Source organism: Physcomitrium patens, chromosome 5 (assembly GCF_059467195.1).
Source record: "Physcomitrium patens ecotype Gransden chromosome 5, ASM5946719v1, whole genome shotgun sequence".
Classification (NCBI taxonomy): Eukaryota; Viridiplantae; Streptophyta; class Bryopsida; order Funariales; family Funariaceae; genus Physcomitrium; species Physcomitrium patens.
The window spans coordinates 17,528,582-17,600,670 of record NC_143414.1 but is presented as its reverse complement, the minus strand read 5'-3'; the positions used below and the strand labels follow the sequence as shown (position 1 = coordinate 17,600,670).

The following is a 72,089-nucleotide window of genomic DNA, read 5'->3' as shown; positions in this document are numbered from 1 at the left end:
AGTTCTGTGCCTGTATTGCACCATTTGTTGAACAGCCTAGCACGCTTCATCGACTCGTCTAAAGGTCCCCAAAGCGTGCATTGCTCTCATAACTGACGAGGGTTGTTTAGCGTCTGCATGTCTTGATTTAATACAAACAATAGCAGGATCTAAGCTTGCAATCAAAACAAACAGCCATGAAATGCACCTATTAGATCGGTAGTGCACACATTGTCTAGAAACCATCACTGGCATGCACAGGCTTTGTGGATGTATCAGTGAGGTTGTGCAAATTTTCAGCGAATATATATGACTGTGGTGAAGGATTCCTATTTCTTTTGAGGATTTTCTTTTTTGTGTATCTATTTTTGTGTTGTAAGATTCAGGGTGGTTTTGTTAACAATTTTGCCTTCTAAGTAACATGCTCGACATAGTTTTAAACAATTGAAAAGTTTACTAATAGAGGTTGGACTTTTGTTGCTTGTCTGTGAATGAGATATTTTATTCCAATGACTTAATGGATTGTTCTTTTAAAAATACACGCCTATTATTTGATGTGCTTTGGTTCAAGTTGATTTTTTTTTTTTTTTTTTTTTTTTTTTTTTCTTGTCTTTTGTCTTATTCAACAAAGCATCAATAAATTAGATTTTATAATTTAAGATGCAATCAATTTGTATTACTTATGGATAGTAATTTTTTTTTATAATAAATATAATTTTTTTGTGGGATAGGAATGAATGGAATTCTTGTTTAAATTAAGATAAAATTGTTGTACAATTTTGATGAAGCATTTAATTTTAATAAAAAAATTCAACATATATTAATATTTTTTAAATATTTAATTGATGATATATATATATATATATATATATATATATATATATATATATATATAGTAATTAAGTATAGTCAATTTAAGAATTTGATGTTAAGAAAATAAATATTCAAGTTGTAGGTTGTTTCAATAGCAATTTCTTAAAAATAAGAAACTTGTAAAAACGTTTCAAAAGATAAGTGACATATTTAAAAGAATTCAAAGTCCAAATTTGCATCTAAGAAGCTTCTTTGATGTTCATTGACAAAAAATAATCTAATTAATATGGATTTAATTACTTCTACTTAGCTCTCATTATTTAAATAAAATAGGCATCTAATATATTATCTCTCTTTATAGAAATAAGTTCTATAAAAAAAATCAAGTTATCTTCTATCGAAAGAAAAAAATGCAACTTTAGATCAATGACAAATGCATCTTTTGATGCCAAAGCAATTTTATCTTCAAGCAATGAAATCAACATAAATTGTTGCTTCAACATTTCTTCATTAAGTTCAATCAAGTATGTCCTCAAATTTTCTTGCACATGATATTAAGAATAATTCTTTTAAATCTCATGATACTTCTAAATTTGAATTCAATAATAATCTTCTCTATTTCAAGGAACACTTATGTATTCTAGAAGTGAAGCATAAGTAGGTGCTCTTTAAACTTGTTACAATTTTTTAGCTATATTATTTTATAAATACAATAAGATTTTAAGAGATTTTTGGTGAATTCAAATGTGGAAGGCAGTTAAAGACTTTGTACAATCATGTGATATTTGTTTAAAGTCAAAAAATCCTTGTCATTGACCTTATAAACTTCTCCAACCACTATATATATTAGAAAAATCATGGTAATTAATTTCTATGGATTTGTGTCCCATAAATTATGCACCAAAATTTTATTTAGTTAATTTTTGGTGTTTTGATAAGATATAATGTTAATTATTTATTAATTGTGAAAAAATAGAGGTTGTTAGGAAAGATGGAATTACTCGTAGTAGGAATATGGTGAAAAAATAATGAGAAGTTATTTCACTCTTGAAGCCATAAAAAATGGTGAAGAAAGAAGATAGAGAGTTACTTTGCTCTTGGAGCCATAAATGATGGTGAAGGAAGAAGATGGAGAGCTATTCTATCTTTTAACTATTACTCCCATGACAACAAATTAATTCAGCTCCTAGTAAATCCCTTTTAAAAGTTAATAAGTCATTTTTCATAAGTTTTGGTTAATTAAATTATTTAGAATTAAAATCTATTCATTGATTGAAATCTATGGTAATTTATCATCACCGTGTAGTAAATAGATGCAAACCATTAGTTTTTTTTGCAAATAGCATTGGTTGAAGATCATATGGAATATATGTTGACTTCTTAATGACTAATGGTGCTAAAAATATTAATTGGTAGTTAGAATTAAATGAAATGACATACAAGTTATACCACTTGCATGGATTAGTTAATGAAAAGGCTCCCAAATTAGTTATTACTTACAAGTTACTAGTAAGATAATTGTCAATAAATGCTTAAGGGCTTGGATATACAAGGCCCTCTCAAAGCCTGGCTCTTCATCTCTCTTTCTTCCACCTTTGATTTGAGTCCTTAATAAAAGAGGTCCATTGAGGCAGCAAAGAGTTGTTGTATTTTTATTTTTTATAAATTTATATAGTTTTTAAAGTTATTCTATTATAATATCAAAACTACTTATTTTTTTGACAAATTGAATTATTGTAGATTTTAAATATTTTTTATTTTTAAATAAATCAATCTAATTGCATATTATTTATACCTATAAAAGTCTATGAAGATCCATCTTATATTCTATCTTTTTTTTAAGACATATAAAATAATAAATATATTAAGAATAAAAAAATGATATCTCCTTATATTAAAGTGAATAACAATCAAAATTTTGAAATAGAAGATATTTTAGATTCTACAACATCCATCAATATTAAGATGAAGAACTTAAAAAAATATTTGTTATAACACTATTATATATATATATATATATATATATATATATATATTCTAATAGTTATTCAAATAATATAAATAGATAGAATAAATAAAAGTAGATTGATTTAATAATATCTTATAAAAAAGCTTTTTGAAAGCTTCATAGATGTGGTTTCACTTTCATATATGTTTATAGGTGATTGGTAGATTGAACACTTGGCCAACAAGTTCACTACATATTATACATTGTTATGTTGTGGTTTGGCTACCATGTAAAAATAATATTTATATATATCTAATATTTAATTTATTATATAATATCATGAAAGCCATATTATTAAATTTTAGTTGGTTACAAAATATGATTAGATTACTATTTTAAAGTGGTTAGTTTAAAAGGACTATTATTGAAGTTGATTTTATATTGATAATAGTTTTATATATTTAGAGCCACTTGTATTAGATATTTTTGATTCTTGAAACCTTCTTTTGTTTCTTTTATTTGATGTTTAAGGTACATATTATGCAAAATTTATTAGAAAAAAGATTAAAAAAAGATTTTAACATAAAAAGAGTAGTTATGCCAACTATATGAATGAATGGAGATTGGTGATGAAAATCTCCATTCTTATTGGCCAAATTTCATGCCTAATGGAATTCAAGGAGACTTCCTAAGGTCTTATTAAGGATTAAGATTACTCTTTTGAATGCATTTGAATTTAAGAGGCTAGAGTCAGAAAGTTTAGGTTTTTGGCTATGATTTTGGTACAAATTTTGAGTGATTTGAATTTTTTATAAAAGAGATATAGATGCTCGAAATTAAGGTGTTGATTATGTATCTACTATCACTCTTATAGACATAATGCATGCATATAGAAAGTAATAACGAGATTGGAGAGAATATTTTTTTGGCTATATCTTTTGTGAATTACTTGATGAAATCTAAGTAAAATGAAAGAGATGTAGGAATTTTAAATCACCTCTTGTAATCTAAGGGTAGTAAGTGACTTGATTTATTAGTAGTTGTGTTTTGAATTATGTCTTGAGCAATTTGATAAGATTTTGGCTAAAAATTTCTAATAACGTATATTATTATATTATTAAATTATATATATATATATATATATATATTCTAATAGTTATTCAAATAATATAAATAGATAGAATAAATAAAAGTAGATTGATTTAATAATATCTTATAAAAAAGCTTTTTGAAAGCTTCATAGATGTGGTTTCACTTTCATATATGTTTATAGGTGATTGGTAGATTGAACACTTGGCCAACAAGTTCACTACATATTATACATTGTTATGTTGTGGTTTGGCTACCATGTAAAAATAATATTTATATATATCTAATATTTAATTTATTATATAATATCATGAAAGCCATATTATTAAATTTTAGTTGGTTACAAAATATGATTAGATTACTATTTTAAAGTGGTTAGTTTAAAAGGACTATTATTGAAGTTGATTTTATATTGATAATAGTTTTATATATTTAGAGCCACTTGTATTAGATATTTTTGATTCTTGAAACCTTCTTTTGTTTCTTTTATTTGATGTTTAAGGTACATATTATGCAAAATTTATTAGAAAAAAGATTAAAAAAAGATTTTAACATAAAAAGAGTAGTTATGCCAACTATATGAATGAATGGAGATTGGTGATGAAAATCTCCATTCTTATTGGCCAAATTTCATGCCTAATGGAATTCAAGGAGACTTCCTAAGGTCTTATTAAGGATTAAGATTACTCTTTTGAATGCATTTGAATTTAAGAGGCTAGAGTCAGAAAGTTTAGGTTTTTGGCTATGATTTTGGTACAAATTTTGAGTGATTTGAATTTTTTATAAAAGAGATATAGATGCTCGAAATTAAGGTGTTGATTATGTATCTACTATCACTCTTATAGACATAATGCATGCATATAGAAAGTAATAACGAGATTGGAGAGAATATTTTTTTGGCTATATCTTTTGTGAATTACTTGATGAAATCTAAGTAAAATGAAAGAGATGTAGGAATTTTAAATCACCTCTTGTAATCTAAGGGTAGTAAGTGACTTGATTTATTAGTAGTTGTGTTTTGAATTATGTCTTGAGCAATTTGATAAGATTTTGGCTAAAAATTTCTAATAACGTATATTATTATATTATTAAATTATATATATATATATATATATATATATAAATTTTGTGATATTTATATTTTGGATTTTTGACACATAGAAAAAATAGTACTCAGATGCTTATAATTTAGAATTAGAGAATGTGCTAAGGTTTCTAAGATGCCAAAAAATCTATAATAGATTTATGGTTTATATTTTTTTTAGTAAAATTTAAGAATAATATCTAAATTATTTAGAAATTTGAAAAAAATTAAATTTTTGGATCAAAAGATATGAATTTTTAAAGTTTGAAGAAAAAAATCTTTTGGAAGAGAAAAATATTTTGAAAGGATTTTGCTACAATTTGGGTATTTTATGCAAAGCAATTCTTCTAATTCTTCCATTGGACATATAAAACTTGGACTTATCATCTTAAGATTTACTTGCATGAGACTCTTAAGTTATCTAATTTTGATGTAATCTCAGACTTTGGTAGCAATAAGGAAATATGGAAGTCCACTTTTCAAAGTCATTATTATATAACCTAAAGAATACTTATACAAATATAGCAATAATATAAAAAAAAGAAGCCATTTTAGGCTTTTCTACCTTCTTTAAATACATATATGTTTAATTAGATTCATCTTAAAAATAAACAAATGTCAAAGACAAAAACTAAATGAAAGCAAATGAATAACTGAAACTATTTCAAAAATGTAAGACAAAATAGAAATAAGAAAGTATGTATATTAAAAAAAAATTAGAATGGCTATTGCCAAAAGATAAAAAAACTAAAATGTCTTCAAATAAGATTAGAAGCAAAGAAGGAATTGACAAGAGTGAAGAAGGCTTTACTCCTACCTCTATATATACTATCTACTCAAGAGCTATGTAACAACATTTATAAGGCTTTCAAAACATGTTGACTTTGTACGACATCTATTTTAACTTTTAAAATAAGTTTTTTATATATGTGCCATATATTTAACTTATTCCAAAAGCTATCAATACATATGGTACATAATTAACTTGATGACCAAATTTTTAACTTATCAATTAATTACAAACTCAAGTAAAGACAAACAATATCTACAAAGCTTCGAAGAAGCTTTCTTAAAAGATATTATGAAATTAATCTACTTTTACATATTTCTACTTATTCATATTATCTAGATAATAATTATAATAAATATATGTTTATGATATTACTTCCTTTTTTAAGGATGAGTTCTACAAAGAGTAATGATTACATATTGAGAAAGTCTAAGATGCAATAAATTATATTTGCTACATATTCTAATCTTTGTTCTCTTCAAAGATAGTTAATAGGTCCTTTTAGCCATTAGTAATGTTCCATTCAAGAACAAGAAGACCATCATATTATTTGATCATTATTGAAACCTTTCTAACTTCTTTCAAATAATATATTTGTAATACCATGAAGAATTGTTTCTAACTCCAATAAAATCACCAAACATCAAGACTTCTTTTTTGAAGTTGTGATATCAAAAACCATATATCTTTCCATATATTTAAAGAAAAATATGATATTTTTAAAAATCTTTATTTCTATTATGTCATCTTAGAAATTATGATAATTACAATGCCTTGTTTGATAAGTCAACAAATGATGGCTCTTTAGTTGAATCTACTAGTTTTTGATTTTTTATCTTTTTAGCATCAAAAATACACAAAAAATAAAAATAAAAGTAGAAGGTAAATTTTTATTTTTCTTAGATCTTATATTTTTATAGAAAAGATTTTTTATTTTTTTATCTTAATTTTGATGGATGTTGTTAATAAAAAAAATTCAACTATCTTTTTTGTATTTACAAGATTCTTTATTTTCTCCCATGTATATTCATTAATATCATATTTATACAAATAATTAAGATATTTTAATCTATTTTGGTGCTACCTTGAATCTAAGAATTTTTCTACCTCAATTTTTTTATTATTATTTACTTCTATAAGAGGAGGTAGCATTTGTCTTTTTTCCAAGATATTTACTATTTTATATATCTCAAAAAATAATACATAGAATTTAGGATGAATTTTCATAGACTCTGATAGATGTAACTGATAAGCAATAAGATTTACTTATTGTGAAGGATATAAATTGGAAGAAGATGCATAAACCTCAAAAATTTGTATCAAAAGGAAAGTGAAAAAATAAAAATAAAGTAGTATATATATTAAAAAGAAACTAGAATGGCTATTACTAAAAGACAAAGAAATTAGAGACTCTTGAATCTACATTAGAAGCAAGAAAAGAGTTGACAAGAGTGAAGAAGGCTTCACTCTTACTTCTATATATACTATCTATGTAAGATCTATGTGGCGACATCCTATAGGACCTCCAAAAATGTGTTGACTTTGCATGACAAGTATCTTGACTTGCAAGGCAAGTTTTCTATATAGTTACCACATAGTTAGTTTGTTCCACAAGCTATCAATACATATGGCACTAAGGTAGCTTCTTAACTAAGTTTTAAACCTATCAATCAATTACAAATATATATAAAGTCAAAACAGTGTGTAAGAAGTTTCTAAGAAGCTTTTTTATAAGATATTGTGAAATAAATCTACTTTCATCTAATTCTACCTACCTCGGTAATAATTATAGTAGGTATATATTCGTTGTCGTAATACATAAAGTCTTGTTCGAGAATGCACTAGACACCTAGCTTTGAAAGGTAGAATAGAAATTACAAAAATAAAATCTTAACTCTAATAGAATACTAAATAAACTCTAATTAAACCATAACAATATTAAGTAAGTTTTAATCAAATTCAAAATAACTTTAAAGAAATTTCAAATAAAACAATAAAAAATCTTAAAAGAGTTCAAAGAAAATCCACAATAAATTTTAAAAGAATCTTTAAGAAATCCTAAAGAAATCTTAAAATAATCATAAATTTATCTCAAATAAATCTTAATCAAATACTAATTTAATCTTAATTAAAACCTTCAATTAAATCTTAGGCCAATTCCTAATTAAATCCTAATAAAATTCAATCAAATCCTAAGCCAAATCCTAACTAAATCCTAAATTCTAAACCAAATCTTAAACAAATTCTAAACTTTAAATCAAATCCTAACAAAATCCTAGACAAATTCTAAATCTTAAACAAATCCTAGATCTTAAATCAAATCCTAAACAAATCTTAAATCTTAAACCAAATCCTAATCAAATCATAAATTCTAAACCAAATCCTAATCAAATCTTAAATCTTAAATCAAATCCTAACTAAATCCTAAATTCTAAATCAAATCCTAATGTACTTTAGAATCTCAATATCTTTCGCTTAAATCATTGATCTTATTTAAAATTTTACACACCTCTCAATCTCTTAGTTATAAATAAATATAAAAAATTTGAAGGCAATTGTACTTACTAAATAGAAGAAAAATCCTAAAATTTGCTTAGATGTTGGCCAGCCTCCTTCTCCAACCTTGATGCTGATCTTTTAGTACTAACATCTCTCTATTGCATCATTTAATTTAACTCAAAATTTTCATATACATAAGAAAACAAGTCTACTACCTATATACATAACTTTTAATCCAATCCAATTAGTAAATTGCAAGAAATCTTAGAAACCCTCATTGGACCTAAAATTCTACTTTTTGAAACTTTGACCTACTTAAACTTAAATAGCTCTCAATTCAACCATTAGATCAAGTTAAAATTCATAACACATATTAAATACAATTATAACCATTAATCCATAAAATTTCACTTACAGATCTACTGCAAAACTCTTATAATTGTCTAAAATATCAACCTTCTTTTATTTCATAAAAATTCCAATCATCCAAAAAAATCTTAACTTTGTAAAGGTCTTATAAAGTCAATACAAATCCAAATCATACAAAAATAATGCTTATAAAAATCCTATCTAGTTTAATATCAAATTCTACTTTTTGATTTATAAAAAAACCTTAGAATCGACATAGGTGTGCAGTTTTGTACCTTGGGATCTGATTTCAACTCAAGTTGACAACAGATCCTCTCTAAGTATCAATTTTTATTTTATTGAGGTAAATTTTGCTAAAATATATTCTAAATTTTTTCCTATACATGCCTATATTATTTAATTTTCTAATTTGCTTTATTTTACCTTATTTATAGTCCTACAAAGAAAATAGAAGTCTGTTTTATAAAAGATAATATTAGTACTTTTTAGTTTTACTATCCTTTTAACTATTATCTATATTAGGTATCTTCAATTCTGTACTATCAAGTTCTTATAACAAGTATGTTCCATTGTTGTATATTTTTTTGACAATATAGTCTTTTACAGCCTTCTACATTTGTGGCCACCAATTTTTTTTGGATATTAACTTTAAAGTCTTGTTGTATCCAAAATGTCATACTGCTAGGAAGTTGTGACGTGCTTTGAGAACACATAAACATACCTCTTTTTCTAGAATATATAGGCATCTTTTGAAATAAAGTACGTTGTTCTTAAACTTGAACCTGGAAGTATCACAAGACTTAGAAATTTTCTTAATATCATAAATAAGAAGACCAGAAGACATATTTGATTGAATTTGTTTGAAAAAAATTAAATCAGTTGTCAATGTTGATTTTACTACTTTAAGATGAAATTATTTTGGCTTCAATAAAATTATTCTTTGTTGATCAAAAGTTGCATGTCATTCTTTAAGTGCAAGATAAGAATGTCTAGAAAGGGCATCAAGGAAACCTTATTGTTTTTTTAGTCGATAAGTAATATTGAATTTGAATCTTGACAAAGACTTCTTCCAATAAGCTTGGTGATAATTTAAAACATGTATTGATATGAAATACTCAAGGTTTATGTGATCCATATATATAGTGACTAGATTAGAAGCATCTTCTAGATAATGATGCTATTCTTAAAAAGAATCCATAATTACAAAAAGTTCTTTATTGTAGATCTCATACTTAATCTTGGCTGCTGAGAATTTTTTAGAATAGAAAGCTATTGGGTGAAGCTTGTCATCTTCTCCTATTTGTGACAAAATAACATACATAGTAAAATTTGATGCATAGGTTTCTATAAAAACTTCTTTAAAAAAATCAACGCAATATAGATTGGTGTAAAAATAAATGTCAACTTCAAGGCTTTAAAAGATGCTTTAGCTTCTTTGCTCCAATTAAGTTTATTTTTGCATGCAAGACATGTAAAAAGAGCCACAACTTGAGAATTTTTTTCAATAAAGATCCAATAGTAATTGACAAATCCCAAAAAGCATTGCACATCTCTTATTATTTTAAAAATCTACCAATCTATTATAGTTTGAACCTTCTTTGGATCCATCATAAGCCCTTTATTGGAAATGATATATCTTAAGAAGTCAACTTGAATAGTGTAGAATACATACTTTTTCAACTTGGCTTACAATCTTGCATTTCTAAGGTTTTGTAACACATAACAAACATGAACTTCATACTCTTCTGCATTCTTAAAATAGATTAAAATATTATCTAAATAAAAAACAATAAAATCATCTAAAAATTCATAAAAATTATTATTTATAAGATGTTGAAAAGCAGTTGGTGCATTCATGAGTCCAAAAGGTATGACATTATATTCAAATTATCCATACCTTGTTCAAAATGTAATCTTCTATTCATCTCTTTCTTTAATGCAGACCAAGTTATATGCTCCTTATAGATCTATTTTTGTATAGATCTTAGCTTAATTTAATTGATCAAGAAGTTTAAATATCAAGGATAAAGGATACCTATTCTTGATAGTAATCTTGTTGAATCTTTGATAATCTATGCACATTTTAAGTGATCTATCTTTTTTCTTCATAAATAAGATAGGAGCTCTAACAAGAGATTTTGAATGACATATGAAATTCTTAGCAAAATTCATCTTAATGTATTTCTTGAATTCAATTCGTTTTGTAATAAACTGTAGATTGGACCAAATGGTGGCTGACTTCTTTCTTTAAGGTTGATTGAGCAATCATATGGACAATGCTTTAAGAAAATATCTACATTCTTTTTTTTAAAAATATCTTGAAAATCTTGGTATTGACTTGGAATGCTACTTAAAGTCTTTCTATCATTAAAAATGGATGTTGCATAAATAACAAAAGACAATCCTTCTTTTGCACCATACAAGAAAGCTTTTGCACCTACAAGTATAAGTTTGATTACACTAGACTTATGACTTTTTATAAAACTCTTAATAATGCTCCCAAGGAAGTCAAGTTTACAAAAAATTTAATCTATCAAAGGATTATATTTTTCTAATCACAATAGATCTAAAATAATCAAATAAAAGAGAGATCTAATTATATTAAAAATTATGCAACTATTATGACCATTTATTGCTAAATCTATAGAAAAAGTTTTATGAGTAATATCTCTAAAAAATAATAGATGGCCATCTATGACTTCTACATATATAAATTTAGTTTTTTGTACTAACAATATTCTATGGTTTTTAATAAAAACTTCATGTATGAAATAATCTGAGGCTCTTGAATCTATCAAGATAGAGACTTTGTGATTATTAGGTCCTAAACAAAAATCTATTATAAAACAAAGAGATGGTCTTGAAGAGAAGATATGACCTTCATTTGTATAAGATTTCAGCCGCACGATCCCTATTGTAGCTTGAAAATTTTATTTTTTGACATTTTTTCATCTTTGATGGTCATATTCTTTATTTTGTAGTAGTATTGTTTCTTTGGAAAATATTGAGCAGTGTGCATAGCTTCTCTATAATATAAATATAGTCCTTTTTGATGACAACAAGTCTTTTCTTATATAGTAAGAGGTTTAAAATGTATCACATAAATTTGCATGTCTTCTATTTCTAGATGTTTAGCTTGAGATGTTGTCATTATTGTCATTAAATTATAATAGTGTAGAGGTTCTTTTATGCAATTTTCAGATTGAAACTCAAAAAGCTAATTATCTCACTTCACAACAAAATCATTTATTTGACTCAATGTCTAAGGATTAGATAAGTTGAGCATCAATTTTTTTACCTCATATTATAATCCATAGAAAAATTGGTTGATAAAGATATTATTATTCTACTTGACATCAATTGCTAGTTGTCAAAATCATAAAGCATATGATATCATTGATTGATTTTTTTATCACAAAATATAAATTTTATTGATTGCAATACAAATTGCATCATGTTCTCTTTACATGGATCAAAACTTTGCCAAAAAAGTCTCCAAATTATTCAATATTGGATCTTGTTATTAAAAAAAAGATGAAAACCATGATAATGCTAAACTTGAAAGAAGTATATTAATGAATCTAACTTTTGATCTCAACATTGAATAGCTTTGGAGTTGAAGTTCAATCATAAGTTATACTTGATTGATAAATCTTCAAAACTTAGATCTTGTGCCATTAAACTTCATGGGTAAGGCAACTTTGAATTTTCTAAGATTGGAAGGATATTCTACTATAAAAAAAAGAAATGTGATTTGGTGTAGATATTGAAGCAACTCCAATCAGGTTTGTATCTTCATTTTCTACTATTTTTGTTGCTCCAAGTGATAATAAATTGACTTGATGCATCGCAAGCATCAACTCTCTCAATTTCTCTTGCATTTGTGTCATTACACTCTTTATTTCAAAAAAGCTTTGTTATAATGATATTTAGAAAAAAAATCTAATATTACCTAAGACAAGCAGAAGAAAAGACTTGAGAATAAAGAAGATGCTAAAAAAAATATTAGTTTAGAAGAAGGTAATTTACAACTTCTAATATGCTTATGTCTTATCAAGAAAAAAGAATAATCTACTTTTAATCAAAAAAAGACAAAGTTCTAATATTGTAAGTATATTCTTGCCAATCTGTCATAGAGATGAACTAAAAAAAGATGTGTAAATTTGAAAAATTTATATAAAAAAATAAAAAATAGAAATAAAGTAATATATATATATATATATATATATATTAAAAAAAATTAAAATGGCTATTGCTAAAAGATAAGAAAACTAAAGACTCTTGAATCTAGACTAGAAGCAAGAAAAGAGTTGATAAGAGTAAAGAAGGCTTTACTCTAGATTCTATATATATTATCTACCTAAGATCTATGTGGTAACATTCTTTAGGACCTCCAAAAATGTGTTGACTTTGCATGACATGTTGTTGTATTATGTATTGTCTTGTTTGGAAATGCATCGGGCATCTAGTTGTAGAAGGTGAGGTTGTATTTTATAATATCCAAGAAATCCTAATAGATTTCATCTATATTAGAAGAATATAATCTAAATTTTAATTCAAAATTGCTAAAAAAAAATACTCTTCTTGGTAGCCTCAATCATACATAAATCCCAATTACCTTGTTACTTTCATATTTAATCAATTTAGATTTTTTTTATGAAACTTAATCCTAATCAGTGAGCTTTGACATGTTGTAACTTCTAATTTGATCATCCACTTGATGTGAAATTTTGTATGCGATTGTCAATGTAATTCTTCTATATGCTCAAGAAATTTTAGCCCAATCCAACTTATAAATTGTGAGAAAACCTCCAAAAATTGCACTAATGTCACTTGGCCACCAACTTCAAAGATGATGCAGAAGTTCCAATAGTGATTTCTCCTTCTTTAATCATTAACTTCAACTCAAAATTGGTATGTAGCTTGATCTTTAAGTCTTCCAATATCATGCCAAATTTCACCTTTATCCAACAAGTAGATCTCTAGATATCATAGAAACCCTACTCAACCTCAAACTGCCAATTCTAATATGTTCTTATATCAAAATCCATATATCTCCCAATTGCAATGTTGGATTATCAAAAAATTTTACATATACTTAAAACACCTAATTAACCAAGAATTATCAAAATTTGAACCATAGATAAGACACCAATTTTATGAAATAATCGAGAGTGCTAGTCCTAATTTCATTGCATAAATTCTAAGTTACCAATACAAACTGTGAGCTCCAAATTCGCCACTCATTAAATTGATGCCACACAATGGATTCATGGAGTAGAATAGAGAGACTGCGAATTGTGAAATTGTTGAGTTAATTTAAATGTAGATGCTTGTAGTTCAATTCAAATTAACGCCTTCCAAGCAATGGTTACCAACATTAAATTAAAATATTAAATAAAATTTATTATGCAAACATAGTAAAAAAAATAATTAACTAAATTGTTACTATTAATTGACAGTAAGAATAAAAACTTAAGTTTGAATTAAAAGTTAAAGTTAAAAGTTAAGTAAAAAAATTAAAATTAAAAGTTAAGTTAAAAATTAAAGTTAAATTTAAAAGTTAAAATTAAAAGTTTAAGTTTAAATTTAAAATTAAAAAGGTTAAGTTAAAAAGTAAAAATTAAAAATTAAGTTTAAAAGTTAAAGTTAAAAGTTAAAGCTAAAAGTTAAAGTGAGAATATTAAAGGTTAAAAGTTAAAAGTTAAAATTTATTAGCCATAAGGTGAAATGTGGAGATTACAATTCACTCTGAAGGTAATAATAAAAATAAAATAATAGAGATGAAAGCGAAGGTACCTTGACAACATGCAAGGATTGAAGGCAGCGACCCTCTTCTACTCCAAAATTGGCCAAAATTTGTAATTAGCTTCGATTTGAATGATTTTTATCTTGTTGCAAGGTTAACTTAAAGGTGCTCCTGATTCAATAAATTTCGTTGCAATCTAATCATCAAATTGTGAGGATTCCTCCCTTGAAGTTGAGTGATCTAAACTACCGTGGTGACCAACCCTCTTCACTTAGAAATTCAATAAAAATTCAGATTGTCTTCAAATCCAACAAATCTTATGCTTTTTATAGCTTAACTAATAAAGCTTGATGCTCTCAAAATTTCAAATGAAGCCAATCATCAGGCACTGAGAAATGCCTTTCCGAACTTGATTGATCCAAACTGCAAAGGCAGTAAACTCCCTCACACCCAAAAATTCACCAAAAATTCCTCCTTATTCCAAATCAAGCGAGTCTTATCTTGTTGGAAAGCTATCAATAAAAGATAAAACTATTCAGAATTTCTTATCAAAAAAAAAAAAACTGAATGACTGATTGAGGAAAATCCGAGGCCCTTGAAGGAGTATTTGGGGAGGCCGAGGGAACTATCTACCTCAATGAAGCATCTTTTAAAACCTAATGACCATCCTCCACAATTCAAAATCCATACACACACATTCACAAGGTTCACAATGAGATTTTAAGTCTAATCAAAATTAAGATTAAGATTTTGGCCAAATTTTGGCATGGCTTTGCCCTTCACCCTAAAGAGGAGAGAAAGAGGGCTTGGAAAATCAAGCCTCTCTTATACAATTGAGTGGAGACTTTTAGAAGGGTGGCTACATCTCCACCCTTGACTTTTAAGATCCCTAATCTAGATCTATGGCCTTCATTCATCTAAAAGCCAATCTCGTTACTAAGGCTGATGGCTCTTGTAAGTAGTAAAGAAAGCATTTTTTGGTAAATCTAACTTCACCATTGTGTTCAAAACACTTTTTTAAGCTATGATCAACTACTCACATGCCTCAATCCATGCTTAATTATAATTTTCATGGAAGTTTTTACTTTCAAGGATCTTGGCAATTTTTTTATAAAATTCTTCAAAATGAGAATTTTATTGCTTCATTTGTATTTTGAAGGAGAGGGTGCTGAGCTTGTTTTCTTCACTCCAAGAGGAAAATCCGATGCCACCATTGCATTAAAAAGACTCCCATTAATTAGAAGAACCACCATGCCACTTGAATTTATTAAATTTGGGAGAAAATTCAAAATTATCATTGCTAACTTTACTAAATCTTTTAAAGAATTATAATTCCAATTCCTAAATCATGTGAATGATTATAGGTGCATTCATAGGCTTTTAGTTAACTCTCATAGTAATGACTATCATCCTCTAAATTATTAAATTAACTAAGTTGCTATTCTAATTTTCTAACTTTTATTACTTTAGTCCTAATTAACCTAATTCCAGGAATTAGGCTATAATTTATACCATCAAAGATTTTAATCCTAAAAATTCTATAAAACTAAATTCCACTTATATAAATTCTAATATAACATGCTCAATTATCATAAAATAGGAAAATAATAAAAATTTAAATTTTAGAGTATAATTGAGAGCTCACACAAACATTGACTTTCAACAACAATTGCTAAGTTTTTTCAAATCTTATCAAATGAGCCTTACATCTTTAGAAGGAGCTCCAACCTAGCTCTCAAATTCTAATCTCCAATCATAGAATGAAATCCTATTTTATCCTAGGCAGTCTTTTTAGTATCCAGAGGTCTAATTTCAACCCTATCTCACAAACAGACTATCTTAGGTATCAATTTAATTTATCCTAAATGTTTTTTAGTCCAACCCTATCTTCAACTTAACCTTAGTATCAACCATACTAATCATTTATCTCTTCTAATATGATTTTATCAATTTATGGTCTTTCTAAAGTAGTAAAAGAGTCTTTACAACTTAGAAGATAAAAGTATGAAGCAACCTTCAACCTACTAACTATTAAGATAAGAAAATAAACTAAAAGACTTTTATAAAAGCCAAGTTTAGATACCTTGAATTATTGTTGAATTAAAATAATTAAATATTATTTAAAAATTTAATTTTGATTATAATTTTATAATGTAATTGTATTATATCACAACATCCATTCCTTCTGTACCTGCACATCCTCTGACATGCACCAAATGAACCATATGTCATAATTGGCATGACACCATCTCTTCATTTTCTTCATTAAATTCTTTATTTCTATTTTTACCATCTACTTCAAAATAATTGTCTTCTTCAAAAATATTGATATCTTCAATATGATCCTCTATATTGATTTTTCTATCTCGGCTTTTGAAAATCTTCACTCACTTCCTAGAAATAAATATCTTCAACCTTGTACCATCTAACTCCCTTAATGAATGTGTGGCATTATTATGAACCGTTACTACTACATATAGTCCAAACCAATATTTTGAAAACTTTTACAAAATACTATATTGATTATCTAGATTGTTGTTATAAACAAGTACTCAACCACCTTCTTCAATTGCTCTAAGTCTTAATTGATGTTGCTTATCAAATCGAGTCTTATTTTCTAACCTTGCCTTTTGTAATCTTTCTAATGTTAGTCCTATATTTTTTGATCTTTGTTCAAGTTGTCAAATTCTAATAGCTAATAATTCCACCTTTGTCAATCTATCTTTCTATGGTAGCATATTCCAAGTTGGATTATGTTCTTCAATTGGCATAATTGGTTTTGACCTATCATAAGTTTCATTGGCATATATCTTGTCATTGAATTATATATTGTTTGATTAGCCCATTATTGAAGATCAACAAGCTCTTACTTAGTTACTATGACATAAAGATTAATCATAGTAAGTTGCTAATAGTAAAAAGGTATAAAAAGATTAAAAGAAACTATAGTGGCAATCAGGGTTTTAAGAAGGTGGCTAGGTTAAGATGAATCTAGGTTTAGTTAGAAGGATAAAAATGTCTCTGGATAAAGTTCATGTACTTTGGATGTAAACTCTACTTATAAATAAAGGATTTTGGAAAAAAGAGACATCTTACTTTACACTTCTCTTTGTATGCAAACCTTGTTAATGCTCAATATTTGTAGCTTTTAGACTCCTTTTCTTAAATACCTATAATACATAAAGTAGAAGTCGAGGCCATTCTCTCACTCTTCTATTGCAAGCTTTAATTAAGGCTTTTATAATTGGTGGATGTCCACGTTCACTCTTTGCATTCCCTTCTAGATTATAAGCAATAGTCAATGATAATTTAATCCCACATTTGTTAAAAAATTCACAAGCTTCATGTGCATCTTATTCTCCATAAACTGCATTGATCTTTCCTACACATCCTTAGTTACAAATAATATCCTCAAGTAAAAACCTACAAATTTTCTTTGTAGACTTTGTTCTTAGTGCCATGACTTCTACTTGGTTTGATAAATCTTCATAAGCCAAAACTAAATATCTCATTTGCCATAATCCCATTGGCATAATAACCAAATCTACAACCTATTTAAAATGAATAGCCAAAGGATATATTAGATGTTATCCATCTCATTGTTATATATTTGAATACATCTAATAAGTTATACAAGATTCTACAAATAAAGCTACATTTCAATATATATTCTTTCATCAATTTTGTTCCTTCAATTTAGCAAAAGTAGCCCAAATTCTTCTATGTCCTTCCTATAGACTATCATGAAATTCTTTGAGTAGTCTTTGTTAATCTTCTTTGGTACCTACTACTCGTTGTGGCATCCTAATATTTATTTTTGGCTTCTTTTATAGAAAATCTCATTGTAATAAAAATATATATATATATATTATCTATTTAAATTATTCAAGTGATCAATTAGTATGCTTAGTTAATATATTCAAATAATGTGTAATATCCAATAACTCTTCTTTATAATTTTCTTCATGAAATTACTTATCTTGTTCAATTGTGCAACTAAATAAAATTTTGTACCTACATCATCAATATTCTCAATTATTTCATCTTCTCTATCATATATTGCTCAAAATAACATATCTGCTATGAGATTATCTTTTTCTGCAACATGCCTAAATTTTGGATTTAATAATTAGATATAAGTCATCCATCTCAACATTGCAATATCTGGTATTGTATAATTGGTAATCATGCAAGTAAAAACAAACAATCCCTTCCAATTACTACTATTGCTCCAATCAAATAATCTTTTTCAGCTTTCATCGCTGAAATAACTCTCTATAGTTTCCTTTTTACCTATGAATATGTACATTGGCGAGTATTTAATACCTTAGTTCCAAATTGCACTACAAATCTATATCCATTTAAATCATCTTGACCTACAAGTAATGTAATGGTAATTAAACTAGTATCTATTATAAGAATCACTAGTCTATTGCATTTATAATCAATTTTTTTCAACATTAGAGGTAATATCAATAATTTCTTCAATCTTTGAAGTGCTTTAATGTGCTTTCTTTTTCATTTAAATTGATAGCTTTTGTGTAACAATTCATACAATGGATTTGCTATGTGAGCATAACAAGTAATCCAAATGTGATAAAATATACATGCACCTAAAAATCTACGAATCTCTCTTAAAGAATTACAATCTTCTTTCATTCTCTCAATTGCATCAATCTTGGTTGGATCTAGTTTTCTTCCATAAAATCCATATAAATGTCCAACAAACACAACCTCTTATTTTTCAAACGTAGATTTTGTACTCGATAATATAAGATGATCTTTTTTAAGCTGAGTCAATATTTTTTTATAATCTTGTATATGATCAGCAACATACTTGCAACATCCCTTCTTATCTAAATTTTCATCCTTGTCTTCTTCTTTGCACCCCTTTATAGGAACATCATCTAAAAAAGTCATAGTCTTCTAAAGAATAAAATCTTTCAACACCTTGTTCATTTCATTTATCATATGTTGGCAAAATAAGGCATAACTAAGTTAGTTGTGCCTTGAAGAAGTATATACATTCTAACTAATTCAAGTGGTGTTCTCATGGTTTTCATATCTCTACTCCCTTCTACAAGTTGAAATTGGTCATAGCTCAAATACAAATTATTCATTGAATAGATTGTCCTGCATGCAAATGCCTCAATAAATTCATCTACTATAGGCCTAATTCCTACATTACTGATAGTTACCACATTCATTGATTGTATATCTTAAATAAATCAAAATTATCCATTTTTCTTAGGTAGTGTAAACCATCAACTAGAATATGGTATAAAAGAGGGCTCCAAAATCTTCATCTTCATCTTCTCTTTTAATAATTCCACCAAGCTTGGTAAATATGCTCTTGATATTAGAATTACCTTTAAATTCCAAGGTATATGTGGTACAATTAAAATAACTATAGACATTATAATATTTAGATCCATACATCCAATTTTCTAAGATTCAAAAGCAAATGATCTACCTTATTTTGCCAACATCTCTTTGAAGCAAACAATCATCAAAATTAATCTTCAATTCTTCAAAAGTTTCTTTAGTGAACTTGTGTCCAATATTCCTCAAATCTCTCAAATTCTTTTTCCTCAATGCTTCTTCCATTTGTTCTTTAGAATCTTTTGGCAAAGGTTCAACAATGGATTTCACCTTCTTATCTACTATCTTATATTTTGTCTCAACTATAATCTCTGATGCTTGAACAAATTCAATTATTTCATAAACTTCTCTTGAATGGATTGATATAACTTTACCATCGTTACCTAATTCAATAGTTGCAATCAATTTCAAAAGATCTTGCAATCTATTTTCTTCATAAATAGCAATAATCTTTTCATTATCTACTAATATTCCTAATCTATACAACTCTTTTTCAATAGTACACAATTCTTTTTTTTTTTCTTTTTTTTTTTTTAATTAAGTCTTCAATCTTGTTATACATGATACTTCCATTTTCAAAAATATCAATAAATCTTCTATCGAAGTTACCTATATCTTGCAAGAGTACCTCTTCTATTATACCTCTATAATTTCGCTTTATAGGGGTATCCTCAAAAAATATTTGAATTCTTCAACAACCCTTGGCAATGGATTTTCTCTCAATTTGTCTCGATTATGCTCATGATTTGGAGGCTTAGTCAAAAACTGTACTGATTCCTCCCATCCTCACCACAAATTCATATATAACTAAACTATCGTCAAGTATCTTTATTTTGATCTAAGTTATAATAATATATAGCTGCTTCAAAATAAGAGGATAAGACGTTACATCTTGAATAAAGAAATTTTTTTCTATTGTAATATCATTGATTTGAATTTTTATATCTAAATTAGTACCATAACTCATCTTGTGTATTATTGGCTACTTGTATTGCCTATCCATGTTCCATATCAATTGGCCACCTTTGCTTTATATAAAGATCTTTAGATATAAGATTTATCTCTGAACCATGGTCAGTCAAAGCAACAACTGGCTCATCCATATCTCCAACCTTCTTTAATGCCTTTGTAGTTGCTCTAGCTCAATGCTTTTAAGTATAATAACTGAAAATCTCTTTATCTTTATTACTTTGATCATCAGAATATATTCTTTGATTATGTTTCTTCCTGTCACTTGCTGATTGTTTGCAATAATTATCAAATTCATCTTCTTCATTTTCATATATGCATGCATCAATAGCATGACTTAATCCAGCTTCTTTCATTAATTACTTTTTTTGTTTAATATTATCAATAATGATATCATAGAATTTTTTCGTGGCAATTCTTAAAATCTCTTTCAATATAAACTCAATCTTAGTATTGAGGACATGTTCTTCAAGCACTCTCTTTAAATTTGTTGCCGCTTCAATATCAAAGAGTAGTTTGTAAATTATCAATTTACCTTTATTTTTCATCTCCTTTGTTTTTTCTTCCAATACTATTGAATTATCTTTTGTAGGCAATTCTTATGAAGCTGCTACATGAGTCTAATCTCTTTGAGTTTGCTTCTTAGAAGACATTCTTTTTTTAGTATCATCAAAAAAAATTCTTCTCTTTTCTTCTATTAAAGTATCATATTGGCTTTTAACAATATATACATATATTGATAAAGCTTCTATGGGATCCTTTCAATTCATAGTACCACAAATTGTTGCAGCAGTTCTCAATAAAGCTTCTCATAGCATCTTCTCTTTTTGTATTATAAGAATGGCAAAAGATCAAAGTCCACTTGATTGAATATTTCCAACAATATTTTGCTATTATTATCTACCATAGTTCTATAATTTGTAGCTTTCATTGTTGCAATCCCATAAGTTGTCAAATAATCCTTAACCAATTCTTTCATACCTCTTTTTCTAAAGTTGATTTAGAGAAGATCACTAATATCTTTCAATGGAACTTTTTCATCTTTTCAATAAACAATATCTTGTTGTATTATCTCATTAAATTCACCACAATCTTTTTAAAAATAAAAATCATCATCACACCAAATACATCTTTGTACATATCTTTGTTTAAAAGTAGCCTTTGAACTTGTTGTAGAAGTCTTTTCCTCAAGCCTTCCAAGTTTCATTTGAAGATCCCACATCCCATGCATAATCTCTTCAAGTGCCATATCTTCTTTCTTTGATGTAGACAGTGGAGGTTGGATAATAGGCATAGTCAATTGTGTAGTAGGAATTGGAGACTTTGGTATTTATACCACTTTTTGAGCATCAAACTTGTCCTTTCTCTTTTCTCTTTTAGTAAGCAATCCAATAGAAACTTTAACAGCCCTCCACTTTGTTGTCAATCTTTCATCTTCTTCCTTGTCTTCAAAAAGAATCTCTAACTTCTCTTGTAATTCTCTATCAATAGCTTAAAGAAACAATTCAACCTTGTTTGGTCCCAATGTTAACTTTTTTATTTTTGATAATTGAAAAAATTACCTTTCAAATTCTTTTAATAATTCAATAGCTTCTAAATTTTTGTTACTTCATTCAATCCATTCTAAGAATGATTTCTTAATAACTCAATGAGTATCTTCTATAAAATACTCATCTTTCAATACATGTAAAAATACCTCCCATGAACATCCAAATTGCTCTATAATAGGCCTTATATGCTTCCTTATCTTTGGTACTATAGCAAGTTCAAATAATTGAATCATCTCCTTCTCAAAAACATAATTAAATTCTATTTTCTAGATATAACATCTTAAATATTTAAAAATATCTCTTCCATCAAATTAGTTAATCTTGTTAACCACCACTTGTAATGCTTTGGTTGCCAAAGCTTCTTTGTGATCATTACTCTCTTGCTATTGAATAAATAATATAAATACTTAAAATATTTTTGCAGTTTTTGGATCAAAGTGTATGCTTTGTTCTTTAATAGAAAATGCACTTGAAACTCCACTTGAAGATCCACTTGCAACTCTATCCAAAGCTCCATCAAAGACACCAAATTCAACCTTATTGCCTTTTTGTACCATTAATTTTAAATAACTACAAATATAATCCAAAGCCTTCTACCTCAAACTTTCACATTCGATTCACCACTTATGTCATATTACGTATTGTCTTATTTGGAAATGCACCAGGTACCTAGTTGTAGAAGGTGATGTTGTATTTCATAAGTATCTAAAAAATCCTAATATGTTTCATCCATATGAGAAGAATATAATCTAAATTTTAATTCCAAAGTACTAAAAAATACTCTTCTTAATAGCCTTGATCATACATAAATCCTAATTATCTTATTACTTTCATATTTAAACAATTTAGATTTTTTTTATAAGTCCTAATCTTTATCAGTGAGTTTAGATAAGCTGTAACTTCTAATTTGACTATCCACTTGATATGAAAATTTGCATGTAATTGTCAATATAATTCTTCTATATGTTCAAGAAATTTTAGCCCAATCCAACTTACAAATTGTGAGAAAACCTCTAAAAACTACACTAATGTCACTTGGCCACCAACTTGAAAGGTGATGCAGAAGTTCCAACAATGATTTCTCCTTCTTTAATTATTAACTTCAATTCAAAATTAGCTTATAGCTTGATCTTTAAGTCTTCCAATATCATGCCAAATTTCACCTTCATCCAACTACTAGATCTCTAAATATCATAGAAACCCTACCTAACCCTAAACTGCCAACTTCTAATATGTTCTTGTATCAAAATCCAAATATCTCCCAATTACAATGTTGGATTATCACAAAATTTTACTTATACTTAAAATACCTAATTAATCAAGCATTATCAAAATTTAAACTATAGATGTGATACCAATTTTATGAAATAGCTGAGAATGCTAGCCCTAATTTCATTGCATAAATTTCAAGTTGCCAATACAAACCATGATTTTCAACAATAATTGCCAAGTTTCCACAAATCCTATCTAAACCAGCCTTATGTCTTTGAAAGAAGCTCCAACCTAGCTCTCCAATTCTAATCTCCAATCATAGAATGAAATCCTATTTTATCCTAGACTATCCTTTTAGTATCTAGAGGTCTAATTTCAACCGGGTCTTACAAACAAATAATCCCGGGCATCAATCTAACCTATCCTCAGGGTTTTTTAGTCCATCCCTATCTTCAACTTAATCATAGTATCAACCATATTAATTATTTATCTCTTTTAATATGATTTTATCAATTTATGGTCTTCTATAGTAAATAAATCTTTATAGCCTAGAAGGTAAAAGTATTGACCAACCTTCAACCTATTAACTATTAAGATAAGAAAATAAACTAAAAGGCTTTTATAAAAGCCATGTTTAGATACCTTAAATTATTATTGAATCAAGATAATTAGATATTAATTAGAAATTCAATTTTGATTATAGTTTCACTATATAATTGTATTACATCATGACAACTTATTTTGACTTGCAAGGCAAGTTTTCTATATAGCTGCTACATAGCTAGCTTGTTCCACAAGCTACTAATACATGTAGCACCTAGGTAGCTTATTGACCAAGTTTCTTACCTATCAATCAACTACAAACATATATAAAGTCAAAGTAGTGTATAAGAATCTTTTAAGAAGCTTTTTTGAAAGATATTATGAAATTAATCTACTTTTATGAAATTCTATCTATCTAAATAACAATTATAGTAGATATATATCCATGTTACTTATTTACAAATAAGAAAAGATCCTAGCCTAGGATAGTCCAACTTATCACAAAAACAAGTAGTTTTGATATTAGAATGAAGAAATCATATCTTATCACCTATGTAGAATTATGGTTGTTTTTTGACATAATCATCCGCATTGATCTTTTATTGCTCTTGAGCTTCTTTTAACTATGCCTTCATTGTTGTATGTGGCTTTAATAAATGATTTTTTAAGTCTTTTTTTGCAAGATTATTAACTTTTAAAAAATCAAAATATCAAATTATAGATAATAACCATAATTGATAAATAAAGGTGTTTTTTTAATAAAAAAAAATTATATTCAATTATCATATGTAAAATTTACCAATAGCAAAAGAGTTGTGTAATTATCTTGATGATACTTGATGGTATACTTTGAATGTTGCTCCAAAACTTGATTTACATACTTTATTTGTCTATCAATTTGAGTATAAAAAGCTATAGATAGTTTTATGTCCATCTTTAAAATTTTAAAAAGTATTTTTTAAAATCTTAATACAAAAAAAGTTCTCCTATTTAATATAATATCATTAGATAATCCATGATAGTAATAGATATTATCAAGGAAAAGCTTAGCTATTTCTTTACTTAAGATAGATTTTGTATATGGTATAAAATATGCTATTTTGGTGAAACAATTTACTATCATAAATATAGAGTCATAAAGACCTGAGATTAGAAGATCTGTGATAAAATCCATAGAAATAGAAGACCATGGTTGTTTTAGAATGGATAATGGCTAAAAATGTCCATAAGATTGATGACAAGGAGTTTTTGATCTTAAAAAAATATCTCAAGATTATACAAAATCTTTGATTGCCTTCATCTTTTGAAACCACCAAAAATCCATAGATATTAGTTTTAAAATCTTATTGTATCTAAAATTTCTTATTGCTAGAAAGTCATGACAAGCTTTAAGAACATATAATTGTGATTTACCTTTTGGAATATATAAATACTCCTTAAAATATAATAGATTTTTTTTAAAATTTAAACTTTGAAGTATTATAAAACTTTGAAGGATTTTCTTTAATATCTTATATAAGATAATCAAAAGATATATTTGATTAAATTTGCTTAATAAAACTTAAATCAATAATTAATATTGAATTCATTGCTTAAAAATGAAGATACTCTAGCTTCAAGATAATTATCTATTGTTAATTAAAATTCAGTATTTCTTTCTTTTGGTACAAGATAAGATTATTTAAAAAATATATCTAATAAGCCTTATTGTTTGCTTAGTAGATAAGTGATCTTGAATTTGAATCTTAACAAGGACATGCTCTAATAGACTTGGCACCAATTTAAAATACATGTTGACATAAAATATTCAAGTTTCTTATGATTTATATATACAATGACTAGACTAGAAGCGCCTTCTAAATAATGGTATTATTCCTGAAATAAATCCATGATTATAAGAAATTATTTGTCGTCGAACTTGTAGTTTATCTCGGCTGCAGAAAATATTTGGAATGAAAAACTACTAACTAAAGTTTATCATTTGTTCTCATTTGTGATAATATAATATCCAAAAAAAAATTTGATGTATCTATTTCTATAAAAAATAGCTTAGAGAAGTCAATGTGATATAAAATAAATGTAAAAACAAAGATTGTTTTTAAAGCTTCAAATATTACTGCCACTTCTTGATTCTATTAAAGTTTGTCATTACAAATCAAACGTATAAGTAGAGCTACAACTTAAAAAAAGTCCTCAATGAAGATTTAATAGTACTTGGAAAATTCCAAAAATCATTAGACATCTCTTATTATTTTTGAGATTTTTTAATTTATAGTAGTTTAAATTTTCTTAGGATCTATCATAAGTCTATCATTAAAAATGATGTATTCTAAAAAGACAACTTGAGTAGTGTGAAATATATATATTTTTTAATTTGGCATAGAATCCCACATCTCTTAATTTTTGTAACACATGATAAATATGAAATTAATATTTTTTTATATTCTTAGAATAGATTAAGATGTTTAGATAATAAAAAATAAGATTGTCTAAATTTTTTTAAAAGACATCATTCATTAGATGTTAAAATTTTTTTGATGTATTATTAGGTCCAAAAAGCATGAAATTATATTCAAAATATCTATATTTGGTTCAAAATATAATCTTCTATTCATCTCCTTCTTTGATGCATATCAAATTGTATTCCTCTTATAGATCTATTTTTGTATAGATCTTAACTTGATTCAATTAATCAATATATATATATATATATATATATATATATATATATATCAAAGATAATAAGTACTTATTCTTGATGGTGATCTTATTGAGTCCTCAATAATTAATATGTATTAGTAATAATCTATCTTTTTTCTTTAAAAATAAAATTGGAACTCCTACTGGAGATTTGAAATGACATATGAAGTTTTTGGCCAAATTTCCTTCAATATACTTCTTAAGTTTAGCAAATTCATTTTGTGATAAATTGTAGATTCGTCCAAATAGCAATTAAGCTCGTTCTTGAAAGTCAATTAAGTAGTCATAAGAACAATATTCTAAAATAGTATATATATTTTTTTTCTCAAATTTATCTTAAAAGTCTTTATTTTAGTTAGAAATGCAATTTAAAGTCTTTTTATTATTAAAAACATGCATGGCATAAATGACACAAAATGATCCTTCTTTTGCAACATACAAGAAAGCTCTTGCACCTACAAATATAGATTTAGTTGAACCAAACTTATTACTTTCTACTTGATTAATTATCCTCTTAATTATACTTTAAAAAAATCAAGAGTACAAGAAATCTAATCTATTCAAAGATTATACTTTTTTAACTACAATTAACCTAAAATGATTAGATTAGAAATTTTTTTGATAATATTAAATACCACAAAGCTACTATGACTATTAATTACTACTTTTAGAAGAAATATTTTATGAATAATGTTTTTAGAAGACAATAGATGAAAATCTATGACTTCTATATAAATAAATTTTGTTTTCTTTATTAAAAATATGTTATGTCTTTTAACAAATTCTTCATCTAAAAAATAAGCTGAGGCTTCTAAATCTAGTAAAGCATAGGCTTTGTGATGTTTAAGTTTTGAATTAACATCTATTAAAAAATAATGAGGGTTTTGAGGAAAAAATAGGACCTTCATTAGGTCTTGTGTAAGGTTTCAACCGCACAATTCCTATTATAGCTAGACAAACTTGCTTTCTAACATATTATCTTGTTTGATAATTGTACTTCTTATTTTATGATTGCATTGCTTCTTTGGAAAATATTAAGTAGTATACTTTGTTTTTCTATAATATAAAGAAAATTCTTCTTAATAATAGTGAGTCTTTTTTTACTTAGTAAAAAATTTGAAACATATCACATTAATTTATATATCCTCTACTTTCAAAGGTATGTATTGAAAAGATATAGGTCTTGCCATTAAATTATAATAATATTGAGGCTTGCTTATGCAATTCTCAAATCAAAATTCAAAAAGTCAATTGTCATACTTTATAACAAAATCAATTTCTTGATTCAATGTTTGAAGATCAAATAAATTAAGCATCAATTTCTTCACGTCATATTGTAATCCATTAAGAAATTAATCAATGAAAGTAGCATCATTCCACTTGATATCAATTGCAAGTTGTCAAAATTGTGAAGTACATAATATTATAGATTAATTTTTTTGTTATTAAATATGAATCTTGTTTGTTGCAATACAAACTACATTATGTTTTTCATAAATATATTAAAACTTTGCCAAGAAAGATTCTAAATTATTTAATATTAAATCATGTCATTTAAAAAAATTAAAACTATGATAATACAAAATCAAAAAATAATGTTTCAATAAACTTGACTTGTAATCTTGAAATGAGATAGCTTTGGAATTGAAATTCAATTGTACTTGATTGATGAATCCTTGAAACTTTAATCTTGTACCATCAAACTTCTCAAGTAAGGCAATTCTTAGTTTTTTAGTCCTTGAATGGTGTTCTACTATAGGAGAAAGAATATGATTTAGTACAAATATTGAAGTAATTCCAATCATCTTTATATCTTTATCTTTTGCTATTTTTATTCTTTTTTACGGTGGTAAATTGAATTAATATATTGCAAGCATTAACTCCTTCAATTGTTCTTCCATTTGTGCCATTGCCATCTTCATTTTGACAAGTTCTACCATAATAAAACTTAGAAAAAAAGAGATGTCTAATATTATTCAAGATGAATAAAAAAAATAACTTAAAAATAAAGAAAATAATAAAAATAATATCAAATTAAAAGAAGATAAATCTCAACTTTTAATACTCTTATTTTTTATCAAAAAAAAAAATGATTCACTCTTAATTGAAAAAAGATGAAGCTTTGATATTGTAAGTATATTCTTATTAATTTGTCATAGACAAGAACTAGATAAAATCAATTGAATAAGTGAGACTTTTTTAAAAAGATATTTTAAAATAAAAATTAAAAAGTATGTATATTAAAAAAAAATAGAATAGTTATTATCAAAAGATAAAAAAAAAATTAGAAACTTTTGAAACAAGACTAAAAGCAAGAAAAGAATTGACTTTGTATGACATGTATCTTAACTTGCAAGGTAAGTTTACTATATGTGCACCCCATAATTAGCTTGTTTCACAAGCTATCAATATAGGTGGCACATTATTAACTTAATGACCAATTTTCTAACCTATCAATCAACTACAAACATATGTAAAGTCAAAGCAATACATATAAAGCTTCTAAGAAGCTTCTTTAAAAGTTATTATGAAATTAATCTACTTTTACATACTTCTACTTATTCATATTACTTAAATAAGAATTATAGTAAATATATGTCAATGACAATAGAAGGCAACTGATTGACACTAAATCAGACATATATATTGGATTGATTTTAGAAACTCACTTCAAATATAGACATAAATATGAGAATATCTATCCCTACTTATCATATACTCTAGATGATTTTGATATGGACAAATTGAGATCTGGACTTAGTATTGAATTCTCAAAAATTAAACTCTTGTATTTAAAACTATGAGTTTATAATTACAAGGTGTAAGTAAGTCCAATGTTTTATTTTTCTAAAATATTTGTTTTATTCTTCTTTTATGGTATCAAAGCCAAAGTATTTTTTTTTTTATTATTATTATTATTATTATCATCATTTTTCTAATATTGGTTATTTACTTGGCTTAGTTGTGATACTAACCATTGACTCATTACAACCTTGTATTAAATATATATTTTAGATCAAGTATTGTTTTTTTTTTCTTCTTAATGTTACTTGATATTATCACCTTATTACAATAAGTAGTATTACTTTGAGATCCAATAAACTCTCAATTCTTTATAGGCTCTCATTTGAATTATTTTTGAAACTAGTATTTTTTGTCTAGATCCATTGAACAAGATAAACAATTTAGAAATAATTTGTTCAAAAGAATTGATGTTAATTGGTTCAAAAAATTACAAGCACTAGGCTATTACTCTCCAAAGCATATTTAAAAATGAAGATTTGTAAGACCTTATCAAGCCACAATCTATTACCACTATATTAGCATCTATAAAATTGCTATCAGAAAAAAAAAATGAACAACTTAATATAGATATTACTCAATTAAGTAAGAGACAAGCAAAGGCCATGATTCAACTCTCATTCATTTTGGATTTGTACTACTGTATAATCAATATCTCAAATCTATAAGATATATGGCAAGCAATCAGTACTATGTTTCACACCAATATTATTTTAGATATCATTGTGGTCTTAAATTGTTGGAAGTATTTCCAAATATAAGAGCAACAAGATATAGCCACCTTCATGGACCAATAAAATGACATTATCTACAACTTAAAATTAATCAAGCACGTATCATATAATAAGGTTATTATACATAGAACTTTGAATAGATTAGCTTGTCGGTTTGATAAGCTTGTTTTACAAATCTAATCCAAAAAAGAGATTCTTAGCCTATAAAAACTATAGAATCAGTTATACATGGAAGAAACTAATGCTAACTTATAAAAATCACATAAGATACATGATAAAGCATTTTTAATGTGGATCCAAAATATTTACAATAAAAAATTTTATTAAAATAAATCTCAATGGAGTCGACAATCTCTGCAAAGATAATATCTTATTTTCCATTGATATAGAAAAAATAAAACATGTATTTTGTATTTATAGGGCTTTTAAATTGCTATCATATCTAATTATCAAATCACTATTTTCTTAAAACTAGTTAGAAAGAAACTACACCTCTCTACACAACTATATAATTAATAAAAGATTCAATCTCAGAGGAAATTTTATAAAAGATTATTCCAAACATCCTTTCACAAACTCAAATGAATCAAGTGATCAAGAAATTTTCTATGTACTAGAAGCATCTACTATAAACCTAAAAGAATTTAATGAGATAGTAGATTTTGGAGCATCTAGGTATTTCTTAGGAAATTATACAGTTTTTTGGGAGGTTGATCATTCTTAAGGATACATTATCACCTCTACAAGTGGCTACTTTGATGTCATAGCAGGACATGGAATTATCAATCTTGTTGAAGTAAAAGTGAAAGTAGAATAAGTTATCTTATAGAAGATATTACCTTAGATAAGTTGCTAATGGTCAAAGGATTGACTCTTGGTGCATAGAAAGGGCATCCTATAGATATAACATGAGATCAAGGACCAAGAATCAAAGTCAAGAGGATAAAGTATGAACTAAAGAATATCCAAAGACTAGGTAAGAGTAATTAGTGTTTGGCATAGGATACCCTTGTAGTTAGTAAGATGCCAAAGGATCCAAGGACCATAGGATACCCTCGAGGTACATTAGATACCATAGGATGCTAGGACCTAGGATTATAAATGTAAAAGTCAAAGAGTGGAAGTTTTCTTATAAGGCAACAACCACAACCTATAAGTATTGGATGATGGAAGTGAGAGATATCTTACTCTATACTCTCTTTGTGTGCAACCTTACTGATGCTATGTGTTGTAACTTCAAAGTTCTATTTATTCAATAAATCTTTCCTTGCCAAATAACAAAATAAAAAATCTAAAGAATGTTTGTTATGTGCTTGGATTATACATAAATATTCTATCTACAGGTCAGATTACTAACTTAAAAAACTTGTGACTTTTTTCACCAGCAAAATATAAAATCATTTCTATCAAAAAACTATACCATATAATTATAAAGAGTTTCAAAGCCAAAATAACAACCTCCATAAACTTGACTATATTAATGATTATCCACTTTTTTGTAAAAACTATAAAATCTCCAATCTAACAAGCTTGTTGAAGTACATGGACCTTAAAGTCAATAGTATCTTAAAATCAAAACTTCTTGAGATTAACCAAATCAATCTAGTAGCCTCAAAAAACCAACAATGCTTGTAATTAATAATACCTTAATAAAAAAAAATTAAAAAAAAATCTAGAAATCACCGATACTTTAAAGACAACAAATCTTGAATTTAATATTTTTGAAGAAGAAAAATCAAAACTATGATATTTTACCACTTAAGTTACAAAAATTCACAACTACTCACTTTTCAAATAATTGATATTCTAAATTTTTTTGTCACATATCAAACCTTAAAAATTTGCCATGATGCAAAATAGACTTGACAAAAAATACCAAAAGATTCTATTGTATGTACAACATCTCTGCTAGCTTTCATATATATAAATGTTTGCAAATAGCTACATATCAAATCCTTTGGATACAATTGATATTTCTTATTGTCCAAAAAAAATTACAACCACTTTTAATAGATTTATTTCTTAATAAAAAAAAATCAAACACTTTGAATATTTTGTAACTTTCATATTATGATAGAAAAATAAACTATATTGTTGTATGGCATAATTTACAATCTAAAAATACACTGGGTACCTAATTGTAGAGAGTTTAGCTTTGACTTATATATGATGTCTTAGCTCACAAAAACTCCTTTATTTTGCACAAAAGTTCAAATTATAACAAAATTCTTTAAAATATTTTCTTCCCACAAGGGATATTTTTACCTTGAATTTTAAAAATTTATATCTCTTAATCCAACTATTTAGTTTTTTTTAAACTTCTATATAATGTAGATTTCATCTTTAAGCTTTATCCAAAAAACAATGAATCATAAATGTATTACTGATCTTTTGGCATCTTAGAAATCCTAGAAGGTACTCTAAATCCTAATCTATAAGCATCCAAATATTATTTTCCTCATATCTCAAAAATCCAAAATCCAAATGCCACAAAAGTTATGCATAATATTTATTAACATAATTATACACAATTTAAAAAAAATTGAGCCAAAATATTTTTAAATTACTCAAGATATAGCTCAAAACACAACCACTAGTAAATCAAGTTACTTACTATCCTTAGATTTAAAGCGCTAATTTCAACTTCTAATATTTTCTTTATTCCAACTTGAAATCCATCAAACAATATGCCAAAAGTCTAGTTGAAAAAATGTTCTCTCTAAAATTGGTTGCCAATTCTTTATTGCTTTCTGTATATGTGCGTTATATCCAAAAGAATGATAATAGGTACAAAATCAACACCTTAATTTTTAGCGCTCATATCTCTTTCATATAAACTCCAAATTATAGCAAATTTGTACCAAAACCATAGCCAAAAAACTAAACTTTCTGATCTTAGCCTCTAAAGCTCAAATGGCCTCAAAAGAGTAACCCTAGTCCATAATAAGGTCTCCAACAGCCTCCTTGAAGCCCATTGAGCATGATTTTTAGCCAATAGGAATGGAGATTTTTATCATCCATCTCTATTGATCCATATGGATGTCCTAACTTTTCTTTTTGCTACCAAAACCCCTCTCTATTTCCTTTTCTTATAAGTCCTACACAATATATGTCCTAAACATCAATCAAAAGAAACAAAATAAGACTTTAAGGATCACTAATGTCTAACAAAGGTGACTCTAAATGTATAAAAGTTACTATCAATAAAACCAACTTCAAAAGTCACTATCAAAAGAAAATAAAGTTATATAAATTCTAATAGAAGTCCTTTTCAAAAACCTCTTTTTGGGGTAGTAATCTATCTACATCCTATAACCAACAAAAATCTACTAACATTGTTGTCACCATGTTATCTAGTATATTATGTATTAAATATATAAACATATTATTTTCATATGATAGTTAAACCATAACATGACAATACATTGCTTGCTCTATTTGTAATTTAATAAAAGGGGCAAATTTACCTTGGTTGAGTTCACGCACTACCTGAAACAATATGGAATTATCCACCAACTCAGCATAGCTTAGACACCCTAATAGAACAAGGTATTTAAATATAAGAATTGCACAATATTGAATTCAATTTGTGCCATGCTTATCAGCAAGTGTATATCTTTGTTTCTTTGGACTAAGGTACATACATTGTACTTCAACTCATGAACAATAACTCCACTCAATCTAACAAAGGCCAAACATCATATGAACTCTTCATAGACAAACAACCTGACCTGAGTAAAATCAGAGTCTTCAAATGCCTTTGTTTTATTTACTACAATTCTATACAATGTCATAAACTTAAATCCCACTTTACTTTGGACATCTATCTAGGCTTGGACAATATTTTCAAAGCATATAGAGTATATCTACCAACATTCAAAAATATTCAAATATCATGAGATGTTTTATTGGAAAAAATCTATTTTTTTAACATTAATTATGACCTCATATTTCGAATCAATAATTTTGCTCTTAATTTCTTTTAAACCATTGAATTGTCCAACATTGATTATATAGATTGCCTTCTAAATATCTTGAGTATACAACTATTTGATTTATATTCCAACTTAATAGAATAAAATATCAAAGCATCAATTTCAAAAATCAGACTATTTAACTTCAATTCCATTCTAACTAAGCAAAATTTATCAAAAACAATGGTCACAAATACTGAATAAAACTCAAAAAATCCAATAAAACCATCTTCATGTGACACCATGGCACTACTGGCGAATTTTTCTCCTCACGTTTTTAACTTCAATAATATAGATGAGTAGTTAACTTCCAACACAACTAATGATCTTTCTTCTTATTGTGAAATAACTATTGATACATCTCAAATGACACAGACTCAAGAATTAGGACAACTAAGATCAATTGCTCAAGCTTGTTGGATCACAAAACATCTAACTTTACTTCAAGTCTACTTTTGTAATTTTTTAGATTTGTCCATTGAATCAAAGTCATATGAAGAAGTAGTTCAAGACAAAGGTCAAAGAAACTCAATGATTAATCAAATCAAATCAATTCATGACAACAAAATATGATCACTTACTACTTTTTTTAAGAAAATGGATATATAAAGCAAAAATGAGAATAATAAATGGAACTTTATATAAAAAGAAATCATGACTAATAGTTTGAGGTTTTGAAGAACAAAAAAAACTTAACTATGAAGAAACTTTTACTCTAGTAGTCAAATGGGACATAAAAATATATATATCTATGAAGAAACTTTTATTGTTCTATAGTAGGTAAACTTATACAATTAAGTCACTTCCAACCTGATGTTTCATACTCCATTAGAATTGTTAGTCATTTCATGATGAAATCATAAGTTCTATATTTAATAACAACAAAAAGAATCTTAAGATATATTATAGAAACATCAGATTATAGAATATTCTACCACATAAATTCACCAACAACACCATTAGGCTATATAGACATAGATTGGACAAGAGACTTAACTAATGATTGATCAACAATGGGTTTTTTTCAAACTAGGAATCAATCCAATCACTTGGCTTTTAAAGAAACCATCTATAATTGTTCTATCCTCATCAAAAGAACAAGAAAGATCTTTAGTTGTCTATAACATCCAAAGAATCAACATTGCTAAACAAACTTTCATATGATTTTGCACTAAAGATTTTAAAATCAATACCAATATTTTGTGAAAATGAAAGAAGCATCAAAATGACAACAAATCCAAATATCCTTCCATATACAAAACATAAAGCCACATATCATCATTCTATAAGAGAAAAAATAGAAACGATGAAATAAAATTCATTTATGTGCCCTCTTTGAAACAAGTAGTTGACATCTTCACCAAACCATTGGGGCGTGACCTATTTGAAAAATTCAAAAATTCAGATCAAAATTGAACATTATTCCTAATTGAAGAAGCATGATCCTAACTACAATACCATCTCTCTCATCTTCTCTATCCTTTGCTCATAGTTATAAGCCTCAATTAGTACATCCAATTCTATAGGAAATAAATCACCATCTTCCTCTCTCTTAGCTACTACATCTTCTTTAAATTCAGCTATCCACTTCTCCCAAGCTTGAGACACCACTCTAGTGATTGAAGAAGATGGAACACTTGGTCACTAACTGTAGAACTACAAATCAGTTTTGGGATTGCCACTTAATGTAGAAGGGTCTCTGAAATTCCGCACCAATATAAAGCAGCCCCTTTTGACTTCACCAACTACCTCCTGGAAAATTGCTTCCTCAAAAATGAACTCATCCTCCATGTTTTGAATTTCAAAATCAATAGCCATTGATCCTCCAGAAGCACATGTGCCCATTGAGTCAAACACAGAATCCTCTACTGGACTACCAACTCTCAAGAAAAAGGCAGAACCTGGAAGTTCCGATAACTGAACCAGATCGTTACCCAAAGCGCAGCTTCACTACGGTCAACATACCAAGATCTTGCGATTATCAAGACCATCTTCGCCAAGCTCCTGAAAACAAATTGCTGATGCAGATTGCTCAAGCCCAGTAACCTCTCTTTACACAAGAATTTCATCATCAGTAACCCCCACATCGAAGTCACAAATCCCAGACTTCAACCACATCGACGGACTCCTGCAAATCCACCTCAGAATATTGCTCATATTGACAATCCAAACAAGAAATTTTGTGAGAACTCCCCACACTCAGCAAATCAACTTTCTCCTCTTCATACGACACCTGGTCACAACCTAGGGTTACAGAAAACATGATAGATAGGAGACACCAAGCAAGGATGTAGTAGGACAATAAACAAACATTCTGGGGAAAGAGACTCGTGAATACCAAGGGCAGAACTAACACAAAAAATTCTACCACCTCCAAAAATAAATCGTCAACGATGAATCACTATCATCTGCAAGAAGCTACCAGTTTTTAGAACTAGGGCTCTTAATTGTAATTGAGAGATGATTGTAGATGATCTCGCAGTGAGCGAGGGTATGGGAACATCCATCCCTACTTATCATCTACTCTTGATGACCATGATATGGACGAACTGAGATCTGGACTTAGCGCCGAACTCTCAGGAACTAAACTCTTCCACTTAAGTCTGCGAGTTTACAGTCGCCGGATGTAAATCAAATGTCTAATTTTTCTGGAATCTCTGTTTTATTCTTCTCTCAATAAGCCCTCGGCGAATCGGTTGCGCCGATGCTGCAAGCGAGGTCCATGATCCACACAAAAAAACTTCCAAGTCAACAGCGACGGCGCCAGTCTGTGCTAATGAGGGGTTCGCGCAATGACCCACTCGGCAATGGGAAACTCGTGCCCTGGAGACAGTTCCCTTCTATAGTTTCTCTAGTGACGAATCGGTCTAGAAAATTAGCTTATTGGAGGGTGCTCATCTTTTTGAACAGAAGGTTGTCCTGCAACTCCATATTTTGTGTGGCTCCATTATTGGTCTGCGTGAAAAATGCCGGAGAAGAGACGCAACTGGTTGGAGGAATGCAATTTGTGAATTTATCTGGGTAATTGTTCGGCCGTGTGGGCTTCGGCGGTAACGGTGAGCAGTAATTGGCTCGAAAAGTGGTTCTGGAATCTTGAGTTGCGGCTTGAGGACGGAATCTGAATAGACGGTGTTTAGCAGGAGGGAGAGAGAGAGAGAGAGAGAGAGAGAGAGAGAAAGAGATTCGGAGCATACTGTAGTCTGTACTAATACTCTGCGAGCTCCTAAGAGCAGGGAAAAGCTCAGTTAGAGGTGGCCGGCTGGTCTAGTTGTAGAAGTTTCTGATCTTCAACGTGAAACGGTCCGTTGTCGAGGTGAGGATCTTGAATTGAGCTTGCCCTTCTCTCCGCTCTGAGTTTCCTTGGTATGTAGGCTTTGAGATCCTGTCGCAGTCCCAGTTGACTGCAATCTAGATGGCTAAATTGTGCAGTGGTGAATGGCAATTGAAACCTGTTGGACAGCAATTGGTTTTCCATGGGAAAGATTCGCTTCTCACTGAGTGTTCGCAGTAAAAGCTTGATGAAATCTGTAGTGCTTATGATATAATGAATTCGTTGGACGCATGCCGACTCTGGGAGTTGGGTTTGAGAGCACCTTGTGCGGGCAAATTTTGCTGTCTGTGTTCTCACTCTGGACCTCTAAGCTTCTGCAAAGAACATTACTATATCTCACTATCATGATAATGTGCACGGCTTGAGGGTCACTTCGAACGTCGTTTAGCAGATGGTAGCGTATGTAATTTTAACTTGAGTATGTAATTACAAACTTTGAGAAATTTTCGGTATCCCTCTTCCATAACTGTTTCGTGCGTTCACAATGATGTAACACGTTTTACAGATGGTTTACCACTGCAAAGCCATCTGAGAGGAGATCCGCTGACTGTTTTGTCCGAAAACCTGCACGGAATCTTCGTAACACATCTAAACAAGAAAGAATTAAGAATGTGGCCACGTTAAGTTAAGAACGGGTCTTCCTCTTAGTGCTTTTGAAGACCCTCATCATTCTATTTTGTTTCTTTGCTCCAGGACCATAGTTTCCTCTCTGCATCAACAAGGGTCTGTTGCGTATACTCTGGTGATTCGCACACCATGGAGGCCGATGACACGTCCGCGAGGCTGTTGCCCTTGGCTTCGTGGCAGAGCACACACAAGAATTCAACAGAAGCGAAATTCAGCCTAAGGAATGTGGTGCTGTACGTGTCGCTGCTTGTAAACCTGCCTGCCCTTGTCATAGTATTTCATCCCATTCAAGGGTTCCTTTGGACTCCTCCTCGTAGTGAGCAACCAGCCGCGCCTCAATGGGCTGAGGCTGTGCAGGCAGCAGAACGGGCCGCTTCGAAGTGGTGCTCTGGCAACGGTAACGTGTTCGTGGACACTGTGGGCATAGACGCTGATGGGTCTCCTTCCTGCGAATGCAATGACTGCTTCGCCGGGCCTGATTGTTCACTTCCCCTGCCGGACTGCGTGGCTGATGCTATCAGGTTATCGCTTTATACTGCGAAATACTATTCATAGCTAAATGGTTTCAAATTCCTTGTGCATCTTTTCAGAGTGTGAGTTTCTGCCATTGCTAAGACAAGCTGATTCCATATGAGCTTTTTACCTTCATATTATCGGCATCTTTGCAACAGTTGATACGAATGTCGTGGTATGCTCAACAACACGGCAATGATTATCTTGAAATACTGTTGATTACTGAGAGAATAAAGTTTTGGCAGTGGGGACCCACTTCTGTTTGAAGCATATTGGAGGAAGAACTCGGACTTGGGCGCTGTGGTGATTCCAGCTTGGTATCGTATGGGCTACCAAACGCGAGACGTGACGTCTATGCCATATACGGAAGCCCTGGTTGCTTCAATCAGAGAGCTCCACGCCATGGTGGGGAATGCTGTCACTGAGGGACGCTACATTGCGTTCGGAACAGGATCGACGCAACTCATCAATGCTGTAATCCACAGTCTTGCACTCCAGGATCCGGGGAGAGTCACTCCTGTGGTATCCAAAGCTCCGTATTACAACGTAAGCAAACATTCACCAGTCTCACACGACGATACTTCCTACAAGCAATATTTGGCTTCAACAAATTTCCGCCGATTATTTGCACGTCTTCTGAAAACACAGTTTGTTTACCCGATTTAGGTTTTGTACAGATATGTGCTCAACGGAAGGAATGCTTTTGTTGCAGGCTTATTACACGCAAACAGAATATTTCAAATCACCTTTCTACAGTTTCTCAGGAGAACCCGATCGCAAGGTGGGACAACAAGGACCTGCTCAAATTGAGGTGATAGCATCTCCAAACAATCCAACCACTCAAATTCAGGAAGTGCCTCAGAATGTTAGTGGACATGTTGTGTATGATCACGCATACTATTGGCCCCACCTGACCCCGATCACTAAGGCTGTTGACTACGATATCATGCTTTTCACTCTGTCGAAATTGACTGGGCATGCTGGGAGTCGTATTGGGTAACGTCAACCTTCCCTAACCCTGCATTTCATCCAATACCCGCATATCGGATTGTTTGCGTAGTACCAAGGATTCTTCGATTCACCGTGCTCATAATATTCGTAGAAATCAGTGCTCAGAGACCGTCTATGTTGTTGAGTGAATTGATTTTTCCTGATGTCAAATAACTGGCTATCCTCACAATTCACTGGCAAGAAAGCCTGACGCTTGAATGTTTTGTAAACGGGGTAGCGTAGAGTAGATTGTTTTGTGAATTTCAGTATCGGATTTCTGACCTGCGGCAATGCGTGCAAGCAGCTGGGTGATCCTCAAGGATTTTGATCTTTACACAAAGGTGTTGAGATATGCGGATGTAAGCACTATCGGATTAGGGCATGAGGCCCAATTAAGAGCATCTCAATTGATACGCACCATCATCGATGGTTACTCGGAAGGCAACTCAGGCAGGGAAGGGATATTCCATTTTGCTCATGATGTGTTGCAATCTCGCTGGGCCAAATTGCAAGCCATTTTCCAGAATGTCTCTCGTTTCTCTCTGCAGGAGCTGAAGCCTGGTTACTGCTCCTTCTTCAAGCGGGTCTCAGATCCCTCCCCAGGTGCGTGAATCTCAGCAACCGAGAGTGCTAAACCCTAACAGCGCAAGCTCACCTTCTGATCTGAATTAAACTGACAAGCTGAGGGCGCTTCATGTCGTTACAGGTTATGCATGGATTCGCTGCAACCGCGAGGAGGACGCGGATTGTTCCGCGGTGCTATTGTCTGCTGGTATCATCGGACGGGCGGGCCCTATATTCGGTACAACGCCTCGTTATGTCCGATTGTCACTACTCAAGCGGGCGTCACACTTCGACAACCTGGCAGACCACCTCCTCAAACTCGTCGCTCAATCTTGATCTCACCTCACAACCTTGAAGGTCCTAGTATGATCTTCCACCCTACGAGGTTTCATTTGCATTTCATTGAACCAGAACTATTACTACCTTTAAATTCTCCACGGCTAGTCTGCTGCCTTGATTTTGTCAGGCGGTCAAACTTGGCGAGGTCAGTGTCAACTTCTACCGAAGCAAGATCAAGCCCGTTTCCGTGGGTACCGACACACACATATATCAGCTTCTACCAGTTCGACAACACCTAGTTGTTCCCATATTGACCACACCCAGTTGTTCCTGTATCGACAACATCGAGTTGTGTCTGTATATACAACACCTACTTGTTGCCATATCGATAACACCCAGTTGTTCAACTATTTGACTTTCAAACTGCGCCACAACCCAGTGTGGATCCAACACTGCAGGTATAATTGTAATTCATAATCATCCATCTAATCAACTAGATCTGCTTCAATAATGTGCTGAAGCGAGGTTGGCGATAGGTTCATCTCCAGTCTAAGTATTCTAGATGTGGGAGATCGTCTGAAAAACAGATTTGAAAGTGGAAGAAGGCAAATTCTGTTCGAGATTTGTATGTAATAGTAACTAAAATATGTAGTTGATTTCATGTTTATTTATTTGTTTACTTATTTATTTATTCATTTGTTTTGTGTGTGTGTGTGTGTCTATGCTAGGGCACCGTATTTTATTGAGCTCGTTTGTTTCTTCATTTGTGTTCATTAGATCATCTCGGAATGAAAGTTGCTGGATGGTAGGTCTAAATCCATACATGCAAATTGTAATATTGATACAGTGGATTCTGTGATTTTAAGCAGTGTATCATATATAAAATTTTATTTATTTAAATAAACTTGAATAGAATTGCAGCACCTACAGTGAATTTAATAAAATATATAATTTTTTATAAAAAGAATAAAATTTTACTCCAGAAAATATTTCTAACAATATCAATCACTTTAAAGTAATTCACAAATAAAAATAGAATTCTTATTAGGATTTTGATTAGATTGAGAATTGATCTATCTAAAAAGATTTATTTTTGTAATATCTATGAATAAGGTTTTAAGGTACATATTAGTATAGTAAATAGAATATAATATAAATTTATATACCATTTCATGGTATTATCTTAAAATGATAAATAAATGGTATATTTTGAAAATTTGGTACACATATGTGATGCATTATGTATTTGATTTGTATCAAATTAATCTAATATTTTTTTATAAATAATGCATTATCTTATTAAAAAAATTTGAAGATATATTTTAAACTTCTATTTAAAAAAATTAAGAAACACATAGAATATAAGATATTAGATACAAGATTGGAATAAAATAATAGTTTAATTGCATAAAATTTTGTATTAGTAAGACAAAGATATCATTTTATTTGATTCATTATTTATATTATAGAAAATAGATAAAATATATGCTTCTTCTAGAAATCCTAGGAATTATAGAATAATTTTGGAAGTTCAATGAATCTTTTGCATATACTTCTAAGAGATTACAAGAATTTTTAGAAGTTTTTATATAATCATGAAATATTTTATAATGCCATAAATAGATATAAACTTTTTAAAGATTTTTAGGGATAAAAAATAGTAATATTTTAATGTAAAAAATTGTAAAAGGTACTAGAATTTTTTTAAAAGGTACTTGAGATTTTAGTTTGTTATATACTTGTGATACTTAACTTAGTTCTATTTATTAAAGTTTTCTTTTACTTATTTATATTTCAAAAAAAATTATAAATATTTGTGCCACTATCTGCTTGATATATATTAATTAGTAATTAATATAAATATAAAAATTAGAAATGAGCTCAAACATGTAATAATATAAAATTTTCATAGAAATCTTTTGGTTTAAAATATTAAAGATAAGAACAATATATTCTATAACAAAATAAAGATTAGACTTGTATAAAAGCCAATAAAGAATATGTTTAAAATAGATCCTTCAAATTCATTGATTGAACCTTATTAAGTTTTTATCTTCAACAAAATTAATATATTGGCTTTTATATATATATATTCTTTTTTCTTTTATTTATAATGAGCTTTAAGTTATAGTTATGAGATTAAATTAAAAAATTTAAAATCAAATATTTAATAATCTACATAATAATTATATAGGTTTATTTTTAAAAATCTATAATATATCAATTAAGACTATAAGTATTGAATAAAATTGAATTAAAAATAATATATGCAAAACAAGACTAGTCTATCTTGAGAGTTTAAGACTCTTCTAATCCACAGCCACATAAAACCTCCTCACAAAGTAGGACAAAATGGATCAAAATAAAATTGAACAGAATTAAACAGAATAGGACATAAAAGACAAAACTGTACAAATGGAAATAGAACAAAATAAAACTAAATATGAAGATGCTAAACCAAACTATATTAAAGGAGAACATCCAAAGCCATATCTGATGACATGCCCAGAAGGCCTTGGCCAATCCTATTTATGCTTTGTTCTACTATCCTAGATTTTTTAGAATGTCCCTAAATAATGGACCTTATTTAGATAACTACCTTAAGCTCCTTCTAGAAGAATCTATAGTGGATCCTTTCAAAATAATTGCCTTAAGCTCTTTTTAGAATATTCTATGGTGGATTCTCCATGGTCTATTAACTTAGCCTTAATTCTAAAAACTTCCATAACTTTTCAAGCATAGTTTCAACTATCTATTCTTATGTATCAATAATACAAATATCTTATCTATACCCTGTTCTAGATAATCCTCCTTTACTAATACGGAACATCATCATTTTACTTTTGATGGTATCTCCAAAATGTCTATTGGCAATGGATGAAGTTTTGTCCAAGTTCTCATATTGCATTGTAGATAGGATAACCTTTCTAAAAAACTTTGTACTGAAGTTGTGGACGTCCACTGCTATGATGAAGGTAGTAATGTTCCAAAATGCCGTCTACTTCATAATCTTATTAATCATTAACTACAATTGGTGGTGGTGGTGGTGGTGGTGGTTGATATTGATCTAGAAAGTGTTTTGGCTTGATATGAAATTTCTTTAGTTGCAAAATATAGAAAATTGGATGGATTTATAAAAAGCTTGTAAACGTTAGTTAATAGTTAGAAGAAGCATAAAAAATAATATCATGCCTTTTTAGTTATTTATAAGAAAAAAATAATTTTTAGTTGTTTTAAATTTATTTTATTTTAATATAAAACTTATAAGGTAGGATTTTTTAAAATTTGATATCATTATAATAAAAAAATTATGAAGATTTATAGAATTTATTAAGAATATTTTAGAAATTTTTAGAGTAATATTCAAGACTTTGATAAAAATGAATTTTATCACTTTGAAAGGCAATTATGAAGAAATCAAAGAAGATTTGAAGATCTTAGGAGGTTTTGTGGCTAATTTGGTATTTTTGAATATCATTGTGCAATAAAAAATGCAAAAACAATTTCTTCTACTAGTAGAAAATAAAAGGATTAGTAACTAGTGTAGTCCTTGTAAGAAAGGATGTACTTAAGTCTCATATGTATTGTAGCACTTTGGATGTAGGTAAGAGGATTAAACTAAGGCCTTGTCGCCTTTCTATGACATCCATATATACTATTTGTGAGCCTTGACAACACTCAAACTCTTCATTTCTTGAAAAAATTATCCTTGAGGTAAAAATTATTCACTTGATTCTTTTATTATTTACATTCTATCTATAAACCATCATAACTAATTTATAATAAATTATAATTATATATTTTTATAACTTTGAAAAGATTTTTAAAATTATGTGTGTATATATATATATATATATATATATATACTTATTACTAAGTAAAATTCTAATGAATAGACTATGAATAGTTTTATATTGTGTAATTGCTTAATTGTACTTATATCATTTTTATTTTATTTTATTTTACTTTTTTACTTCTTCAAGTTTATACCATTGATTACAAATAACTACTAATTGAAACCATTTTATAATTTAGAAAGAGAAGTAGATTTATCTTCACAATGACTTTTTATAATTTGAAATTAATATTAAGTTTGTATAGTTCAAATTTATGAAATTTAAGAAATTTATCTACTTATACTTGTTTTGTTTTTTTTTTTTTTAAATTGCACAACTTCTTAATGTAAATATTAGATTTTTATCATAAAATTCTTTCTACATAAATTGAAATAATATCTCTATAGTTAAAATTGCAAATACATAAGTCTTTTACTTGAAGAATATTATAAAAATTGTAAAGATTTGTAATTGTTATAAATCTATTTACACATCTATTAAGTATAGCATCTATAATTTATTTTTATTCGATCCAGTTAATAAACAACTCTAATAATTATAAGTCAAATTAAAATAGGATAATCTATAGCTTCTAATATCAAATGCAAATTTATACAAACGAGAGTAGTTTATTCTTAATATAAAATCAAAAATAGAAAAAATAAAAATATAATAAAAGAAAAATAAAGCTAGATTATTTATAAAATTTTAAAAACAAAATATTATTTCTTAAGAAGTAGAATAATTCAATTAATTTTTAAACAAAACAACTATAAAAGTTAGAAATCTTATCAAATATCTAAGACATCAATTATAACAAAATCTTAAAGAGAAAATATACTATTTTGTCATTAAAAGAAAAAAGTATAAATATAAATATATATATATATATATATATATATGTATATATATAAGATTAAAATAAATTAAAATATTTATTTTTAATTATAAAGAACTTAAAAATTTTGAATCAAAACTATAACACAAAAAAGACATTGACAAGATTAAGGATGGCTTTAATCTTGCCTTTGTATACATCAGCTTCCAAAAAGTTCTTGCAAAAGCTTCATAGGAATAATAAGGCTTATGGTCCAGTCATCAAGTTATAAGTTGCTTTCAACATAACTTCCTAAAAGTGAGATACTTATAAAAAAAATGTTCAGTAGCTACATGACATATTTATAAAAGACTAAATATTTTATGTACATTTAAGATACTTCTTCAAAATTTCTTAAGAAAGAGTTAATCTTTCCAACATATTTCTATCTATTTCTATTTACTACTATTTTCTATAATAATTTAGGCATGTGTTATAGTTTTCTTCTTAAGTACATTGTATATCGTAAAAATAAAATAAAATAAAATTTGATAGTACAAACATAAAATTACTTTAATAAGTGTAATTCTTAGAAAATGAAATATAACTTAATACTAATTTGAAAATATAATTAAATTTGGAATTAAAAATTATATTTTATTAAGTATTAATATCTAAATTATATGAATAAGTTTATTTTTTAATGATCTTTTAGTCTATATACAAAGTTTATATCTTTATAATCAATAAAAACAAAAGAATTTTTTTAAAGAATAAAAATATTTTTATACTTAATCTGAATATTCTTTAAAGCATTGTTAATTTTCATTAGTTTATACATGCAAAAGAAATCACAATTTAAATATGTACAATAAAATATTTCATTATATATTATATATAAAATCAATGATATTCAATAAAGTTTTATAAAAATAGGATATATTCTTATTATATTATTAAAATAATAGATTCAAAATAAAATTAAAAGATATATGTAGGAATAATATTCTATATTTAAAAAATATATAAATATATCTATATAATTAATATATTTTTTGAATGTAGTTTATAAAGTACATACTTTGTAAACCATAGATACTATTCTTTGAAACAAAAATTATATCAATATTAGTTGATTAGAGAGAATTGAGACTCATTTTCTTCTTGGAAGTATTACTCCTGTCTCATTTAATGCATACTCCTTATGGCTAAAGCTTCCTAAAAATTGCACTTCCTTCTTCATTACTTGTAGCCCCCACAATTCTCTTAGCAATTTTAAACCCCCTTGCACCCAATCACCTTACAAAGAAACAATTCTTATCCTTGTAATCCCTATTATTTCCACAAAAGACATCAAGATTGGTAGAAATGAGTACAACCCATAAACAAGTAATAAAGCAATTAAAGCAAAACCTCCAATACTCACAACAACTACAACAATCAAAGATAAATAGGGGGAAAATAAATAAATAAATAAAAAATCTCCACTCAACTATTCTTCATGATAATACAAACTCCCAACCACGCTTTTTCAGAAAATATCTTTAATTGAGCTTTTAGGGTTTAAATTTGGACAAGCGAAACCCTTGCACCAGGTCTCAAGGATACTCGCAGTACCCAAGTGTAGGGTTGTCCTGTCAAACCGGGCTAGGCGGTTGGCCCTATCACGATTGATACCAGGAGAGACGCACACGTAAGTTGATACCTGGGGATGCGGGTACGATGTCGCCAACGACGCAGGGGGTAGATAAGATAGGGCACAAGAAGACCAGGTGAGGGAGGGAGGGGTGCGAGAGCTGGACTGGGTCGCCTGGGTCGCCTGGGTCGCGCGGCCTTTCTTTAGACTCCGGGAGAACCTGCCTCGCCCATCGCTGTAACAATCTGTTGTCGGGTGAGTCGGATCAGATCCCACTTCACAATCCTTACGTGGAATCGCACGCCGTCGCTGCTGATCTCGCTCTCTCACACATCGCCATTACTCCATCGCGAGGCAGCCGATGCTGTGGTGGCAGATAAGCAGGGTTCTCTGGGACAGATTCTTCACTCCCTCGCGGTGTACAAGTGCCAACAAAGAGCGCAATTCCCTCGTCCCATCTCACTTCGCTCAAGGTCCCTTGTCGTCGCTAGTTTCAGAGCTGCTACTTTCCTCGCCGGCTTGAGTGAGAAGACGGTTTACAGCGAACGGGACGGCTTCGGGTGGGTTCTGGAGCCTGTCTGTTGGGTTTTTGTTGGGTTGTTGAATTTCGTCCCGTGGTGTGTATCGTGATGCATGGGAGTGTGGGTTTGGCAGAATCGCGGTGAGTTAGTGATCGGAGCTGTGCAAGGGGTCGTCTGTCAACATGTACGGCCTTTCTAGACTCGTACAGGGCCAGAGGAGTGTGCTGTCGAGGTGCGTGCTGCAGCACGTTCGAGTTGGCGGCGGCGCTTTCTCGTTTGGGTCGCAGACAAGAAAGGAAACCGGGCAAGCTACCACGAAGGAGAGCCTGGAGGAGCACGGCTTTGAGAGCACTACCATTGCGGATATCCTCAAGGAGAAGGGTCAGCAGGCGGATGGATCCTGGTTGTGGTGCAGCGTGGATGACACAGTGTACGATGCCGTGAAATCGGTAAGCCTTTTGGGTTATTCGTCTGTGCCCAAGAATGTGGCCTTCTCGCCTTGGAAGTACCCCCAGGATCTTCAATTGTTCTCCAAGTTATTTATCGGATCGCAGTGAATTTGTGCCCACTGTCATGTTTTTCTTGCTTTTGTATACTTATTTGACGTACCCGGCGGTTCGGTTGGGTGCAGATGACTGCACACAATGTAGGGGCGTTGTTGGTGGTGAAGTCGGGAGCGGAGAAGAAACTCGCCGGCATTATCACTGAAAGAGGTTAGTATTAAGAAGGAAGGGAAACAGGTTGGAATTGATATGATCTGTTTTGTACACGAAACATTTTGAAGAATTGGCGTGTTGATTTAGAAAATGTAAACCTGTCCTCTTGATTGTTCAGTTTTACTTCCATTTGTTGCTCTCAACTTGGAGCGAGAATTGGTCTCTGGGACGTGTTTGTAGAGATCTTGTCTTACCAGAAAGCAATAATAAGATTTTTTGGTTTATGTAATCAGATTATTTAAGGAAGATCATTGTACAAGGCAGATCGTCCAAGACTACCAAAGTCGGAGACATTATGACAGAAGAGGTAAATTATCCTCTTGGTAGAGCTTCTGAAGCTTAATTTATTTTCCTACACGTCTTTTCACATTTCATTCCAGACCTTGGCCGGACGATACTGTATCGATTGTCTGTCAGCCTTTACGCTCTATATTGCTTTGTGACTATCTCTGGACTAAACTGGGATCCAAATGGAAGCTAACGGAATTCATCTGACGTCTAATATTGTGTTCTCCTATCTATGCAGAACAAGCTCATTACTGTGAAGCCAGATACTAAAGTGCTGCGCGCTATGGAGTTGATGACCGGTAGGCGTCTCATCAATCCTTGTTACCTTCGGTGCGATACTGTGCTTGCATGTTTCCTCTTTTAGCATACTTTTCGATGGTTCTTCACAGGGATGAAATCGTATTGAGATTCTTAGATTTTTGCAGATAATCGCATTCGGCACATTCCTGTGGTGGAGGAGTCTGGAATGAAGGGAATGGTGTCTATCGGTGATGTGGTGCGTGCCGTGGTGGATGAGCACCGCGAGGAGCTGCAACGCCTCAACTCCTTCATTCAGGGTGGATACTAGAAACCGTCTGGTTTCCTTTCTGAGCTGATAATGACGATGGAGGTTTGATACGCTCGACTTTGAGGATCAGTGGCAAGCGGAGCCCAGGCTTGTGATATCTTCAGATATATATCTATATATCTAAATATGTACATGTATATTTATATTTAGATATGAATGTACATAGACAGGTCCAAGCAGTCGGTGCGATGGTTGACAAAACTTAGTGATGTAATTGCTAGAAGCAACTACAGCGTGATTTGAAGACGCATGTTTATCATGTTCTGAAGTAAATATAGTCATTGCGCTTTGTTTTCCATGATTTCACTCTGCTTTTGAGATTGATTAAATTCGAATTTGACCCTCTGTCCCGATACACTGTGCAGCGGAACTTTTCTTTTTGCCTCGTGCAACTTTTCATATGTTGATATTGCATCTAAAAATTTAGGGCTTTTCTGTGCACTCCTACATTGCGGAGGAAGATGGTAGAAGATAAAATTTTCCGGTTAATCAAACATTGGTACTAGCGTGACTAACCACATCATTCTGAGAGAAATGCAAAAGTTGAGCTCGCGAAATGAAGTTGATTGTGCCCAGACCACGCCAATTGCACGTCACAATTTAAGCATTAGTAAGCGGTCGTTCTACCTGTCAAGAGCGCAAGCAACATCCCCGATTGAAACAATACATTCTCTGCTATCATGCTGCAAAATTCTGATAATTGTCAGAGCTATGTATACATCTCACATTTACAAATTGTAATCTGCTTTTTTGACCGTATTGCAGACTTGAATTGATGTAGTAAACGCATGCAATTGTTCTGAATGTGTATGAAGTCGTCGAGGAGGAATCAGTCAGCGAAAATGGCGAGGAACCTTCTCGGGTGAGATCCCAAGAAGGGTTCTTACTAGAGATTTGTTCCTCTTTATTTTTTGCATTTAAAGCCTTCATTCACGTTTCGATTCCTGCGATCCTAGGTTTGGGAAACACGAGTCAGACGGCTTCCTCAATGGATTGAAACTTCGCTCCCAGCTTCACATAATCCTTGTACTACCTTTGCCCGCCGCAATGCGTAGATGATATCTTGGAAGAAGGAGCATCTGCGCCAATGTCAATGTGCTGTTGAATCTGTTAGTCTAGTCAAGCTTTGGCAGATAGTAAGAAAGAGCGTGTTAGGGTTCGGAAGGTGTAAGAAAAGAGTGTAGGTGGCAAAGTCACATGTGTCAATAGATCGAGGAATTTGATTTTGCAGGGACTGGTTCCTGCGTTGTTGCAGGATGGGCTCTAGGGCTGGTGTTCATGAGAGTTCAGAATGCGCGAATGATAGTATTGAGTATTTTGAAAACTTTCAAGCTTTTGAGGGTTTTGAAGGTCTGAGAATGAGCAGGAAGGGGAATTGAAGAGAGTGGCAAGAGGTGTGAGGGAAAGTTGATCTAGAATCGGTATTGCGACCGCGCCATTTCTGGTGTGCTTCTCCCTATCTGTGAGTGCTCTGCTTTTCGTGGCAATTTTCATGTACGGCGAAGCTTTCGGAACGCCGTTTGCTAGTGTCAGAAAGTATGGCCAGTCGTTCTCAGAGCTCAACCTCCCGTATACTAACCTGCAGAATCTTGTTACAGTAGCTGCGCTCCCCTTATACACGAGCTCGAAGTGCGACAAGCCGGATGTTGAAAATTCCTCTTTCGTGGAGCCCTACCAGAACCAGTCTGACTCACAAGACACTTTCATACATGACATCAAGGCTGGTGTAGAAGCCGCCGCTGCAGTCACAGCCGCATTGCTTTTGTTCAGCGGAGGTGAGACGTGGAAGGATGCAGGGCCCAGCAGTGAAGCTCAAAGCTACTGGAGTGCCGCGGAATCGGAAGTCTGGTTTGGAAAGGAGGACGTGCGATTGCGAACTCTTACAGAAGAGTTCGCCCGGGACACTTTTGAGAATCTGATGTTCAGCGTATGCCGATTTAGGGGATCAACCGGGCACTATCCCACGAATATTACTGTAGTGAGCTACGATTTCATAAAACTGCGATTCACGGATGTCCATCGCCACGCTCTTCGGTTCCCAGAGACTTAGTTCTATGTAGGCATTCCGACACCTCCTGCGTCCAAGGAGGCAGCGATGAAGGGAGGGAGAAAGTTTTGGGTATGTTCCAGGCGGACCCATGTGGCTGCAAAGGAGAGTTGCTTTAGAAGAGAATACTTCGAGATCCATTTCTCCGAGCTGTGCCATACCCTGTGGGATGTCCTGAAATGCGAGGACTTTTCAGATATTGTGCCTTTGAGTATTACATCGGGAGCCTTCCTTGGTCGCACTGAACGTGGAGCGGAGCTAGGATTTGTGACCTCATCAGTAGAAACCACTTGAACGCATTTATTACCACTGTCTTGTTTCAATAGTTGAAGAAACAGACAGACTGGCAATGGGAAGTGTATAGCTGACGCTTGTGAAGTGAGCGCCAGGGAGAGAGCTCACAGCCAAAATGGAGCGTTATGACTCGCTTGTCTTGTTCTCCATCAGCGTCATCGTGTCGTTATTCGTTATCTTGCAACATTGCATACGACGAATGATTAAAGAAGAGCGATGAAATAGAGTCGAGCTCGTTTAGTTGGCGATTCTGAACCGCGACCTTGGTTTGTCTTTTCGCGTCCAACTTGTTCACATGCGGTATTCTTTGTCACGTCCTCGAAGTATTCCAAGTTGAGGATGGGCTGCTGCTCTATCCCAGAATCCGTCGACGTGGAGCATGATTGTCTTGTAAGCACTGAGCGGGGATCAGCTCTGACCGCGAGCTATCTATTCCTAGAGCCGGTTCTAGAACAGTCGCAGATTGGAGGGTACCTACAAGAGAATCCGCCAGAGGTGGTTTAATGAAAGTTAGGATCTAAAAAATGCCCTGGTTCTCATTAATTTTCAGGGAGTTTTTACAATGTTATCACAGTGCTGCAACAAGAGAACACTGGCAGATGTAGATCTGTTGAATGAGCAGGTACATCATATTCTTTCATAGCAGTCTTGTAAGCAGGATTGAGACAGCACAATACAGTGTAGACCGTGTCTCCCATTCAAGTCACGTTTAATCGATGAGTATTGGTCCCCTGGCAACATACTCCATTGTTCAAACCTGCACTAATCCTATTCAAGCTATCCAAATTTGTAGCATACGCTGAGAAAGCTCATGTAGACAAACTTAGTGCTTGCGTTTGTAGGCTTTGTAGGGTAAATTCTGAACCTATACTCTCTCGTAGATACATTGGTGGCAGCTCCATTTGAATCAGTGTTGAAGATGTATCAATTCAGTAATAAGTATTAAAACAATCTGCATTATGGATTGAGATGCAACAGACGCAAGGTACTCAGTTAATGCTGTGGTTTGGTCCATCACTTTGCCCGTCCCTGAAAATTGTAATGCTCTGGCGACGGATTTAATACGTTGCTAAAGCTCTAACTTATTCAGCCTATAACCTTCCTAATCTTTCAAGGAACATGCTGGAAGTTATTGTGAAATCTTGGCTTAGATCACCAAGAGCCCATTAAGCGTGAAACTAGCACAGGTGTCATTGCCAGCTGTCTGTCTTCAATATGTCATTCCAATAATCATACCTACGGAAGGACTGCTCTGCACTTTCTAGACACCAGGGCAACGTTATTATTTCCTCCATTAACACCAAATTGAAAGCTCATTAATATACAGTTTGGGAGCTTGCAAAGGGACAACGAGGGAAGACGCTTGTGTGTTTCAGAACACTGGTAGTCGTCGCATCAGATGCTCAGCACGAAAGCCTGGTTGCCGGCGCTTCTGTAGCAATCTATCCATCCATCTGAAGCCTGAACCATCTGCAACACTAATCTGGTCACCTAGCTTAGTGTTGAAATTTGAGCTGGTTCAGTATCTTCGGATCCCAGGACTCTGCAGCTTGGGACTCTGGGATAGTTGATATACGATATTAAACTGTTCAGCTATACAATATTAGGAATGAGCCTTCAGAGCACTCACACTTGAAGAAACCACGAATTTGATGTGGTCATGACGAGGCCATTTGTGAATTACCTTTCAAATACGCGATAATCAGAAATACTGTAAGTATTGGGCTCTTGGAAGTACTTACTACAAGATCGTCGAAAACAGTACGTTAGCATTTACGCAAGAATTAATCAACGATTTTAAAATGAAACGATTTGTGCTCGCTAATTAATTATGACGTACCAGCAAGACCTATTTGGCATCGATAGGTGCCTACGGTACTTTGTCAGGGAGAAAACTAAAGTAAGCGGACCACCTGCAATGAAGCCGCCACAACTGACAACTGCTACGCATTCGTTGTCGACGATCATCTTCCTCCTCCCATCACCGTTGGCACTGCCGTTGGCTCTGCCGTTGCCCGGCCCATTGCTGATGTCAGGGCCCAGGAGGCTCACTCTCACTCTAGTTAAGCTCCCTAGCCCTCACGCCCTGATCATCCCATCATCGATCAGCAAGTGAACCTTCGGATGTTGATTGAGACCGCTGTCCAGGTCCAGCACTGCCCTCTCGCAGTACTGGTCCGTGTAGCCCATACATTCTCTTTGTGAAGGGTCTCTGAGTCTCTCAGGTGTGCACATTCTATGCAGTTAATCAGTCGCTTATAACTTGTGGTCCTCTCGGCCTAGTGGTTGCGCATTCAGGTACACTTGGCTACCATCAGTTTCGCTTTTGCCATTGGACTAATCTTTTGTGTATGAGTTCATTCGACGAGCCCGTCCAGTGGAACGGTGCCCGCCACAGTGCCCTGCTGATAGTGTTGGTCTCTAGAGGTGTATATTTGACGCTCATTCAAGTGTTGACAGCACAGATGTATCACACGGATCCAGACCCGTGAGCATCAGTGACGCATTGCAGTTATCGATTCGGTCGCTCCCAAATGTGCCCTGTATGACGTTCTAAAGTCATTTGAGATTCTTCCTGTACTTACAAGGTTATTGCAATGTGGTCAAGTTCACCAGCTCTGATCGTCTTACTTTGAATGCCCTCTTGCAGTTCTTTGTGGGCGCGTCTATCCTAACATCAGAGTAGACCAAGGGCATTGGATGTGTCGCTGTCTGATCGGTTCCAACTGATTCTGTGTCCAGCTGAGTGTAATCTGGCTTCCGATACCTGAGCTCTTCAACAGAAGAGTGCGACGATCCAGCTCCATACGTCAATATAAGTGCAATCGCTTGGGGTTAGACGTCTTCTGGTACGTCCCTTGACACACATTGCTCAACATGGCTACTCTGTCGCTACTGACTGATTCCATTTAGTGCTGTTAGTGGTGCGAGACCTGAGCCACAAGGATGTCGTAGATTCTTGGTTCGTTTTTCGACCTGGTGGTAAACATAATCTGTTTGCTAATAGATTCAGATACACGATGGTTAAGTTCAGATATGCGATGTGACACCTGGCAATGCCCTTCCCTGGAGTTCCCATTATCATGCCGTTGCTAGTTTGGTCCCCGTCGTCAGCTGAGGTGAAATGCACTCAAGCATCATGAATTGTACACCAGCGGTATTATGACCCTGGCATTCTCTGATGTGCAGAAAATATGGCCATTCGTGCTAGCTGCTCATGGCTTCTCGCTGTTGTCATAATAGGCACACTACTACTTGACCCAGCTCAAGCGAGATGGTCTGGGTGAGTCTATCAACCTACTGCGAAAGTACTTCTGATGTAAACATAAGTTTCAGTGCTTTGGCTTCACCTTCTCACCATTTGTATCACATCCTTGCAGTCCTATTCCATCTCCAGCGTACGCACCGTCACACGTATCCTACCCTCCGAAGGATTCTCATCCAACATACGCCCCTTACTCTCCACCTAGTGAAATCCTCCCTCCTGCTTACGCGCCAGAAACGACGCCAGCAGCGTCCTCTCCTTACACCCCTCCTGCTGCACCGTCTCCTTACACTCCTGCTGCACCGACTCCTTACATTCCTCCTACTGCACCGTCTCCTCACACTCCTCCTGCTGCTCCATCTCCTTACTCTCCTCATTCTGCACCATCCCCTTACACCCCTCCTGCTGCACAATCTCCCTACTCTCCTCATTCTGCACCATCCCCTTACACCCCTCCTGCTGCACAATCTCCTTACTCCCCTCATGCTACTCCCACACCCGTGTACGCCCCTTACAAGGCACCGTCCCCCGTTGCACAATCTCCTTACACTCCAGCTGCCCCTACACCTGCGTACGCCCCCTACCAGGCCCCATCCAGTCCAACTCAAGCTCCTTACTACACTCCTGCTCCTGCGACTTACGCCCCTGCGCCGGACGTAGCTCCGCCCACTGCTGAACCTGTCCCTTCACCAGCATATGCACCCGTCGTGTCTCCAGCAGGCCCTGCATATACCCCCTGGATGGCTCCTTCCGGATCTCCCACCCCTACCCCGTCGTACTCTCCATCTTACACACCATCCTTTGAACCAGGTAAATGTTTGTTGTCGTTGTCGTGTCATCTGTGGGTCCAGGATCGTCCTTTCGGTCTGTCTAGAAATGGCTACGGTAACTTGATTATTCTCGGAGTTAAACTAGACCCTGGAATACTGTAACCATTGTTTGTGTCCGTTCCAGTTCCGTCTCCTGCACTTTCACCTGCACCAGTGCCCACGCCTGATTCATTTTCACCGGGACCAGCCCCTGCATCTTTCGCGCCAGCCAGCTCTACGCCGAATCCGTCCGCTTTGACACCCGGAGAAGAAGTTCCTCTCTCTAGCGACCCTATCGCAGCGCCTGCTGATTCTGTATGTCTTGCTTTCCATCTCCTGCTTGATTTAATGTACCGAGTGCTTTCTAGCGTAGAGATATCCGTAGACGCTGACAGGAAGCTGCTGTAATGCGGTGCTGGTGTCCATGTGTGGTTAACCGTGATTTCTTCCAGGTGAGCGCTGGATCGAGTTCATCGACGCGGTTAAGGTGGGTATTTGCGATAGCATCCGTCATCACTGCAGTCGTGCAATTCACGATGTGAGGATGTTTATCTTTCTATTATCTGCCACTTCGATGGCTCCACATTCATATTTTGTTCCTACCAATTCACATTCTGAAGCGGGAATTTTTTAGTTAGCTCGCATACTGAGATAATACTCTTCTTGTAAAGGATTTTCGACCTCGCCATTATAAATAAAGTCTTTGACTAGACGAACATGTGTATAAGCTGGTACTTTCAACGGTACTTGAAACATATGTTGACGGTATGTCAATAAGATAAGGAATAGTTGTGCAGAAGTTAAATCGCCAAAATTAAACTATATTCAATGCTACTTCGTGGGCCCAATACTCTAATTAAGTCAGATTCATACTTCGCAAACGTCTCACTGTTATTATAATTGACATCATATGGCTACAACCATGCACTCTAATGCAGTATGATGTACACTCACTGTACCAACAACTTCAACTAGTCGGAAAGTCTTCTCTCGCTATTGCATCAAATGCAATCAAGCAAACGATTTTGATAAATCCTTTCTCCACAATATGTCTAGTAACTCTTCCATGATTTGTCTACCTGGACAAAGGGATATCTGTTTTAGTTCCTCTTACAAGGAGTTGAAACCTGGAGTTGCTTCGACTTATGTTTAGGGGCATGACACGAACTGACAGCGGCCGACGAATGATTAAAAGTCATTGTGATGAGTCTTCGTGTATACGTATAGAAACATCAACACCCACACACACACACACACACACACAAACTTGATTAAGTACAAATTTTGATACAGTACAGCTTGGAATCGAGCAAAAGTCCTGATCACCGATCTGTCGGTGATGTAGTGGGCTCAGAGACGGAGCAACACGTCGACCGCATTCATTAAATATTATAAATAGGTAAGAAGATGAAGCGATATGGTGAAGTCCCAGCTCAGCCAGTTGGAATTCACTGAATCTCACGCGGTGCCCACTACCTCGAGGGAGAACACAAGCCCTACGCGACACTTTCTCCAAAGAAGCAAGGGCCCCATGAGATGAATTCTCCTGACTCTTTCCAGCAGCAACATCCCAAAGAGCCCTGCCAAAGTGGACCCCAGCGGGCAGTCGGGCGTGGATCTCCAGTCTCCAGCTCCGAGGCCACACGACAAGCCAACGGGACAAAGAAGCTTGGGCCAAATTCAGAAAAAAAAACCTACACCACCCACACATGCATCAGGTTATTGTTGGATGAATACGCTCACCTAATTTCCTACACACGAATGTAAATCATAATCAGTGATATATATAGTGTACAAAGCAAAGCTAGATCATTCTTTATAGTGAGCGAAACTTTTGTCGGGGTAGAGACTAGCATTAATTAATTGTATAACTGCTGAAAGTATGTGGACAAAGCTATGCACAATATGTTTTCAACGAACTGCCAAGAACGTCTTCTAATGGAGGACTTGAGCACACGATTACAAGGAAAAATTTACAATAATAAATTGTCTGAAAATGATGATATTATTACTCATATCTAGAATGTAAAGAATGATCTAGCTTTGGTCAGCTAACGGCTTTCCTACCAAAGTAGAAGTTCTTTAAGAGTAAAAACAATCTATTAATCTTTTGAGACATTAGCCCAAGCCACAAGTAAACTATAATAACTCAGTGGAAGAATGGACATTATTTTTGAAATAATCATATTCTTGGGAAGTTCATGCTGTAAGTCTTTCTGTAACATTGGACAGCTAACTGCTCCAAACTATAGAGAAATAAATAAATAAATAAATAAATAAATAATGTTTTTTTTCAACACATTCTTTCACACTGGGGCCAACAAATTAAAAGTTTACATTATCATTCTAATTCAAATGACAAAGCAATGTTACACATGACAAATTACAAATTAATTTTAATCCAAAGAATTGTAATTTTGCATTCATGACTTTCAGTTCATTATCTCATGCATACTTTATTAGCTTTCACGGCAACTTTTAATATGTGGACTCTGCTGCCACCAAACACATGATAGATTGATGTGTGTAATTCAATACCTTCACACTTATTCCTGAAGGTCATTGGCTTGTAACTATAGCCAACATCTAAACTCTATAGGGTTAAGGTTGCAAAACCATTTGTATCATCCAATAAGTTAATGATGCATCTTTACCCAGATTATTAATTAAAATAATTTTTGTTCTATCACTTGCTCAAAATCTATTTTTGGTCAGAATTATGTCTAAATTTGGAACTTCTTTTATTGCTATTCTTAGAGGCTACAAAGTTTTATTTAAATTTGGTGATACAATTCTTGAAGGTAAACAAGTTAAATGGCTCTATCAATTTCTCATTGAAGTTGTTTCGTTGAACTTCTCACCTGGCTCATCCAAATCTAATCTACCTATGAAAGAATCAAGATTTTTTTTTTTTTTTTTTTTTTTCTTCTCGATAGATCACCTTCTATTGGTATTACTTCCTAACATATTTGATTGCAACATATTAATCTTTGGCACAAGAGAATGACACATGTTAATATTACAACAATCAAGAAAATGTTCAACCACAACTCTCTTTTTGATTTTATTCTTGGAAATAAAATGGTCACTTCTTCTTTGTGTCATGGTTGTATGCTCAAAAAACATACCAAGTCTATCTGTTGGCATGATTTTAAGAAAATTAAAAAAAAAAAAGTTCCAAAATAATTTTTACATGGAAAATATTATAAAAATTGAACATTTTATCTATTTTTTATTTTCAATATTTTATGTTTCTAAAAGATGATGCAAATTTATATTGTTTTATTTATTTAACTAAAAAAATATCGAGCATTTGATTATTTCTAATAAACCGCCAAACTCATCTATCATTAATTATTTGCTTATGTAAAGTATTTTTGTAATTTGAATTTCAATAAAAAAAATTATAAGATTATGCTATTCATCACAAACTTGCCACTGTTTACACCCCTCAACAAAATGACGACATTGAACAAGATAATCACATTGTTTTTTTTTGAGGTCGCAAGATCCATGTTACATGAAAAAACATTGCGGCAACAACCATGGGCACAAGCTATATAACAGAAGTATACAACAGAATAAATTTTAAACAAAACTAACAATTCACAAACTGGTATTCAAACTTTTTTTGAAAAATGGTTTGGTTACAAATCTTTTATTTCTCATTACAGAATTTTTGGGTCACTTGCATATGTATATGTCAATAAACAAAAAAAAAACAAAACTTGGAGCAAAAAGCACCTCAATAATATTTATTGGCTACTCTATGATTAATGAAGCATATCATTTCTTAAATCTCGTACTAAATAAGATTATTGAAGCTGAGATGCTATATTTGATGAAACATTAGAGCGGTTTTATGATAATGATTTCCCAGTTTTCAACCTCTTGCAACTCTTATTGATACAAATTCAACAGTTCTTTATCAACTTTATGTTCATCTTCTTTCCACCATATCTGTAGGCAGTGTTTGCCCGACCTTTAGCAAGGATTGTAGTAGTTGTTTGTGAAGCTCAAATACAAAAACCTTTTGAAAGAAGCATTGCTTGAGCTTGTTTTTTGGCCACAAAAGTAACTCAAAGGTGTTGCAAGGCACAAGCACCTTCACATAATATACTTTATGAGAATATGAATCTTACATGTGATTTTTATTGAAGAATTGGAAAGCTTAGGAATGAAAGAAGAAGGGTAGATTTTGATATTGGAAGAACCACATGAAAAACCTAAAAAGATGGAAAGCAAGGAAAGATGGAAGAAGATTATTCTTTGTAAATTCTTCCCTATTTCATATTAAATATGGATCAATGTTGTTTAGTGTTATGTGTGCATAATAAAAAATTCTTATTGTTTTGATATATAAAAGATTGGTATATATATTTTTACAAAAAACTAGATAGTCTTCTAAAGTTGTCAATATTAATGGTTGTTGGTTTTTGTATAGGTAACTTGGAGGTAGAAGTAGAGTACAAAAAAAATAAAAAAATAAAAAAAGAAAAAAGAAAAGGGTGGAGTAGATAACTTTGTTATTTATTTTATTGTTGGACTTGAACATGATATGTGATATAAAATCTATTGAAAAGAATTACATGCATTAATAAAAGTATCAAAATATGAGAGTCTTATATAATGTTTTTATATTATATATTATAGTATCAAAATATAATAGTTTTATATTATATATTATAATATCAAAATGTAATAGTTTTATATAATATATAAAATACTCCAACATAATATAATATTTTTTATTTAAACTTACTTATAATATTTTTAATTAGGATTTATAAAACAAAATAAATACACATATAATTAGTTTAAAAAATATTATCTAATAAAAATATTATTAATCGTTAACCAAGGTAGTATTTTTCTAATATGTATTTAAATAATGTTCTTTATATAGATAAATTTTTAAATCTTATATGTAAATTATATTCTTTTCTTTTCTTCTTGTAAATTATAGTTAATAACTTTTGAGCTTTTATAAATATTATTTATTCTAAAAAAAGAAGTTAATTTATAGAATGTTCGTATTAGATTCAAATCAAAGAATGTACATATCTAAGACATGATATTAGATAATTTAAAAACTATTCACAATCATGAATAATAAAAAAAAATATTGAAAATGTATAATTTTTTCGTATTAAATTTTTAAGTAATAATAATAAAAAAGAACTTTAAAAAGTTGATTAATACTTATATTATTATTATATTCAATAAAAATAATAGTAAATAGTTCTTTTTATTTTTAATGCCAAGTAAATTATAATATTTGAAGAAAATTTTAATATTTATTTTGTATTTTTTGAAATAAAAAAGAATATCTAAAATTATTCAAGAATATTATATTAACTTGAATAAATTAAAAATAGATAGGTAAATAAATAAATAAATAAGGTCCATATGTTATTAGGTACCACAATCTTAATCATTTAATACTTTCACGTTTGATTGCAAATTATTTTACTTTTACTTGTAAGTGATTTAGAACACAATTTTTCTTTAAATTTCTTAGAAGAATTATGTTATTTTGATTATTTTTCATTCTAAATTTTAATTTAACAAACATAAAGGTTGAAGATATCTATGATCTATACATTCTATTCTATTATATCAATAAATTATTTTTGAGTCCAAAGATGATAATAAAACTAAGTGAGGTCAATTATAAACTATTATTTTATTTTGAAATTTGATAAAAAATAATAATTTATATTTTTGATAAAAATTTCTTATTCTAATAACTTATTTTTTAAAATTATGAAATATTTTTTAAAATCTACACTAATTTATATTTTACATCAGATTGTTTTACTCTCAAATTTTTATTCTTAAATCTCAACTACTATATATTATAAAATTAAAAAATAAATGAAATTAATTAAAAACTCATAGAATAAAAGCATTATAGATATCATTAATTTCTTCTTTTCTATTTATGTTAAAATATTTTATTTTAAAAATTCTTTTTAAAGCAACAACTTACTATTACATTTTTTTCCAACTTTTCTTACCAATGTCAATCTCATTGCAAATTATAAAGATACATAATGTGTTTTAATATCTTTTTTTTAATTATTTTACATAGTAATATACATAGAAAATATATTTCTTATTTTTATTATTATTCTTATTAATCATATATTTTTATTTTTATAATTTGAGTAGATGTATTTTTATCACAATTTAGATCATCATTTTAGTAATCTTCAAAAAATAATTTATTTTATCAATTATTAATTTATTGATCTTCTAAATACATTTGAAAACTAATTGAATATTAATTCTATTTTTGAATTTAATAGAACCATATAACATTCTTATTTTTATATAAAGATCAAATCTTGTCAAAAATTAATTATTTTTAAATATTTTTAAAAAATCAATAGCATTATTTTACGCAAAAATTCAGCCAACATGTATCTTATTATTACATGTCTATATGTAAGGAGTTGATTAAACCACATTCCAATGTTGTTAAAACCACATTCTCCCTTGTCATCTCATCATTGATTATGCCCATCTTTTTTCCCAGCCCCAATTCCATGCCCCCAAGTTTCCAGCTTATTTCCACATTTTGGCTCCAATTTTCCACTCATTGGCTTACTCCATCTACTGCTTACTGTAGCATCCTTCACGGTGATTGCTTTACTATATTGGTCTTTAATGCTTGCATTGTCAAATATCACATTAGTCTCTATACTCCTCTCATTGCACAGTCCAAGGAGGACGCACTCGCAATCATCTATGACATCATGGAGGAGCAATTGGCTTATAATAAAAACACCACCATGTTTGATTCTAAATTTGTTGACCTCGATGCTAATTCTCTGGGCATTGTGAAAATCTGGGTTTTGTGGCTTTAACAACATTGATGTGTGGCTTTTTCAACTCCATATATGTATATATATATATATATATATATATATATACATATATAATCTAAAATTTTAATGATGAAAAACTTAATAATATAGATCAATCTACTATTATTATTTATTATATAATCTAATTTTTTATTTATTATTCATATATTTTTATTTTAAATTAACTATAATTTTAATATAAAAAATTATAAATTTTGGAATAACATTTAAAACTTATTAAAATATAAATAGGATTAATTATTGACATTTTAATAAATAATCTCCAAAGAAATAATTAGATTTAAAAAAATATATATATCATATATTCATCCCTAAAATATGCTAAAATATCAAAAATATTCATGTATTCTTGATAATAGAAAATATATCCCTCATATTTGTAATGATAGAAAATGTACCCTTGTTGGTGATAAGAAATAACTAACATTCTTTGTTTCGTTGTCCTTTGGGGCCTAGACCATGGATTGCATAGATTTTATTGCACTCATTTTTGGCTTTTCAATAAATTAGAAAAATCTTGCAATCTTTTCTTCTATCAATTTGCAAACCATGCCTTCACTCCAATCTCCTTCACTTAACAAAATCAACTCTCTCAACATGCTTTTGTAGTTTTTATATGGACAAACTTCTTCTACTATCTATGTGGCAAGGTGAGCTTACAAGATTGATGAAATGCTCCAATAGCAAGCCTTCTTTGCATTTGTATTCCAAGTTGAAAAGAGATATGGAAAAATTTGCACAATTCACAATCTAGGCCATAGATGACAACTATACAAGGAATGTTGGTGATATCTTATCACCAACAAGGGTATATTTGCTATTATCAAGAATACAAGGATATTTTTGATATTTCATAATATTTAAAGGATATATATATATATAGTTTTTCTTTATTATATTTATTATTTATACACACACATATATATATATATATATATATATATATCTCTCTCTCTCTCTCTCTCTATATATATATATATATATATATATATATATCACTTATATCTGCATTTTTTACTTTCTTTTTGAATGTTTAAACATCCAGATTTAGGAGTCAATTATGTCTCTAAGTCCACTAGATAAAATATATACTGATACAATATGTTTCAATTTGTGCACTGTTTCAATGGAATTGCAATTTGAAATGAAATAGGGCACCATTGAAAATATATACTAATGCAATATGTTTCAATGGTGCACTGTTTCAAATTGCATTCTAACTTTTAAATATATGGAACAGCAAACCGTACACATTTGATTAATAATTAGAAATTCACAAGGTGCCTATTTTAAAGAGACAAACTACAATAGTAAGGTGCATTGGAGAGTCACTTTTACATTAATTAGCCTAACCCCTTCAAAATATAGTTTGTAAATTACAAACCACTATTACGCACATTGACTCTACTAGTAAGTGACTTCCAACACACTTTATCCTCTAAATCCAGCACATGCATTAAATGCAAAATAAAAATAAAAATAAAAAACATGTGTATTTTTATGATATTTAAATAAAACAGAATTGTGATAGTTGTTTGAATTTGTATGAGAGAATATTCCTAACACTGGACTTTAGCTTGGTCCAATTCATGAAGTCCATGTTTGAAGACCCCCTCCTTTTAAGATGGGCCCGGGTGAATCCCCCAATAACAAATACCACGAAAAGCATGTATGTGAATAGGCAAATGGATGAATATATTGACATGGGTTTTGGCCCCTGTTCTCATGTTCTTTATAATGGGGCCATGGACCCAATCCTCATGACATGGCCTTATCAGTTATGCCACCCTGATTGAATTATTTTTATTAAGTTTTATTTCTATTTCCATGGGCTTATTGAGAAAGAGTTGACTTGCAATGGTTTCAGTGCAATTCCCTTGTTGAGGCCAAGCAAGGTGGCAAAGCTAATCCTATTCCCCACATGACCCCACAAATTATAATACTGTTTTCATGTGTTGCCCACTCAAATTGAAAAAAATAAAAATAAAAATAAAAAATCGTTAGACTTTCCTTCATGGAAACCCTAATGTTGCTTTTCTATTAAACATATAAACAGCCAAAAAGAAAAGGGTGGACTCTGCATGCAAGTGACATTTTGGCTGTAGAAATTTTGCAATGTCAAATGAGCAGTGCAATTGTCAGATCAATCATTGTCCTGATGACAATGTTGCTATTTTTTTTCATTTATTCATTCATCAATAAAAATTATCATTTCATAGCTCTGTACCCATATTGTATTCTTGCACAAAACAACTTCGTTTTTAATTATTTATTTATTTATTTATATTTGAACCTATCCCCATTCCTTTAAATTTCTCTACAAATTCCGTTTGTCATTGCCCCGTGATACAAAATTATAAAAATTAGCAACGGATCTCCTCATTTGAAATAGTTAGTAGTTCTTGCAAAGTCGAATTTTTGAATTGTGGGTGCAGTTGGTAGGATTTATTTTAATTAATTGTAGTGTGTTGGGCAATGATCATACTAAATATTGAAGATATTTAGGAGAAAATGACTCTGAAACATAACGAGAGGTAGATGCAACAACTTTCCGACCTTCTTCTCCTTCCAAATATTAAACTAGGTACCGAGGTGACATGGCAACTGGGTACCTAGCAATGAGGAGGGTCGACAAACGACTTGGTACCTTCCGACTAGGGGTGTCGATAGAGACGGGCGGGGCAAGGTCGCAAAACCAGACTTCGCCCGCCCAAACCCGCTTCATCTGGGCCAGCTCCTACAGCGCGGAGCTTCAATCGTCGGCTGAATTGCTCAGCATCCTCCTCTCCCAGCTCTCACCTTTGCGCTCGCCCCACCTCCTGATTTCCCCTCTGCTATCTGCTCTCGCTGCCAAAACATTAGCTTGTGGTGCGCTCGGTTGCTGGGTCCCTGTAGGTTCCGAGGGTGGGTTTTTGAGAGGTGAGGAGGGTAGGATAGCGAAGCGAAGGTGGAAGGTGGGGGAGGAGGATCACGTTTGCCTCGGGAAGAAGTCCTTTCGTGAGGGTGCGTGTGAGGATTGCGGCGTCGCCCTCGTATCTCCGACGAGTCCCCGAGACTAAGCCCATTGCTTTCGGTGTCCTCTTTCGAGCATATGCGTAGCGTTACGGTTTTTTTTTTTTTTTTTTTTTTTCTTCTGTGAGGCGTGGGGAGAGGGGTGGATTTGTCGTCTCGTTTCCAGGATTTCGAGGCTTTTCGTGATCTTGGAAACAGATCTCAATAGAAGGGAGTGAGTCTCATACATAGCCGCAGGATCTGTGAAATAGAAATTTCTTGTGAAGCATAGTTTTCAGCATTCGTTAAGTGTGGATTTACCCCTTGGCTGGTACTGGAGGCGGCCCTGCGGATCTTGGCGTTTCAAACTTTGGAAGCGTTGGAGGGTTGTTTGTGTGGCGGTGGAATATCGGAGCTCGGGTGTGGGTTGCATATTCCGTGTGTTCTTGGTGACCGACAACTACAAACTCTTCAGGTGTGGTGTTTTTGAAGTAATATCGTTAGGCTGTTGTATGTGGGATGCTCGAATCTTGATGCACACGAGTCCAGTTATTTGCATGAGGGTCCAGTTTCAACACACATGGAGAATGATGCGTGGTTGAAAGCATTTCAGGACTGGTTCGGGTAAAGTCGGATTGCACATTGGTAGAAGTCTCGCGAAAACTTGCTGCCGTCACTGCCCTCTTCACTAATTCTGAAACGAAGTATCAACGCCAATAAGGAATATTGTCGATACTTGGTTTCTGCACACCATTTATGAAAAGTTTCGACAAAAAGATTAGTGATTCAAATTGTAGACTAAAAGTGAAGATTCCTTCCCAGGATGAAGAATCTTTGACGTCGCACTGAGAGTCAGACTGCTTGAAGCAAGCACCTAGTGTTGTGGTCTGGGTTCGTGAGATGATCAAGGGTGTGAATGTTATTATCTCATAGAAGCTCATCGTTTTTTATGCTGTGATGAAATGTAAACTTTTACTATTTTTCGGGACAATCATGCTTCCTCACAATCCATCGTAGTATCTTCTATTCCCTTCGAAATCTGTAACTGACCACGTGCTGTCGCAGACGTTTTGTTTTCTTACATCACGTTTCACTCACGTCGCAGTCCCTGGGTCTTCTCTGATATTTGGGCATGTTTTAATGTGTGAAGTTGCGCAGGAGGTTGTGGAACTGAGATGTCCAGTAGTATGGACCCTGCGCATGAATTTGCACTTTGCGAACCTTCTTAACTTGTCGTTATTCTTCTGCAGGTTCCTTGATGGTGACATAACTGGACGCATTGTAAGATCCATTCAACAGCAGTCCTCCATGAATCAACATCAGCATCAACAGCACATATTTATCCGCAACATTGGATTTCACGAACACTGGCTCCCGCTTGAGCTATGCGAGCAATAGCCTTTGCCATCCCCTCCCCTTACTCGTATTCTGCTTCTCAACACATAGCAGCTGACGCTTCAATCTTGGTTCTTCCAAGCACCTGAAGCGGATCCTGAGTTGCTATTCCTAAGTCGCTCACCTCTGCTGTCATCACCATGCCGAACAAGATGCAGAAGGCTTTTCAGAAACTCCAGAAGAGTATATCAAGCTCAAACTTACAATATCGAAGCATCTACCACAACGATGCGAAATCCCCATCGAAATCTGGAGGCTCTGTTAGGAACGGAAGTGTCAGCAACGGCTGTGCATTCGGCAGGTCCGGCCGATTAGCAGTCAGTGATTTAAGCGACTCCGACGACGACAGCGACGGTTCCGCTCCAGATGACGTGCCTGAAGGGTATCTCGTCGTGTACGTGGGCGTAGAGCGGCGCCGGTTCGTCATCAAAGCGAAGTACTTGAGTCACCCTGTCTTCAAGGCACTGCTCAACAAGTCGGCGGAGGAGTTCGGGTACGAGCACAAGGGAGGGTTGGAGATTGCTTGCGAGACGGTCTTCTTTGAGCATCTGCTGCATCTCATCGAGACTGACGATCCTTCACTCTCCACCATGTAGATTGACGAGCTTGTGGGCTTCTATGCCTACTAATAGAATGTCCGTATGCTTATTGTTTCGATAGGCACAATGCAGCTTTCGAGGCTAGTACCAAGCTTAGGGAAAAAACCGTTGTACCTTTCCTTCATAAATAATTAGCAGCCTCTCTTTGCCTCTACATCGTTCAGGAAGCATGCATTTCCAACTATTGGTAACTGGTCAGGGGTTTTGGGCAGCACGGAATCGATAAACAGTGGGGGAGATTTACTTCTGTCACTAATGAAACCGCCCTTCATAATCGTTCCATTCTTGGATTTCAAGATCACAAGGATTGCATTACCATGGGCGACCAATTCTCATGACTTCACCTACGATTGATACCTGTAGTATCTACGACCACCTTCCGTCCTTGCGTGGAACTAGTTCAAGACGAGTACAGCTTGTAAGAGCCTTCCGAAACGTGTCTTGAAGCGTTGTCAAGGAGTTTTGCAGAGGTACTTTTCTTATCTTGGACAGGTTCTTGAACAAGTCCATTAGATGCGTGAAAGCTGATACTCACAAAAGATAGACTATCCGTCAAAGAGTTGACGAACGCTGTTGGTCTCCATCTCTCTACACCAGCGGCAGTATTCTGTTCATCGCGGTGAAGTCGGGGCCGGTGCCTCCTACTGTAGCAGTCGGTCGAAGTCGTACTTTTTTGTTGAGAATAGTGGTAATTCTGCAATGTCTGTATTGACCAGTGTGCCTGGTTTGAATGTATTTTTTAATTTGATTGATGTTTCCTTATCATTCACCCTCTAATCAAGGTTGGGGATAGCTCCAGTGATGCATTCTCTGCTCCAGTGCAGCGTCTTGGATCTACTCACTTTGAACTATTCTTCATTGGCAAGCTACGATAACTTCTTACCTCGACATGGTACTACCGATTGCGAAACCCCGCCCTGAAGGCACTTGCAGGTGCACTACGTGCAGTGGTGAGTTAACTCCATTGCCTCCATTTCAGATGAAGATTAAGGATGCACATTCATAAGATTCAGGAAGAGTTGTGGGGCCAGAATAATCGGCTCTACTGCCTTCTTAAACACTAGTAACTCCTCAACTGGAGCCTGGCTTCAAACCATGGCTAATCTGTATACCACATTCCCCACTCCAGACCAGAGGCTGACCACAGATCAGATATGATTCTCAACAGGCGATGAAGGAACACTCTCTGCGCACAAGCTCAGAAGTATTATCCAAAACCAAATGAAGAAACCTGTAGTAGTACTATTACCATCCCTGACATGTGGGTTTTGTGATTTTGCACTGTGCAATTGGTCGGTGGTGTGAACTGGTCAAGCTTAGACTTGTTAATTAGCAATGTCAGGCCATCTCGCTTATGGTTACGGAGAGTACGATTAGCCTAAATAGACAAGATTAATTGCAGTAATTGAAGTGTCAAAGCTTGGTTGTGTGTTCAACTGAAACAAAGCAGTGTGATCAAACTGGAGGAAGTGGAGCAAGCTGAGCATCTTTGCAAAAGATACACAGTAGCAAATGTGTAGATCGTGTAGAATTAAAGAGTGTCACTTGCAAGCAAAAGTAGTAGTGATCAACTACAAAAACTTTGCATCTAGAATAGCACAAATTGTTTAAAGTGAGTGTAGAAAAGAAATAGTTTTAGGGTGATTGTAAGAAATATTTTTTACATGGATTCATTTTAGTAAGATTTGATTAAGTTGCTTAGGGTGGATAATCCCTTTTATTGCACATTTGAGGTTTAAACAAACAATTACAAACATATGAAAATTTTAAAATAATTTTAGCATTAAAGTGATGATAATTGGCTCTTATATATATATATATAAAGTGTATAATTTTTGTAGCCCTTCTTTAATATGTAGAAGACAAATTGCCACTAAAAAAACTCAAAAATAATTTTTTAATCAATTACAAAATATAAAAAAATATTAGAAAAAATTACATAAAAGAATTCTCATTTTTTCAAAAATATTATCATATATATATGAAAAATATTATAGTTGGGTATCCAAAATAAATTCCTAACTTTGATGTGAGTACAATCTTAAATCTTAAATTTAAAAATAACTAAATTACTTCTATTAAGATTTCTATAAAATTAACCATCTATAAAGTATTAGAGAGATTTTTCATGACAGAAAATCTAATTTTAAAATTAAAAAAAAATTAAAGAAGTAACATGAGTTTATTTCAATAATAAAAAAATTTAAATTTTCATATCAAAATAAAAATAAAAAGATAGAAATTGAAAATGTTAGGATTTTTTTCTCCCTCTTATATATATACAAATATATATATATATATATATATATATATATACATAAGTGTATGTATATATATCAAAAATCTTCTAATTAAATATATAGAAATCATTGGCAATAGCACTTAGCTAATAGATCATCAGATTAATGTCATGACTGCAGCAAATCTACCATCAACACAAGTAAAAAAGAAATTGTAGTATTTATTGCTTCTTGGAAGCAATAAAATAACTAAGATAATAATATTACATATAATATAGCCAAAATTATAATAAAAGAAAGAAATAAAAACAAGTGTATAGTTGAAGGAATTGAAAAACAACACTTAGATAGAAAATGCTTGCTTTGCTAATTTGAAAGAAAATTTAAATCACTTATAGGTGAAATTTTTGTTTCTATATTTTTATGAAATTTAAAATTTAAAATTTAAAATTTCAATAATTTTCATATAATATAGAAATAATTCAGTAGATATTTTTTATCAACTAATTGGCCAAAATTTTAAAAGTATCATAAAACCAGTTATTGTAGTAACAAAAGATTGAGAATTTTTTCTATTAAATTTTAACAACATATGTAACACTATATAACAAAATAATAAAAAAAAGAAGTAATAGTCCTTTACTATTGCTCCACAAAACATATATAAGTTGGTAGAAAAAATTGAGTAATTAGAAAGCTAAAATTGCAGCTCTAGGATAAAATAACTTACAATAGCAAAATAATGCAAAGTGTAATGGCCATCTTCTCCAATTACACAAATCGGTACAAGTATCATATGATTAGTACTATCTATATTTTGAAGCTTAAAATAATTTTTTTAAAATTAAATTATAAATTTAGTAATTTTAGTAATTTTTAGAAATTATTTATTTAAATTATATTTTTGATCTTCAAAGATGTGATGTATTATTACATAAATTATGTAGAACAAAGGAAAAAGAATTGGAACAAGTATTATGATCAAACATCAATTTAATATTTATTTTTTAGAATTTATATTATATAAATATTCAAATAAAGCTAAGACTTGTAGTTTACATATTTTATTTATTTTTTTGTATTAAATATCCTTTTTTTAATTTTAATTCTTTTTATAATAAAGATCTATTATAGATTATTTTACAATATTTTTTAGAAGAGAAATTAGGTACAGCTATGATATAAGTTACTATGTAATTACTAATATAATAATATTTATGAATACAATTGACCAATTATTTATTTAAAGACTTTAATTAGATCATAAAAGTAGACTAAAATATCAAAAAATAAATATAGATTTAAAATTATATAATAGAAATAATTAAATAAAAAAAGATAATTTATGGAGCATAATTAAGAACTAATATATATATTGGGCTATTTATTTTATAGGCATATACTTTTTTCCTTGTAGGAAATAATGAGAGAAGATATAAAAAACTTACTAAATTGAATTAGTTCTACACATGTAAAAAAGTCCTAGTAAAAAATAATATAATATAATATAATATAAAATAAGATAAAAAAATGATATAACATATCTAGCCATTTATTTGGATAATTATGTTATTTGGATAATTAGATTATGTCTCTACATTAAAATTTAAGAAATATGTAAAATATGTAAAAATATGTAAAAGTATGAAATAAAAAATATATATATATATATATAGAGAGAGAGAGAGAGAGAGAGAGAGAGAGAGAGAGAGAGAGAGAGAGAGCATTTTAAAACTAAGCTACAATTATATTTTATGTTACATAAGAATTTTTGAAAAAATATAGCATTAAAAAAAACAAAAGGATTTGAATGTATAGCAAAATTATCAAAGACTCAAGTCTAACCAGAAAATTTATTGGTATAAAACCTATTAAAATAAGCTTATAGAACTTAAATTTCAATTCTTCCAACTAATAAATTAGAGATTGAAAGCTTTTAAATTTTAAAAGAGAATGCAGCAACAAAATGTTTGTAAAAAATACATAAAAATTTGTTTAATGCATTAAAAAAAAAATAACAATCCAAACAAAAATAATCAAATTGAAAACAATTAAGGATAAGTATACTACAAGCATTAAAACATTAAACATGTCTGTTTTGATTTTTATTTCAAATTTTATAAAAGTATACCATATAAAAATAATATAAAAAATATTCTATTCTAAATTATATTTATTGAAACAATCAAATAAGGAATAAATAGGTTTCTAATTACTCCATTGGTTTTTCTTTTTTAATTAGAAGATATTCTTTCAAAAATAATCCAAGAAATAATATCAAAGCTAAAGAATATTCTTAGAAAAGACCAATTTATTATAATTAAACATGATATTGAATATAATTTTTTTTGTAACATATCAATTATAGTAACATTATTTTATTGTATGAAAAAAATAAAAATAAAAACTTTACATGGAAAATTTTGAGGCCTATTGTTGTACTAATTTTTTTAATAAAATGTATGATAAAATTCTATAATTATGTCTTTAATTGGATCTTATAGAAAACAATTATTTAAATCAATAAATTTTAAAATTTTAAAATTTACTATGGATTACATATTGGCCTTTGAGGAAAAAATTTACTAAAAAACATTCAAAGAAATCCCTATTTCAATTAAAATTCATCATAAAAACATACAATAAAGTCTTATCAGTCTTTTATTTTTTATAATATAAAAAGT

General features: G+C 31.3%; 5 protein-coding genes and 1 pseudogene across 9 annotated transcripts in view; all 6 read left to right on the top strand.

Annotated features, from left to right (window-relative positions):
* LOC112281994 (uncharacterized) overlaps positions 1-290 on the top strand; it is a 3,789-nt gene extending 3,499 nt beyond the window's left edge. Inside the window, exon 4 of the transcript XR_002969734.3 lies at positions 1-290. This exon is cut by the window's left edge and continues 462 nt beyond it. The gene's annotated coding sequence lies outside the window, so the exon portion shown is untranslated.
* A 37,142-nt stretch (positions 291-37,432) lies between these two features.
* Positions 37,433-41,405, top strand: LOC112282630 (tryptophan aminotransferase-related protein 4). Of its 3 annotated transcripts, XR_016503134.1 has the most exons (7): positions 37,433-37,499; positions 38,211-38,665; positions 38,903-39,203; positions 39,370-39,653; positions 39,952-40,250; positions 40,354-40,948; positions 41,219-41,405. XR_016503134.1 is itself a non-coding variant. In XM_024520506.3 (6 exons), the coding sequence occupies exons 2-6, from the start codon at positions 38,274-38,276 to the stop codon at positions 40,545-40,547; spliced, it is 1,470 nt and encodes a 489-aa protein (XP_024376274.1). In that variant the 5' UTR covers positions 37,433-37,499; positions 38,211-38,273; the 3' UTR covers positions 40,548-41,181. The 3 variants fall into 3 exon arrangements, 2 of the variants coding, with proteins under 2 accessions (XP_024376274.1, XP_024376276.1); XM_024520506.3 differs by lacking the exon at positions 41,219-41,405 and having other exon boundaries at positions 40,354-41,181; XM_024520508.3 differs by lacking the exon at positions 41,219-41,405 and having other exon boundaries at positions 37,433-37,549; positions 40,354-41,181.
* Positions 41,406-47,022: 5,617 nt separating this feature from the next.
* On the top strand, positions 47,023-49,173 carry LOC112282633 (CBS domain-containing protein CBSX3, mitochondrial). The gene is made up of 6 exons (XM_024520512.3): positions 47,023-47,339; positions 47,434-47,749; positions 47,932-48,013; positions 48,250-48,323; positions 48,543-48,603; positions 48,730-49,173. Exons 2-6 carry the CDS (start codon positions 47,483-47,485, stop codon positions 48,870-48,872), a joined length of 627 nt encoding a protein of 208 aa, XP_024376280.1. The 5' UTR covers positions 47,023-47,339; positions 47,434-47,482; the 3' UTR covers positions 48,873-49,173.
* A 1,044-nt stretch (positions 49,174-50,217) lies between these two features.
* LOC141045462 (uncharacterized protein C57A10.07-like) lies at positions 50,218-51,365 on the top strand (annotated as a pseudogene).
* Positions 51,366-53,316: 1,951 nt separating this feature from the next.
* LOC112282631 (uncharacterized) lies at positions 53,317-56,003 on the top strand. 3 transcript variants are annotated; one of them, XM_024520510.3, is made up of 6 exons: positions 53,317-53,511; positions 53,956-54,062; positions 54,403-54,496; positions 54,594-55,288; positions 55,433-55,602; positions 55,740-56,003. In XM_024520510.3, exons 3-6 carry the CDS (start codon positions 54,408-54,410, stop codon positions 55,827-55,829), a joined length of 1,044 nt encoding a protein of 347 aa, XP_024376278.1. In that variant the 5' UTR covers positions 53,317-53,511; positions 53,956-54,062; positions 54,403-54,407; the 3' UTR covers positions 55,830-56,003. The 3 variants fall into 3 exon arrangements, with proteins under 3 accessions (XP_024376278.1, XP_024376277.1, XP_024376279.1); XM_024520509.3 differs by having other exon boundaries at positions 53,864-54,062; XM_024520511.3 differs by lacking the exon at positions 53,317-53,511 and adding an exon at positions 53,514-53,756.
* An 8,885-nt stretch (positions 56,004-64,888) lies between these two features.
* Positions 64,889-67,319, top strand: LOC112283014 (protein SMALL AUXIN UP-REGULATED RNA 54). The gene is made up of 2 exons (XM_073534426.2): positions 64,889-65,646; positions 66,422-67,319. Exon 2 carries the CDS (start codon positions 66,707-66,709, stop codon positions 67,160-67,162), a length of 456 nt encoding a protein of 151 aa, XP_073390527.2. The 5' UTR covers positions 64,889-65,646; positions 66,422-66,706; the 3' UTR covers positions 67,163-67,319.
* The last annotated feature ends 4,770 nt before the right edge of the window (positions 67,320-72,089 follow it).

Bases quoted from the DNA above. Each gene is read 5' to 3' on its own strand.
- LOC112283014 (XM_073534426.2), top strand. From the start codon at position 66,707: ATGCCGAACAAGATGCAGAAGGCTTTTCAGAAACTCCAGAAGAGTATA.
- LOC112282631 (XM_024520510.3), top strand. From the start codon at position 54,408: ATGGCCATTCGTGCTAGCTGCTCATGGCTTCTCGCTGTTGTCATAATA. The intron at 54,497-54,593 runs GTGAGTCTATCA...ACATCCTTGCAG, and splicing joins GCTCAAGCGAGATGGTCTGG to TCCTATTCCATCTCCAGCGT. The intron at 55,603-55,739 runs GTATGTCTTGCT...GATTTCTTCCAG, and splicing joins TCGCAGCGCCTGCTGATTCT to GTGAGCGCTGGATCGAGTTC.
- LOC112282630 (XM_024520506.3), top strand. From the start codon at position 38,274: ATGGAGGCCGATGACACGTCCGCGAGGCTGTTGCCCTTGGCTTCGTGG. The intron at 39,204-39,369 runs GTAAGCAAACAT...CTTTTGTTGCAG, and splicing joins CCAAAGCTCCGTATTACAAC to GCTTATTACACGCAAACAGA. The intron at 40,251-40,353 runs GTGCGTGAATCT...ATGTCGTTACAG, and splicing joins GGTCTCAGATCCCTCCCCAG to GTTATGCATGGATTCGCTGC.
- LOC112282633 (XM_024520512.3), top strand. From the start codon at position 47,483: ATGTACGGCCTTTCTAGACTCGTACAGGGCCAGAGGAGTGTGCTGTCG. The intron at 48,014-48,249 runs GTTAGTATTAAG...TTATGTAATCAG, and splicing joins CGGCATTATCACTGAAAGAG to ATTATTTAAGGAAGATCATT. The intron at 48,604-48,729 runs GTAGGCGTCTCA...AGATTTTTGCAG, and splicing joins CGCTATGGAGTTGATGACCG to ATAATCGCATTCGGCACATT.